This window comes from Martes martes (genome assembly GCF_963455335.1).
Source record: "Martes martes genome assembly, chromosome: 13".
NCBI lineage: Eukaryota > Metazoa > Chordata > Mammalia > Carnivora > Mustelidae > Martes > Martes martes.
In genome coordinates this window covers 44,345,281-44,417,369 of record NC_137901.1, presented here as the reverse complement: position 1 = coordinate 44,417,369, position 72,089 = coordinate 44,345,281, and the positions used below count along the sequence as shown (strand labels likewise).

General features: G+C 42.5%; 1 protein-coding gene and 1 long non-coding RNA gene across 3 annotated transcripts in view; both read right to left on the bottom strand.

Annotated features, from left to right (window-relative positions):
• Nucleotides 1–17,871: 17,871 nt before the first annotated feature.
• Nucleotides 17,872–30,217, bottom strand: LOC308354359. The gene is made up of 4 exons (XR_013967858.1): nt 30,094–30,217; nt 19,824–19,940; nt 19,409–19,510; nt 17,872–19,248 (listed from the first exon to the last, which is right to left on the bottom strand). It is a non-coding gene; the product is annotated as an uncharacterized lncRNA (long non-coding RNA).
• A 34,075-nt stretch (nt 30,218–64,292) lies between these two features.
• Nucleotides 64,293–72,089, bottom strand: part of AQP4 (aquaporin 4) — a 13,135-nt gene continuing 5,338 nt past the window's right edge. Inside the window, exon 5 of one of the 2 annotated variants that reach the window (XM_080822244.1) lies at nt 64,293–68,737. In XM_080822244.1, coding sequence (XP_080678370.1) covers nt 68,459–68,737 — 279 coding nt within the window. In that variant the 3' untranslated portion in view covers nt 64,293–68,458. The remainder of the gene's footprint in view (nt 68,738–72,089) is intronic. The other variant, XM_080822245.1, reaches the window with a different exon arrangement.

Genomic DNA, 72,089 nt, shown 5'->3' with positions numbered 1-72,089 from the left:
AAGGATGCTAATGTGTGCTGAGTTTGAGAGCCATGGTTCTCACTGAACCCACCATATAAAGGATAAATTTGTATACTCGGTGTCTCTCCTACATGCTTCATAACTTCTTTCTCTTTTTTACTCCTTCAAATATAGAGACCAAATGCAGTTAGAGAATCAGGCCAAGTACTAGAAAAGCTTTTGGCCCTGGCCACACAGTAAAACTATTATTCAGGAAACTTAAAAAATACCGAAACTTAAAAAAATACTTAAAAAAAGAACTTAAAAAATTCTGAAGCCTACACCCATACCCTAGAGCTTAAGGAATTCATCAACTTATCTATATAAGCCTCCACATGCCATCATCACTCTTTGGGGATGATGATATTTTGTCTTAAAGATGTAAGGAGAGAAGGAAGGAGAGAGACTGGGAGAACAGAAAGGGGGAGACATTGGAAGGAGAAAAAATTACATATGACACTTAATGGGGATCTCAGCAATAATAAGTTGAGGTTCCATTCAGAGATACTAAAACAAGGGAAATTATGAGAAATTACTTTTACATCATGCTTCTTAGCTACTGATACTTACATTTGATAATAATTGTCATGATGTCAAGGGACAACCAAGACTCACTACTCTGTGCAGACAAAAAAATCCTCAGCCATTAGGGAATTTGGCTGAGGAAGGGGGACCAACAGAAGGCTTTCTCCTTTCCCACTTGGATAAGATGTTTAGGTGGCAGCTGATGCTAGTAGTCTGTTGGTGAAGTCATGGCAGTGGTGCTGTATTCCCTGTCAGTATGAGCCACAGAACTCTTGATAGTTTCCTCTGAAGTAGGAGAGAAGGGCAAACACTGTCCTTCACACTTCGCTCTAAGAGAGACAGAGGAGATGTAGCTACTTGTGGATCTGGCTTCTATCCATCCATCTCCACCCCTCATTTATTGCACAAACACCAAAACACTTGAGAGCAGCAAATGAGACAGAGAGGCTGACTTTCACAACACAAATTTCAAAGAAGTAGTGCATAGGGCACAGAGTATTGATTTTTTAAACAATAGACATAACAAGACCAAATGCAGATGTAAGCACTCCTCTGAATTTTGTATTTTCACCAGGCTCAGTTGTTGACGATAACATTTAGGAAGGGTGAGTACATATGTGGCCATTTAAATCATGAAAAGCTGATGTGATGTAGGGTTTTTTTAGGTGGAACCTACTGCTCTTGGTTTAAGAAGGTAGTTGGTTGCTATCCTCTGATGGCTTTGGAAAGTGTTTTGGACTCTGTGGTTTTCAAGTCAAATGTTTACTTTCCTAACAGTGCAATGAAGTCTTCCCATTCTCTTACATCTAGTAGATGCTTTACATAGTCAAGTCATAGGGGTGCTCTTACTAAACTTGAATGAGTGTTATTTTTTTATGCTTATGTTTGCTTCTTTTCATGTTTAAACATTGTGGTTGGTCATATCTAAGATGGTCTTCAATAACACCTGTCTCTTGCTATTCACTGCTTTGTGTAATCTTCTCTCTCTGAGTAACTTGCTTTTGTTGAATCCAGTATCTTGAGGGGATATTGATTCTGTGATCAGATTACAAGAGGTTGTGAGTTCTATCTTGGTAGCAAACACTCTTCCTTGTGGGCTTGTGGCAATGATTTGTCACATTTGGGAAGTCCACACAACAAAGATCCGAGGGCGACCTTTAGCCAATAGCCACCTAGAAACAGAACCCCTCAGTCCAACAGCCCAGACAGGAATTCAGTGCTGCCAGAGACCACCTAAGTGAACTGAGAAGCAGATTCTTCCCCAGTCAAGCTTTCAGATGAGACCCCAACCCTAGCTGGCTTCTTGACTGCAGCCTTCTGAGAGATCCTGAGTTAGACAACCCAATTTAAGTTGTGCCCAGATACCTGACCCACAAAAGCCATGAGAGAATGTGCATTAAGTGGCTAAGTTTGTGGCAATTTGTGACTTCATAGCAGATAACCGAAACAAACATTGTTTGAAAACATTGTGCTATCATATACAATACCCCCCTTTAAAATAATTTGGATATAGTTGATATGCAATGTTACATTAGTTTCAAGTGTACAACTTAGTAATTTAACAAGTTTATAGCATATACAATTCTTCCATTGTTACAGATATTTGGGTTTATTTTACCTCTATAAAAACATTACATAATTCTAGAGAAGAGAAATGGTTTCTTATATGCCTTGGCAACATCCTCAAAGTATTTAGTGAAGGATTTTGCATACAGTAAATGCCTGTTAAATACTTATTAAGTGAATAAACAAAGGTATGTTTGTTTTTGATATTTTCTTTTCTTTTCTTTTTTTTTTTTTAAGTACCGTTCTCGATATTTTCAAAAAGTAACTTGGATTCTTGCCTTCTAATATTTGGCATCTGTGATTCTGCTATGTTTGGTTAGTTAAAAGATTCATGTTTATTTCTTCTCAGTTAATAAAGAAAAATTGATTTTTCCCCACAAAACATTAAAGTTATATTTTCCAGGAATTTGGAGAACGAGCTATGCTACATTTTGCAGGTTTAATGAAGAGCCAAGTTGAATATACCTTAGAAAATGGGATAAAATATATTTGGACTACAAATTCTGGGTCCTGATTATTTGTTTGTCTCTGCCCACATTTTTCATACTACTCATTCCAAACAACCATCATTAATCTGGTCACCTAAGCAGAAGATGCATTTGTAGCATGTTAAATCTTTAACTCCTCAAGTAGTAGAAGAATGTTCTAGTCCTTTTTTTTTTTTTTTTTTTGGCTATTGATATCTTTGTTAAGAAAGACATGAATCAATCATTCACTGCCATAATCTAATCAACAAGAAAAAATCTATGAAAATATAAACATAAAACCAATAAGTCCTAGTATAATTAATAACTAGTTTGCTTTTTTTCTCATCCCCCAGCCTTTTGGTGCATCTCTTTTAGATAGATATAGAGGCCCTGGAAGGTCAGATTAAAGGTAGTTTTCCCGTTGTTCTTTAGAGGAAGTAATCCTTGCTTCTATCTTTCCTTTCTTTATAGAGCAAGATGCTTTCATAAGATAACATCACTTTCCTGAATAGCTTCCCCATTCCTGTTCCATTGTAGTAGCGTTTTGGGTTTGGACTTCCAACTTTATAGCTACTTGTGTTCTCCCTCTGGCAGAAAGACATCCTCTCCCTCAGGCACCTTACTGTGTAACTCACTGCTTTGAACTATAGCCATATGGGTGTGTGATCAATCTGTCCTCCTCAAGAAATCCAACCAGGGCAGGCAAGGGAATCCATCTGGATCCTCCGTGGCTCTCTGGGAGGTGGGGGAGAGCCTGTCAAGACTGAGCAGGCAGTAATCGCTTCCAGGTGTCATCAGAGACCCTTCTTTAGTCTAGAAAGCTCAGGGTACCCTATCCTAAACCTTGGTGTCTGGCCAATTCTTTTCTGGTAGGTGAATGGGTGTAAAGTTAACGGTGGTCCCAGCCCTCGCAGGAGTATTTCCAATTCCAAACTCTGTGCTCCCTGTAAGCATGGCACAGGAACTACATGGACAGACAGACTTCCGAATTCCAGCAAGGCAGCTGGCAAATTCTTTTGTGAATTTGAGGGAACGAAGCAACCACCAGTTCCTGGAGATGGTTGATGAAAGGATCCTGGTCAACCTGGAGAATGTTTGAAGAGTCTGTCTTTGATCTGTACTGTGCTGTATTTGTTATCAGTGACTTGGAGGAGATCGTTCAGGACACACTGATCACCTTGACACACCAATTATGGGAAGCAGGATGAGATTAGCAAATCAACTGAATGACTGAATAAAAGTTCAGAGATATTGAAACAGTGAGTGAGATCTAACAAGATAGACTTCAACAGGGGTAAATGTAAAGTCCCACAATTGGGCACAACACACACACACACACACACACACGCGCGCGCGCGTGCGTGCACACACACATCCCAGTACTGGCTGTTCTTGTCTCCTGGATGAGGGAGGGTTGTGTTCAGAAGCTTGGACTTGAAGGTAGTATTCATGGGTGGGGATGAGAGTGTAGAGGGCAGGGTGGCAATCCTGGAGATATATTGAGTCAAAAGCTGGCTAGGCCAGTCGACAGGGTGACCTAAAGAGGTTAGCTTGCAGGGAGGGAGCATTTGGCTACCAAGCCAGCCAGATAGAGATCTAGGGCAGAGAAGTCTTGAAGAGGGTGCAAGAAAGAGGTTGTAGGCAGAACCTGGGGCAGTTCCTGTGCTTTTCTGTGTTTATCTGCCACAATGGCCTGGGGCATAGGCGGGGAGGGAACAGTTAAAAGCACCAGCCAGGTGTGGACAAGCATAAATACAAAAAGGGGAAACTTTGTCTAGGAATAAGGCTCCGAGAACCAGGTTGAAAGAAAGTACCAGGTGGGTGAAGATTGGAGTGTGGTTGCCAAAAGAGCTCATTTGATCTCTGGCTGCATCCATAGATGTCAATAATACTTGCAATGACTCTTGGTCTGATATCATCTAGTGTGATGATTCACTACTGGGTGATATACTTTATGAGGATCATTGACACACCAGAAGGTAGCCAGAAGAGAGATTTCACTCATTCATTCATTCACCAAATATTTATTGAACATCTATGAAATGCAGGTACTTTTCTAGACATTGGGGATTTAACCACAAACGAGACAGATAAGGTCTGGGCTCCCAGTATGCTAACATTCTAGTGGGGAGAGATAGTCCGTGAAATAGTGCCCAAATAAATAAGATAATTATATATAGGAATAAATCTTATGGAAAACAAAATGGGATGACATGCTTGAAAGTGACTTGATAAGGGGAAGGGGAAATTTACTCATAGAGGGTGGTCAGAGAAAGCCTCTCTGAAGACCTGAACTGTAAAGGATGAGTAAGAGGCAAACACATAGGAAGTTCCAGGAAAATAATTCTCCAGGAGGAAGGAGCAGCGAGTACAAAATTCCCAAGGTAGGAAAAAGTTCGGAGCCTAGAAAGAGGGCCAGTATGTCTGGGAAGCAATGAGCAAGGATAAAAGTAGTAGGAAGTGAGGTCAAAAAGACAGGAAGGGTTGGTGGTAGTAAGGGGTTGCAAGCTCATCCCATTGTTTCATTATATTCAACTTTTGTGTTTATAGCGCTTACTATGTACCAGGTAATATTCTACGTGCTTCATAAATGCTAACTCATCAGTCTTCATGAAAATGATGGCAATTTGTAATTAAGTTACATTATAGTTAAGAATGCTCTTACAACTCTTATTTCATTTGTAACATTAAAAAAAATCATATTAAATAGGACTTTTTAACATAGTGACTTTATAGACCTTGAATGTGAAACACAGAGAGATTAATGGATTCGCCCAAGGACCGTATCCTGTGAAATTTTCATTCTTGAGGCTGTATCATTTGAGTAATAATTGGTGAAACAGGGAATAGTTTAATCCAGAGAAGGGAAACCTTAGAGATGGACACTGTGGCCGTTTGAATATTTGATGGGCTCTGCTCAGTGAGGCGTCATCCTTGAGCAGAGACTCGGTAGGTTGTGTTTTCACACAGAGTCCGCTCTGATATTTGCCATTTGATCTTTTTTTCTTATTGTTATTCTTTTGCTTCATGAAAACTTCAGTGTAGGGGTGCCTAGGTGGCTCAGTCTGTTGAGCGTCTGACTCTTGATTTCGGCTCAGGTCATGATCACAGGGTCATGAGGTCGAGCCCCACATTGGGCTCCATGCTCAGCAAGGAGTCTGCTAGAGATTCTCTCCTTCCCCGGTTGTCCCTCCCCCTGCTTGAACATGTGTGCACGCTCTCTCTCTTAAATAAATAAATAAATAAATAAAATCTAAAAAAAAAAAAAAAACAAAAACCAAACAAACCAACAAACCTCAGGGTACTTGAAGAATGTTTTAAATTGTCCCAGTTTATGGTTTTCATCTGTAAATTAGGGAGGACGAAGTACAGCATCAGCATATGTTGCTGTCGTGTATCTGTTCAGTTAACAAATATTTTGTCGAGTACCTCTCCTGAGCAAGACTCTGCTTGGGGCTGGTGTAGAGAGATGAATGGAAACAGGTACAGTTCCTTCCCTTGATAAGTGAAGTCAGCTTATGCTCCCTGAAAGAGACAGGCAATAAATGATAAAAACAAATATCTATGTAATTTCAAGTTCTATTAAATGCCAAGGAAGCAGTGAAATGTGTTATTGTTATTTTAATGCACTCTAGTTCATCCTGCAATTTGGTAGCTTTGAACAACCACGGTCATTGGTTTTGCTCATAGAGCTGCCATTTGGGAGGGCTCCGTGGGGACAGCTTATCTCTGCTTCCCACAGCTTGACAAGGGGGGAAAGTCCACTGCCAAGGTGACTGACTCGTATTTGCTACTGCTAACCATTTGGGAACTCAGATGGGGTTGTGGACGAGGGACTTCATTTCCTCTCTGCTTGATCCTGTCCTTGAGACTGCTTGGGCTTCCTCACAGCATGGTGGCTAGGCTCCAAGACATTGTCAGTCTTTTTTTTTTTTTTTTTTTTTAAGATTTTATTTATTTATCTATTTGACAGAGAGACAGAGAGCACAAGCAGGCAGAGAGGCAGGCAGAGAGAGAGGAGGAAGCAGGCTCCCCACTGGGCAAGGAGCCTGATGCGGGGCTCAATCCCAGGACCCTGAGATCATGACCTGAGACGAAGGCAGCGGCTTAACCCACTGAGCCACCCAGGCGCCCCGACATTGTGAGTCTTAAAAAGAGAAAGTCCTTTAATGGAAACAGAGTCAGGTTTGCTGTATACCAACGGTCAGGCGGTCAGGTCCACCTAGATTCAACGGTATCTAGACCAGGAATGGTGCTAAGCCCTACTTGCGGTGGGTGCTAAGCCCTACTTGCGGTGGGAAGAATGTACTTTGTCATCTTCAATCTAGTGCAAGTTGTCATTTCATAAGTTTCTATGTTTAAATCCAGTGTCTCAGAGACGTGTGTTGCTTTTGTTTGTTTGTTTTTTGTTTCTTGTTTGTTTGTTTCACCTGCAGTTTTTTTTCCCCTACAACTAGGAAGTATTGACATTGGTTTGTAGGTGCTGGCTTAGGTGTGAGTAATGGTCTAACTGGTGAGGATTATAAACAGGTTATCATATTTCTCCTTGGGTTATTTTCTTAAAAAAAAAAAAAAAAACAAACCTCTTCCTTAAACAAATAAGAATAAAAGAGCAAGGTATCAAATACGAATCTCTTTGTAAGATTAAATTTGGATTCTTACGTTAAAAAAAAAATCAATAGTTCCTTAGTTGACCATTGTTTTGTCATCAGGTTCTGAATCTTATGGGGTTTTTATGTGTCCTACACTATCATGACCATGCTGGGCTTCGTGTTCAGAGCCCTTCAAAGTGCTTACTGGACTATCAGCGGTTATCAAAGGCATATTAAGCAAACCTAAGCTTCGTTTGCTTGGTTGTTAGGTAATGAACAGACTTCCTTTTCTGCTGTCTCTCTGCCCGTTCAGTTAGCCTCCCCCTGCTGGGTGAAGGTGGAAACACCTGATTTAATTCCATCTCTACCACTTTCTGTGGATCACTGGTAACTTTCCTTTCTGGGATTCAGTTTCTATAACCAGAAAACAGAGATAGCAACGCTGACTTGAAAGGTGTTTTGGAAGATTTAATAAACTACCTTCAGTGAATCATCTGGGCACACAGTAAGTGCTCCATAAAAGTCAGTTTCCTTTCTCTTCTCCAGGCTCAGCCCCATTTGTGTCTTTCTTGCCTTGAGGCAAAGTTGTGGAGAGAGCAAGAGCCTATTTTCAACAGTCCTCCAGGCATCACCATCTCTTTCTTAATCCCCGACTAACTTTGAAACCTTTGGGGCTAAAACATGGTATTGCTGATTAAAAAAAAAAAAAGACACGCATGCCTGCACGCACACACACATTGTATATTTCTCTCTGCTCACTTAGCAGGGAAACTAAGTCTAGCTCATTGAGAAACTTGTCTCTGAGTCCTGTTACAATGAAAACTAACTTCAAACTGATTTGAACAGAAATAGCAGATTTGGAAACACACAGATTGTTTTGTCCACAGCAGCCAGCATTTCCTTCAATTTCTTCTTTTTGCTGGTGAGCTCATCCTTGTCTGCCTTGCTTTCAACCCTGCCCAAGGGAAGGCATCAGAGGCAGAGAGGAGCGGCCCCCTCCCTGATCAGACAAGGACCCCGGCAGCCTCTTTCCCCAGACTCCTCAGAGCAGCAGAGTCTATCCATTCCTGAAGGTTTGTTTATTCTGTGAATAGATTCTGTTTGCAACTGGCAGATCAGGAGAGGGGAGAGGAAGGAATTACCTCGGATGGCTGGAGCGGAGAACTCATGAAGGGAAGGCTCCGGGGCTTTGCCAATGGGGCATCTGGCCGGAAAATCTGTGGATGAATCAGCACAAGGGGATGCTCCTGTTACAAAAAGAATCAAAATTGCATATTCTAGTGATCACTGCTGATTGTACCTTGGTAAGGGTGAGGGATCGCTGCGGAAGAAGGTTCACCCATCGGTGGGTGAGATTTAGGAATCCTGAGACTTTGCACTGAGTCTTTGGAAAGCAAGAAAACCAGTCTCCAGACTTTAAAGTCAGCATCCAGACTTTCAAATCTTAAGCTATGTCCATGTGCTATTATAAATTGATGCCATTATAGAGATGTTAATACCCGTCTTTTCTCCTAGAATCATGAAAAAGACTAGCCTTAATATGGAACTGGATATTAAAAGCAGTTTCTTATCCATGTATCCTAAAGCTATCAGTGACATCCATGATTAATTAGTGCAGGGGTGATTCCTGGAATGCTAATTGTCATTCCATGGTACAAAAATCACAACCTGGGTTTGTGGGTTCTTTCTTCCTTTCTTCCTTTTCCGCCTCCCCTTCCTTCCTGCCTGCCTTCCTTCCTTCCTTTGTGTGACTGTGTATCGAAATCTGAGTATCACTTGCTCTAGAGGATTAGCATAGTTATGTCTGACAGTTACAACTGCCAAATATTGTATATTTTTGTGTATCTAATGGCGATTCAAATGGCAGTTCTAAGGCACATTTAAAGGCTGCAGACACATGTAAATACATTGTCACTACAGGTAACATAATTCCTGATGACTGTTTTTATTTACAGAAGTCTTTGTGGCCAGAAGACTTTATCACTTTAACTTTTTAGTAGTCTGTGAATACTAAGCTTTTAAAAAATTATAGTGGTAAATATATGTAACACAATGGACCATTTTAACCATTTCGAAACATACTTTTCTGGGGCATTAAAGCAGTCACAGTATTATGCAGACATTCACCATCCATCCAACCAACCCTTCCATCTCTCCTCACTGAAATTCTGGATCCCTTAAACTTGAATTTCTCATTCCCTCCCCTCCCCCACCCCCCAGCCCACAACCACCATTCTGCTTTCTGTCTCTGTGAATTTGATCAGATACCTTATATAAGTGGAATTCTGCAACATTTGTCCTTTTGTGACTGGCTTATTTCATTTAGCATAATGTCCGTAAGGTTCATCCATGTCCTAGCATGGGTCAGAACACTTTTTTTTTTTTTCCTTTTAGGACTGAGTAATAGTCTATTGTATGTATATACCACATTTGTGTACCCATCTGGTGATGGTCCCTCCGGTTGCTTCCACCGTTTGCCTATTGTGAATGATAATAATTGTCTGCCAGGAGCATGGACACACAGTGTGTACAGTCATGTAGACAGGTCCCCTCCTTGCTCATGTAACTCTCAGGTCTGTTCTTTTCACAGAAGAGTTAACGTTGGCCACCATCCTGGAGCGATACGTTTCTGTTTCCTGTTACATGAATGACCTCCTGCTTGCAGGGTCTGGTGTCCATGGCACATGGGGATGTTGTGGTCCGTCTCTGTTCCAGTCACTTTTATTTAGGGACAGACTTGAGAGGAATCCCTACCGTTAACAATTAAAGCTTGGAAACTGCCTCCTTGGGTTGGATTCGCCCAAAAAAGAAAAATGTGAAAAATGAGACAAACTTCAAACAAGCCCCAGTGCTCCTCGAGTCAGACACGTCTGTGAAGGCCACTTCTGCCCACCCTGGGCCAGGCTACCTGCCGCCGTTTGGACTGGGATTCAACTTCCCCATTGTTTAGAAGAAAAGGGCTCTGGCCGCACTGACTTTATGACTCAGAGCATATGGCAACCCCTGGTGCTGTTATAAAGGATTCAGACATCCCAGAATCGATTAAAAAAAAAAAAAATCTGAAGACCAGCGTTCCTTTGAGGTATTAAGTCTTGGGCATTCGTGTCTGCGGATGCCCGGCTGCTCTGGAGAAGAGATGACGTCTGCACTTTGCTAAGCTTCCCCAGGAGAGTGGGCTTTCTCTCCTCCTGCTGGTGAGACCTGGGAAATCTTTCCACCATTTTGAGAAGAAGCCAAATCATCCGTCTGTTGACTCTGTTGGGGCCTGTGGGGTTGTCTATTTTGTTTACTGTGTATTTGCTTTTGACCTTCAGTAGGTCCTAGTGACACAGCCAAAACAAAGACGTAGAAATTAAACACAGAGTTGCAGAATGAAATGACAGAAAGACTTTAATCATTTCCGGGTATGACCGGGCCAACAGTAACATGGCACTCTGCTTATAGGGTGATGTTCTTTGGGTCTTGGTACCTTATACAGTCATCTGTCATGTGTTACGATATGTGATATATAACATGTGTAATACACACAGCAAGTATTAGACACCTACTGTGCTTTTCTCCTAACTTCCACCCCTCCTCCAATTCCACCTCGGTGGCTTAAGGGACGGGCAGTGTGAACCAGGGCTGCTGGGGGCCCAGGAGTCCTTAGGCAGCACATCTGTGGGGACAAGGAGCAGTGTGGGGTGGAGGTGGTCTGGAGGGGGAATTTGTGCCTGGCACAGCGGAGCCCCTCAATATACGGTTATTGGAAGAATAAATGAGGAAAGGAGCAGCACCCCTGTGACCAGAGACACAAACGGGCCATCACTATCTATTATTAATTCCACTTCACAGTTGGAGAGACTGAGTTATGGAGAGATTAACTGATTTACATGGGCTCAGCCAGCTAGCTACTTAACGTCAGGAACCAGACCAGACTTTATGTTTCCAGGCTCCGAGCCGAAAGTGTTTGCACTAGATTTATGCACTTGCTGACCCGTTCCTGCTGATGGCCACTTTGATAAATCATCTCAATTAGAAGCAGATGTTATCATGGTACACATGGAGACATGTCTTCCCGAGGTTCCAAACGGTGAGTCCCTCCTCTACGGTTTCCCGTGTGTGTGTGCGCGCGCGCGCGCGCGGGGGGGGGGGGGGGCTGGTCTGTGTCTGTACAACCCTCACAAACACACAAATAAGCGGGCCATAAGCAGCAGCAAGAGAACGAGCACAAGGAGGCTAGCTGTGGTGGGGCAACAGCTTTCAGGAGAAGGAAGTATTAAGTCACATGCATTTCCCTAGAGATCCCAGCTAGTCTTGCCTGGAAACTGAGCAGTAAAACGAAGAGCTTGGTTTGTTGTAGAGAGTGATTGGAAATGGCTCACGCAGCAATGGAAGTTTCTGGGAATCTCAATCTGGGAAACAATAATTATAACAGGCCTTCGTGTCTTTACGACATCTGGTATTGACCGTGGCATTCTGGGACTCTTCATTTGCATGTGGAGAGTCTCTTAAATCATTTCTTTTTCATTTTGTGCTCATATGGATTTCATTTTCTCATAATAATCTCCTTTTTTTGATTATAAACTTAGTATATGTAAGTTTTGCAAGAATTTGGGGAAGATGTGTAAAGGTATAAGGATAAAATGGCTTGTAATTCATTACTCAGAGAGAACCATTGTTAACGTTCTGGAATATATACCCTTCTACCCTTTCATACATACAGACACATACATTTTGGTTGTACTGCCTGCTTTCCCTTTTTGCTTGAAGATATATTGTGAGAATTTCCCCATGCAATTAAATATTCTTCTAAAACACAGTTTTTCAGGTGCCGCAGTTTTCCACCCTATAGCTATACCACATTTATTTAACCATTTCCTTCCATGACATTTTAACCAACTTCTGACTTCCATCGTTCATATGCATGTGGAAAATACAGCATCCATGTTTATGTCTATAGACTGTTTTAGAAATACATTTATTTTGAGCAGTGGAGTATTTGATCTTAGTTTGGAATCACTCTTTCCTCCTGGGAGCTTGGAATTAGAGCAAAAATGGGAAAAGAAACACGCTAATGACTGAAGTCGGGGCAAGTTATTGTTAGTTGAGCTGTAAGAGCTCTTCCTCCCTTCCTCTCTCTCCTCCTCCCTCCTTTCTTCCCTCTCTTTGTCCTTTGCTTTGACGAATGCCTCCTATGTGTCGTGCACAGTGAAGCGTGGAGTAGTGAGAGGCAAGTTCTCGTCCCTGCTCTCATCAGTGCAGAGGCTGGCAGCTGAGGTGTGCCGAGCGGATTGTGGGGGGAGGATGGAGACACGAGGTACCAGAGATTTTTAGCCTCGCAGAAAAGGTGAAACAGGAGATTGCTGACGTGCAGGGATTTGAGGGCCCTGTTGAAGGGGGCATGGGTGCACGTGTGTGAGGATATGCGTGTGTGTGTGTGCACGTGCATGCATTTTAATGGGTGGCCAAGGGCACGTGGTGGGAGGTTGTTTGCATGAGCTGATTCCCGCCACTTAGGAACTTGGGAAAGCTTGGATGGTGCTTCAATTCCCAGCTCATCCCTGAAAAGAATAGAAAAAGATCATAAAGCTCCCACTTCACAGATTCCAGAGTTTCTTTAAATGTGGCAGGCTGTTCTTGACCCTAGGCATTGCGTAATATTGCACACTCTTACCTCCTTGGTCCATATATGTATCCACCAAATTGCAACCTCTTAGTTGCAGACAAATCACTAAAAGAAAAGGAGGATTGCCACCAGTGGCACCCCCTTCTCCTGCTTCTGTTCTCAGACCAGATTCTCTCCTCTCCTGAGAATGCTCCCTCTTGGGATGGAGGTGGCTGATGTCTAGACCAAACCGGATCATGTCCTGTCATGATTGTATCTCCACCAACAGAGAGTCGCAGGGACAGACTGGGTCTCAGGGCGTGGTCCGATCAGGCGGGCTGCACGGGCTATTGTGGTCTGATCCTGGTGTCCTGGCTGGAATGCAGTTCTTCGGTGAGACGGACCTCTCCCTCACCTCCGTGCCCCAGCCCCAGGCTCCTCCCAGGGAGGAACCAGACAAGCTTGCCACCCGCCCAATGCCGTCCTTCGCCACAATGGGGACTTCCCTAGTGTTGACTTCTTACTCCTAAGGTCTCAGCAAGGGCCCATTAAATAACAGAACAGCTGATAATCGGGGTAGAGTGACCTGGGTTAGTTAGACTTGGGGGGCAGAAACATTTCTGTGGTCGTGCCTCGAAGTACCCAGTCCAATGCCTTCTTTGATTCCCAGGGTCAAAGCAAACACGCCACATAAATGAAGAACCTGGCACCTAAATGTAAACACATTTAGTCTATGAAGGGGGAAAACCGTGTTTTTAGCAAATTTCCCATAAACCAGTAAAGCAACTATTTTGAGACAGAGCTATATACATGTTAATAGAAAACTATTATAATTATCTTTATGAATCTGAAAGTGGCTTAAAAGGATGCTTTTCTAAAATTATGATACACTGGGAGCTAACTTTCAAACTTCTATTGAATATTTGAAAAAAACTAGGGCTGAGAGAATTTAAATAACTCATTCAAGGTGACATAACCAGAAGTTCAAAAGATAAAACTTGAACTCGAAAGCATTCACGATTAATGTGCATCTTCCAAAGAAGACGCTATTTCGCACACGAATATGTCACGTTATTTTATTGAATCCTCATCTTAACCCTTTGGAATCTTATTCTCCTTTCACTAGCAGGGAAACTGACGTGCAAAGAGATCAAGAGAATCGTTCAACGTCCACGGTTATTATGTGGCAGATCAGGAATCCAGCCACAAGTCAGGGCAACTCCAGAGCCCAGGACATCTCAGGGCACCGGGATTTCTTGTGGAGGCTGCATGGTTTGAAATATTTCTGCTTTCTCAAAACAAGCCTATTTCCCTCTCCATTAGTTTCTCAGACTTGAGGAATTCCTAGAAGTGGAAATTAATAGGGTTTGGTTAGGGAGGGAAGAAAGAAACGAGGAGAAACTTTGGTGGAGGCAGAGAAGAGAACATTTTTTTTTTTTTTTTCTCTAGCCCAATTTTCAAATTGCTTTTGAATCACTTTTTTCTTTCACTCAAATTCAGAGCATGCTCCATTTATTTTCAGACCTGGCCAGCAACATTTTGCCACGGGAATTCATCTTTTCATAATCTTCACCGAAGATCCCCAAATGGTTGGCGGGTGTTTCAAGTAGGAGGCAGGCCAGCCTACAGTTCTCTCTCTCTGGCAAGGGTGGGAGGTGTTTGGGTGCTGTGCTCCCGAAGGACAGAAAAATGGAGCCATAGGAGCTCTGACATGGGAGAAGATCTGGAAAAGTAGGACACCCTGGAGGGTATTTGGCATATAACGAGGTTGAATTAGATCCCAAATGAAGCAAAATCCAAGCAGCCTGGCCTCACACCGGAGACGGGGGAGTCGGCTTGGAGCTGACGAAGCCCAGGCTGTGGAGGGGCTTAATGACAGGAAAGGAAATGAAGACATTCCTGAGCTCTCCAGCCCTCTTTTCCCCAGACCCAAAGATGCTCTCTCAAATTTCAGGCAAGGTGGAAAGGAAGGCACATGTTGTCTCCTCAGGCCTTTCTCCACAGGTCATTTTGACCCTGCCTGGGGTCCGTGCGCCCTTAAAGGAAATCCTAAAGGAAATCTCTCCTCCGGCAAAATACATGTTGTACGCAGAGCGTGTAGACGGGCCTCCTGGAGACAAGGAAGCCTCGAAGAAGAAGTTCTGTTCCGAATGCCCGAAAAGCTCCTGGCCACAAGACCTGAGAGAGAGAGAATCTGTGTGTGTGAGCAAAGTCCTTGCCAGCTGATTGCTGTGGGGAATGGTGCGTGCTTCCTGGCCCAGAATAGAATCTTCCAGCCAGCTCTGGCAGGGCTGGCCAAGGTTTTTATATGGGAGTTTGCATTCTTCAGGCAGGCAGTGTAGTGGGCACCTGAGCAACAAAGCATTCCCTCGTGGGACGCTACAACTATCATTTCTCTGATGCATGCCTTTCTATGTCCAGGTTGCCCCAAATGCTATAAGCAAACAACACAAGCAAACAAACAATAGAACAATAATGCCGAGGAAGCACGTGACTGTATAAAACACATGTGCGTGTGCACACACACCCACCCACCTTGGAACCACAGTCCCAACAACTAGTATTTTAATAACTTCTTTTTAAAAAATATTTATGTATTTATTTATTTCAGGGAGAGTGAGAGAGGGAGAGCACAGAGGGAGAGTGCAAGGGAGAAGCAGACTTCCCGCCGAGCAGAGAGCCTGACACCATCCTGGAACCCCTGAGACCATGACCTGAGCCAAAGGCAGATGCCTAACTGACTGAGCCACCCAGGCACCCCAGGAACTTCTTAAGATGGCTCTTGCATTCAGGAGTATTTTTACCTTTGACTGATCCCATTTGAGAATTAATCTTTGTAGAAACCCATGACTCTCAGCCCAGAAGCACATGGGACCTCACATTTAGAGGTTTGGATTTAATTAATTAAATTAAATTAAATTTAATTAATTTAATTTAATTAATTGTTCTGGAGCCAGTCTGGGGCTTGGGTGTTCTTTTTTTTTTTTTTTTTTTTTAAGATTTTATTTATTTACTTGACAGAAATCACAAGTAGGCAGAGAGGCAGGCGGAGAGAGAGAGAGAGAGAGGAGGAAGCAGGCTCCCTGCTGAGCAGAGAGCCCAATGTGGGGCTCGATCCCAGGACCCTGAGATCATGACCTGAGCTGAAGGCAGAGGCTTTAATCCACTGAGCCACCCAGGTGCCCGGCTTGGGTGTTCTTTACTGGTTCCTAGCATGGCCCTGACTATCAGGTGGGGGTGAGCACCCCTGACCCTGCGGGGCTGCTCTACGGATCGTACCTCACCGGCTTCACAGATCATTCCTGCTCTAATCAAAGAGGATGACAGCAGAAGTCTGAGTTTAAGCCAGATCGTAATACACTCTTAATAATGTATTTCAAGTCAATTTCTTGTGCATTTTACTGTAATGCCATTTAGATACGGGAAATCCTTTTGACCTATTGACTTTGGGGAGCACGTCTCCAGAAGGGCTACAGTGTTCCCACGTGTCAGGTGACTGTAATCTTACCAGACTCTACCAGCCTCCCCCTGTAACATCTACAGAAACACGCCTCTCAGGAGGCTCACATCTAAGAGAACACATCGGCATCTTTTCGATCCCCTGTAAAATGAGGGGGAAAAAACCATATATGATCAATGTTCAGATGGATTTCACACTCCATCAGATAGTTTAGTCCAGTGGTCCTGAATTAGCCTTTTTACGTTACCATGATTGCATTGTGCTCCCTGTATGTTAGCTGAGAAAGTGAAAGTCTGTGGGTAACTTGGCCAGAGTTGTCCAGGTCTTTCATTTGGACCAGCCCGTTCGTTCACAGGTCTGGACTTCAGTGAGTGCATTTCTCTCTCATAGGATGGCTTTCTGCGGAAGCCTCGGGAGATATGCTTTTTGACGTAAAGGATTGAGAAAAACTGAGAAAACCCAAAATGTTTTTAGATCTCAGTGAACTATTGCCAGCTCATTTGTAATATCCCGGGAGTCTGAACAAAAAGAATTTTACAAAGCTATGTTGCATAATATAGTAGAGATATGTGCATGGGATACAGAATATATATTATATAAAGCATAATAAAAATACTTATAACTGCCTTTAATAGGATTAGTAAGGAGATGATCACATTTAATGTATTATCTGAGTCCTATGAAGGTCTTACAACCTGGAGAAAAATCAGTACACATTTCTCCTAAGGCATCTTAAGAAATATTTAGAGTACAGTTTGGGTCCTTTAACCTAGGTAAGCAGCAGTTAATTTTATCTTAATGTTTTGTTTTATTTTCGAATATTTAAAGATTAGCCGTGAAAAAGCCTTCCTCCCAGCTCTCTCTCCCACCTCCCCAGTTCCTGAAGTAAATGGTGCTACCAGTCTCTTGAACAGAGATCATTTATTTATGCTATATTTAAGTAGAACTGGAGGAATAGGTAGATTATTCTTTCAGGAAATAAAGTTTTTACAGAAAAAGGAGGAAGAAAGTGGCATCATCTTTGCATATGAAATACAGCAATATTTATTGGAAAGTTACTTTTCCAAATCAGTCTCTACCCTTAGCTGCACTAGCACAGTGTCTTCTCAGTAAACGCCAGAGAAATATTTACTTATTTAATTAGCTGTTGATGGAATGCACCTGTGAGCCTCTTCTGTTTTCCTATCCTGGGTGAGGACTTTGGATGAGCCTAAGTGATGAGGCAAGTCGGACCTCCTTCCCTCTGATGTCCCTGTTTCTGGTGGCCAGCCCATTACCTCCCCCTAGCTTGGCTTGGAGACTCTGCAGGTCCCCGCCTGCCCCTTCCCGCGTGGGTGGGCCATTCAGGTGCTGCCTTGGAGCCCCAGGTCACATCGGTGCTGCTGGGAAACTTGGAGCACTTTCTCCTGAGATGTGGGGCAGGCGAGGGCTGAGGCGCTTCTCCTGCTGTGTGAAGAGTTGCCTCCTACTTTCCCAGCAGGAAAGAAAGCCCAGGTGGGGTGAGGAAGCAGTTTTTCCGGGTACTGCTGCATGTCAAATAGGGCTTCCTATTGTTTTGTTTACCTTCTCGGCTAATTTTATGATTTTTAGTTCCAGGAGGGTTTGGCCAGGTGGCAAATATTCCAGGTGACTGGGAAAGAGCATAGCAAGGAGAAACAGCACAGGGCTCTGGTTGGACCAGTACAATCCTGACTTTTATTCTCTATGATCTTTTCCCTCTTTGATATCCTTATTTTCAAAAAAACCCAGAAGAATATGTGAAACGGGCTATACTGGACAGGTTGAGGCTAAGAAAGCAGTTTCCTTAGCAACTGCAGCCATATGAAAGGCTGGCAAGTCTTCCTTGTCTCATTTTTCATTTCATTTTCTGTGGTTCCTGAAAGGAGGTCAGATGCTCTGTGTTAAGTTCACGTTGCGGTTTTGCTTGTGGTACCTTCTGTCTCAGAGCTGGGGAAGGCAGATCACTGTGCAAGTTACCGACTGCTTTTGTTTATTTCAATTAGAAATGAGCACATCGACACAGTCACATCTGACAGTCAGCTTTCAAAGAATCCCAGAATATTCATTTTATTTGTGAGTGCCTCAGAAAGGAAAGTGTAAAAGCAAAGGACAGTCTCGGCCATGCACGTAGTTGCGGTTCATTCGTCTTTAATGAGAGCTATTCTGATTTCAAAGTCATATCTGAGTATTTTTTGATAGTGGCAAACAACACCTTGCTTTTTTTTTTTTTAATTCAGATTAGACCTCCACTAATAGGATTCCTTTTCTAAAATTGTATGCAAGATCTGAAATTGAAGTTTATGGTCAATTTCAAGATTCCAAGTTCAATTCGACAATATTTATTGCATCTCTGATTCACTAAGAACTGCAGGGGATAAGCAGATGTGGTAAGATGGTCTGTGCCCTCAAGGAGTTTCAAATTTAGTAGTGGGAATAAGACAAATACAGTGTAATTACAACTACAAGGAAGAAAGTGATAAATGGTACAACGCAGTGGTTATCGACCTTGACTGCATATTGGAATCACCTGGGGAGCTATAAAAACACCGGAGGTTCTTCCCCAGAGGTTCCGATTTAATTGATCTGGGGAGCAGCCTGGGGATGGGGATTTCAGAAAAGCTTTTCAGGGGAGTCAAATGCCCAGTCAAGGTTAAGAACCACGGGCAAAGAGCATCCAAGAAATGTCCAAGACACCCTTCGGATTCTTCAGGATCGGAGAAGGCTGACTTTCAGGCGGCATTGCCGAGTGGGTGGGATTCCAGGAGGCAAAGGAATTTGAGAGTGAAAGGAGGTGTTGGAGAGGAGGAAGAGCGTGAGAAAAGCCACAGAGGTGTGAAACTGCGGGGTGGGGATTCAGGATCCGTGAGCAGACCACCTCCAAGCAAGCTGGAGTATGGAGTGTCCGGGAGAAGATAAAGCTAGGAGGCAGATTGGGAAAGGCTGAGGTGGGGTAAGGTGTGAAGAACGCGGGTTGAGCTGGAGGCGGGACGCGGTTCGAGTTGAGTGGGTCTGTTTTTAGCCATGCCTCGAGATCCTTGGGGTTTGGGTCTACTGTGGTTGGGAGGAGTCGAACAGAAAACAAGAACATGAGCTTATTATAGGACAGGACAACAAATTCAACACCTGACCAAATCGCCCTATTGTCCTCCCCTTGGAGATAATCCCGTTAAGCTTCTTTGTTTTCCAGTTGAGAAGGCCTGAAGGAACTGACCTTTGATGGTTACATGACCCGTTAGTTGACTACTCCGGCTCCCAGGTCAGTGGGGCGCCCAGGTGGGGATGTCCAGCGGGCAGTTTACAAGCGGGGCTGAGGCTGAGGAGAGAGGTCAGGGAAAGACGCGTAATTCTGAGAATAATTTTCAGTGAAGTAATTAGGGCTTGAGGGCAGGGAGGAATATGGAAGGGAAAGGGAGAGTGATACTGAGATGAAAACAGGGGAATTTGAAGCCAACAAGAGGGGTATTGAATGGGCATCAGAGAACTAGGAGAATCCGAATTCCGTGGTATAGACACCAAGGAGAGTCCCACAGGAGGAGGGGGGCTCCCTTCAGAACGGCCCCCTGGTGGGGAGTGTGTGAGCATAATGGCTGAGGAGAGACCCTCGGGGGGTGTAGCTCATCTGTAACCTGTGCCTCCTCCTGGTGCTGATGGTGTAGTCGCTTGGCGCCTCAGGAATGAAGGGCGAGCTCTCGTCCTGAGCCAGGCAGTTCTTCTCCAGGTCTTGCTTTTTAGTCAGGTTTCAGCTGTCAACACACAAAATAATCGCAGTGAAAAAGAGACTGATTTGCTTTCTGAAGAGGAAAAAAAAAAGCCTCCACTTCTGAAATTTTAAGGAAGCCCAATGGAAAAAAAAATGACATTCCATGTTATGACCTTGAAAAAAAGAAAACGAAGAGCTTAGAAATAAACAAGGCCATAAGTAGTCATCATTCCGTTGTTTATTCTGAGTCCTTTACAGAGGAAGGCCGATGCATAGTGGGGTGTAAACAGGTAGGTAGATATGTATCGTGTGTGATATTACAGAGTGGGAGAGAGGACGAATACGGTGTTGCGGACACGGGGGTATGGGGGAGGAAAAGACTCCGTAGTTTCCGTGTGGGAAGGGGAGGCACTATGCTTCAAGCTGTTCAGTGACTCTGCTTCACGGCGAGAATACCCAAAGGCATCACACCTTCCAGAAACCCCCTTGGCTGTCCAGAAAGAGGGAGTTAATGAACAGGGACAGACGCTACCAACAAAAGAAGAAATGCTTTATTTATTATTCACTAATCTCCAGGTCCCTGTGCTACTCAGAATTAACAAGCTCTCTGGAATAATGGTTTAATACCTCTTGGTTTGACATAGCTGTGCTTACCCGAGCATGCACAGTGTCTCTCTGAGGCCCAGGGGGGAGCCGTGTAATGGAGCCCCCCCCCCACTCTTCTAGCCTGTGGAGGTCATCGAGTACCACCTCCTGACCCCAATGTCAGAATTAACTCATAGCATCCCTGACAAAGGTTGCCTTGTCCCACATGTTTCTAGTGATGGAGAGCTCATCACCTAATAAGGTAGCCCATTCTATGAACTTAGAAACTTTGGAAAGTTTTTCCATGTGTTGAATTCTCCTTTCTACAGCATCTGTCTTGTACCTGGTCCTGGGTTTTATCTCTTTTAGATTCCATCATCCCCCTCAAGCTCCTTCTCTATTAACTATCGAATTTGTATTCTATTACTGGACTCAACATTTTCACGTGCTTTGTGCAATGAAAAGAGAAAAAAAACCCTGAAAAAAAGTCGTATCTTATGTATTCAAGCTAAAATTCTTTGTTATGATATCTGGGTCCATCTGAGGTCCTCTATCCCTTGAAAAAGCCCTTGAGGTCCACACAACATTGGTAATTTTGAGGCTGCTCTTAGTAGTTTTCCTGAATTGAATGATCTATTCATTCTATCATGTGTCTTTGACAAATGTCTTTCTACACAGGGACTTCCTTTGCTGTGTGCTGATCTGTTGAGTAGGGCCTGTCTGGGGCGTGAAAGCAAAGGCATCACTTTTTTTTTTTTCCCCCGTGGTGAGCTTGACTAATGTCTTAGTTCTCAGAATATATAACACATATCCTTACAGAAGTCTGTTTGCATTCAACTCTCAAAAACATTTTTTCATCATTGTCTTAGACATGGGCCCGTGCTAAAGATTTTTTGAAGATAGCAAAGCACTATAGCAATCACAAGCAACTGTTCAGTAAATTCTTGCTGAGTTGTCTTGAGTGGAATCTGCTTCAGCTTCCCCTCTTCTCCCTAAATTGACGTTTTCCTTGGGGGTATGGGTGACATTCCTAGTCCCTAACCAACACAGGCGTCTTTGGATATGTTCTACTTCTGTGAAGTGTAGGTGGATTCTGTTAGCCCTTCTTTGCAAGACTAGGTCAAGAGTTCTATTAGCTATGAATTTTTTTGAAAATTGATTGAGTCAAAGAGAGAAGATAAGGGGTGCCTGGGTGGCTCAGTGGGTTAAAGCCTCTGCCTTTGGCTCAGGTCATGATCCCAGGGTCCTGGGATCGAGCCCCGCATCGGGCTCTCTGCTCAGCCAAGAGCCTGCTTCCCCCTCTCTCTCTCTGCCTGCCTCTCTGCCTGCTTGTGATCTCCATCTGTCAAATAAATAAATAAAATCTTAAAAAAGAAAAAAAAGAGAGAAGATAGTATACTCAGCTAATCAGTAGGCCAGTTGAATCAGGAATCTATACTAGCGTGTTCCATAGGGAAGCAGAAATCCCTACAGCCCAATATCTCCAATATCCAAAACACTTACTTTTTAAAATCTGGGTTCTTCAGAGTCTTTAGGACACCTGGATGACTGTTTTCAGTCACATTTGCTCATCTGGGAATTAATGTAATTTTTTGTGTCTACAGTGACCAAGACATATGCAAATAAGTTGCAAATGACTTTTGTCCATGCATAGTTATTCAGGGTATTTTTCCTGATTCTTCTTATATAAATTTAAATACAGTGTGACTTGACATGAGACCACATTTAAATTAAGCACGGTTCGCTTTATTTCCACAAATGCCCTTAGCATATCCAGCTCAATTACCTTCACCCTGACGGGCAGTTCGTGCTCGTGCCATTTGGCCGCTGTGGATTCATGCCTTGTGCTTGGGTTCCTGGGTACCAGCTGCGTTGGTAAGTCCCTCTCTGTCCCTTCTCTGTAACCAGTCTGTCAATCTACTTAGTGATTGTTCCTCTTGGCCTGTTTAGTAGGCGTTTATGTACATTAACAGTGGAAGGTTTTGTGTACAAATAAAATTTGACGTTTTTCAAGTGTTGGGTTGACATTTATTGGTACTTTAGTGTCTCCTCTGTAAATTGGAGGACTGTTAATTTTACTGGAAGGCCAATCCTTGGAAACGAAGCCAATGGCAAAGCACCTCTCTTGCCCTCCTTAATCGTTCCATGGAGGCATAACTTTCCCTGCCATTTTCATGAAAGGGCAGTTTGTAGATCTAGTAGCGGTCTAGATGCCAGGGTATTGGGAGGGGCGAGCAGAAGGAAAGAGTGCAAAAACAGTGAGCAGGTAATTTAGGTGGAAGATGTCTGGAATCTGTCATTGTGTAAGAGAAAGGAGAGGTATAGGTTTGGAAAGCAATCTGACGTTTTTAGATAAATTAAAATGCTTTCTCTCTCTCTGTCAAATTTCGTGGGGGACACTTCTCCCTTCTGGTGGGGTGGGACACGTTGTAGGATCCAGATGTTCTTGAATCTTCACATGTCGACTCAGATGGCTTTTGGTGAGAGGCAAAGGCCATCTTTCAAGGCCTATTGCCAATGTCATTTTTCCACAAGGTGTTCTCCGATTCCTCCAAAGATGGATCCTTCTCTCTCCGTGGATCTCTGAGAACATTCAGTGCCTCGTTTTGCCTCCGACATTGTTCCTCATTCCTCCTCGCGTCCCTTGCTGAACTGTGGGCCCCCTGAGGGTGGGGCTGCCCTCGCTGGACCGTGTGTCGCCTGCTACACGTGTGCAGAGGGCACCCTCCAAATGCGCAGTTGAGTTGGAAAGACAGGAATTGAAAGGGTGAGAGAGAAAGCAGGCGGGCTTTGAAAGCCTCTTACATTTCGAGAGCTGGAGATGCACTCCAGAGGCCACCCCGGGCAAGGAGCTGGCCTTGTGTCAGGATGTGTGGAAGCTGCCTTTTTGGTGGAGGGGATGGCGGTGAAACCCCGAGAGGGCATTCTTCGGTGGATGTCTTCTCAGAATCCTTAGTGCTCTCGGGCACAGCGAAGCTCCGACTAAGAGGGTAACTCTGTCGGGTCATTAACAAACATTTAACCTCAAAGTGCTGGGGTAAGGAGGGAGAAGGCCTGGAGGATGAGGCCAGCTCCGGGTACCAGGAAAATAGGTCAGAATGCTGAGCGGCATCTTGCCTGTCTGAGGACTGTGACACCCTTGTCTGGGCGAAGTCTCCCAGAGGTAGTGGGTGACATTTTCTCTCCTCCTTTATTTTCTGAACACTTTCAATGGCACTGAGCTCTAGAGTCCACCAATAAAGGTTATATTTTTTTTATTTTAGTTCCAGTAGAATTAACAGACAGTGTTACATTAGCTTTCGGTGCACAATACAGTGACTCAACCCTTCCATATATCACAAGTGCACCCCTTAATCCCCACCCCCTATTTCACCCATTTCACCCATCCCCCCACTCCCCTTCCTTCTGGAAGCGATCAGTTTGTTCTCTATACTTAAGAATCTCTTTGGGGTGCTTGGGTGGCTAGTCTGTTGGGCATCTCACTGTTGGTTTCAGCTCAGGTTATGACCTAAGGGTCATGAGATCGAGCCCTGTGTTGGGCTCTACGTTCAGCATGCATGTTTGCTTGAGATTCTTAAAAAAAAAAAAAAAAAAAAAGAGGAAAAAAAGAAGACAAAAAGAGCCTGCTTCTTGGTTTGTCTCTCTCTTTCCTTCTTTTTTTTCCCTTCTGGTTATTTGTTTTGTTTCTTAAATTCCATATATGCATGAAATGATACGGTATTTGTCTTGCTCTGACTGACTTAGTTAACTTAGCATGAATCTCTAGCTCCATCCCGATCATTGCAAATGGCAAGATCTCATTCTTTTATGGGGCTCGGTAATATTGCCCTGTGTATATCTACCACATCTTCATTCATTTTTCAGTGGACACTTGGACTGCTTCCATAATTTGGCTATTGTAAAGAAAGCTGCAATAAACATAGGGGTGCTTGTGTCTCTTTGAATGAGCGTTTTTGTATTCTTTGGGTAAATATCCAGTAGTGTGACTCCTAGATTATAGAGTAGTTCTATTTTTAACTTTTTGAGGAACCTCCATACTGTTTTCCACAGCAGCTACACCAGTTTGCATTCCCACCAACTGTGCACAAGGGTTCCTTTTTCTCCACATCCTGGCCAACACCTGCTGTTTTTTGTCTTGTGGATTTTGGCTATTGTGACACATTCGAGGTCTCATCGTAGTTCAGTAAAGGGGTTTTATCTCACTCACCTCTGGGCTTAGTTCAGGGCCTGACACGGAGTATGTGTTCCAGATGCTCACTTCTGCGTGCCTGCCTCAGGTGAGTGAGGTAGACGTGTTTTCCTTAAGTTGGTGAAACTTTGTAATAGAACCAAATGGAGTCCATAACATTTTAGTATGTATATTCACATACATCCTAAAGACTCTAAGCATAGTAGTTTAAAAAAATGCCAGCTGTTATTAAGATGATCGATTATTAGTAATTTCAGTTAAATTTAATAAAGGATAAGGTATAATGTAGCATACAAAAAATACGTTGGAGCGTTGCCTTTCCAAATACAAATACCTTCTTAGCCCCACGTTTCCCATTCTAAAATTTTTTTTTTACATAAAAAATATAATAACCACCAAACACATGATGTTTGCAAACTAGTAAGTACAAATAAGTGGAAATATTCTCCTTCTCCTGAATCTCAATATCATCTTTTGAGCTCAGATGTTTCATAGTCACTCCAATGCACAAAATCAGTCTAATCTATTTCAACTTGTGTGCAGTTTTGGAAATCTGTACTATGTGAATAAGAACCTGGTTGTACTTAGCTGGGCTGACATTTGCATTGTCAAGTACAGTAACCAAAGCCAAGTTGTGACAGCATTTCTTGATACTTCTCTTAGGGACTATGTATCTATTTGTTTACTTATTTAATGTGACATTTCTTTCAGCAGCTACTCCTTCCATTTCTGGCCGTAATACGAAATCCTTCTTTTGTACATTGAGTAATACGTAAAAAAAGGAAAAAGAAATCCCAAATCCATTTCTTGGGTATCTTAACCACTGTATCCCACTTCAAATGTTTCTTTTAACCTATCCTGGGTATATGAAAATACTCTCTACCATGTTTCTTGGGGCCGTCCACTTGGAATCCTTTGAGAAGCAGCGTCTTCGGTGATGCTGGCTGAGCTCTCAAGGGGACGTCTCCTGTTCTGAATTCTCTCTTTTTATTTATCAAATGTCAGGTGCTGTAACACAGAGACTGCTACCCCCAGCTGGATTGTTGACCTCCCCATATCCTTGAGTACCCCGGCTTCAGAAACTCCATTTTGCCATGGCAATCCCCTCCTCGCTTTTCACACGCGACCTTTCTCCTGCCCCTCCTTCCAACGATCTGTCAGAGAGTCCCCGATTTTTCTTTGCTGGCAAGGCACTGTTACCAGTAATTGCAGAAACCATTAATAAAATGGGAGGGAGGGGGAGCGGGGGAGAGGGAAGCGAGACACAAAGGGAGTAAGTATTGTACATAGCCCACAGGCTTTTCCCTCCCACACATATGATTCACTGTTGTTCCCACCTCACGTGGGAAAATGTTGTCCTGCTGAAAATACACCTTAAAGGCAGCTCTGCCTCAAAGATATCACATATGCATATTAATAACACACACTTTGTAGTGCCTAGAGTTGTTTTTAACGAAGCCAGCTGAAATACACCAGCAACTTTCTCATCTCCTCCTTTGTGCTACAGAGGATCCCCAAGTGTGGGCTCCGTGGCGCCGGCCCCCGAAGAGAGATGAAAGTGGCACCGTGAGTCACTCTCTCTGACAGAAACAGGGAGGAGAGGGAGCTTCGCTGGGCGAAGTGAGTTCATCTTCTAGGAAGACCGAAGCTTCAGGAAGAGTTTCAGCACAGGAAATGGTCACAAATATCCATCAAAGAGTAAGTGAATGCAACAGCTGTGAGAGCAGGACCGGGGAAGGAAAGCCAGAGATGGACGTGGCCATATTTACAGGAGGGGCTTTGCTTGAAGATGTGTGAGAATTTCTTGAACCCTGAGATGATTTTTTCCCTCTGTCTTGTCTGCTGCTCTCCCGTCATCCTACAGGGCTCAACGGATTGCTTATTTGAGAACAGATCGCCTCTGAGAGCTGGGCCAAACGTAAACTTGAATTTCTTGGCACAGTATGGTGTATTCTACCTACCAAGTTTGCCCTCTGTGGAGCCCATTGCTCTTTTTCTAAAGAATAACTGATGCTTGGAGGCTCAGCAATGAGCAGCCCTGACGAATGAATATTGGCTTCGCTTTCGTTAGACCAACACAACAGGCAGGTGTGATTTTTCTTAAAGACTAGTTAGTGCAGTGGCTTAAAACGTGATGCTAATGAGACCAAAGTAAACGTTTTTGACACCTCATTGTTTAACTTTACATAGAAGAAAATCTCTTTGGTGCTTATAGGATTTACTCACAAAGACAAATAGTATGGACTGGCCAAGACAGAGCCATCGTCAGCATTGGGAAGCCACTGGTGGGGGCTACGCTGTTCCTGGGCTTCTCACAGTCATCCCGTCATTCCATTCTGGGTGGAAAGGTCCCTGAGACTGGTCACAGCTTCCATCAGTGGTCTCCTACGATTCTCAGTATTTTTGTCTTCCTACCCTAAGGATCTTGTACACCAAGGCCAGGTATCGTTCTACTCATTCCAGTTTTATCAATGGCCCTGAAATTAAAACCAATTCTTTTTATCTTAATCTTCTGGGTCTGATTCCAGGTTTTCCTTGTAATTTTGACTCCCAATCTTCCTTATCACTCAACGTCTCCATCAAATTGGATAATCTATTAGCCCTCAAATTATTTTCACTTTGTCTGACATCTGTATCTGTTCTTCTGCTGTTATTCCTGGCTGGAATACTTTTTTCCCAAGTCTGTCTCTCAAAATTCTTTGATTTCAAGGCACTGTTCAAACGTCACCAGTTCCATGAAAAATGTTCTCTTCTCACAAATGAAGATAAACTCTCCTCTGCTTAGTTTGTACCTCTTTTAAGGGTTGTAAGGTTTTTTCATATAATCATTTATTCCTTCAACAAATACTGAGGACCTCAAAGGGCTAAACATTGTGGCACATGGGAAATTGACTATGAACCTATGTAACCTCCTTAAATTAGCAAGGTTATGCTAGCTGTTCTAAGAAAGAAAACCCAAAACTTTTGATAGTTTAACGTGATAGTCAAACATGGTATTACTCTATGGTTGGAGGCTGTTTTCCACATGTTGATTCAAGGACCTTGTTAGTTTTACCCATGTATTTTATCTATTAGTTATATATTGCTTTCTAACAAATTAGCCCAAAACTTACCTGCTTAAAAAATAATTAATATGTCATAATTTATGTGAGTCATGGATTTGAAAGGGTTTCAGCTGGGTGGTTCCGACATCAGGGTTTCTTACACGAAGTTGCCGTCAAGCTGTTGGCTGGGGTCCCCTGAAGGCTTGCTTGGGGCTGGCAGGTCCACTTCCAAGATGACTCACTCACAGCACCTCTCCACCTGTCCATTGAGTGTCCTTGTGGCAGAGCAGCTGGTTTTCCCCAGAGCAAGACATCCAAGAAGGAGCAAGATGGAATCTGTCTTTTATGACTTATACTCAGAAATCCCACTCTGTCATTATTTCTACATTCTATGTGTTAGACAGAAGTGAGTCACCAAGTCCAACTCACACCCAAGCGGTGGACGTTAAGCATCAACTTTCAAGGGAAGAGTATCGAAGAATTTGTGCACCTATTTAAAAACCAGCACAGCACAAGACCCATTGTCCTTCCATGTTGTGGGGCTCTGCCATCATCTGGGGCCTAGATTCTTTAGCTTCTGACATGCAGAAGATGAAGTCATGGAGAAGGCTCAGCAGTTTCTTAAAAACATCATCTGAAAAATGACACATATTCCATTCCTTCTCATTTAATGATGAGTATCCCAGGTGACCACCCTTGGATCCAAGGGGTGGCTGGAAAGTGTTGTCTGTCATTGGGCAGCCACTTCCCAGTGACAACACCCTGCACTCCCACCTGCCCCAAATGTCAGCTACTCCAAGGCAGGGACCACTGTCCTTTTATCCCCCATTATACACATAGCACAGGACTGGTGCAGAAGAGGTGCCCTTTAAATATTTCACGAAAGAATGAATACATGAATGGTGGGATGGCAGCATTGTTTTTCTGTATATTTCAAAAGATAGACATAGGTTTGCTTCTTAACTGCAATACATACCAACTACACTACTCCAACCTTATTTACAAGTCAGCTGTGGCATATGTGTCTATGCTCAAAACTACCTAGGCGTGATGGTTCTCTTGTTATTTCTTATGAATTATTTATTTTCTCTCCTCTGAACTTTCTTCAAATGGCACATACCAAAGGACTAGTTCTTTACTAAAGAATATTATATAAAGGCAAGAATGTTCAAAGCTTCTCTGCATCACTACACAAACAATTCAAGTAAGATGCTGCAAATGCTAAAGTGATGGGATCACAGGGTAGCAGAGATAAGAAATAAATTGTCATAGCAACCAGAGGACCTCAGCTGGAATTACTGTACTTCAACTTGAAAGGTGGTTCTAAGAGCTTAAATACACACAAAGAAATGGCTAATTTTATAAAGATGTCATTTAAATACAAGAGAATCTCTTTAAACTTTTTCTGAGCGAATATAATTTGGAAGCCCTGTAATGTGGGAAAATACCAAATGAGAGCATTAGTGAAGCTTCATCCTAATGTTTAATAAGAACGATAATTTACGTTCATTGTTAAACACTCATTATGATTTTATTTTATTTTAGAAAAAATAAGTTATTGTTCATTTGGGGACTATAATGGCAATGGACACTTAGCATAGAAAAATTGGAAAATGCAGAAAATATAAGAAAGAGAATAAAAAGATAATCCTACCACCCAGAGTAAAGTAATTTAAAAAACATTTTTAGTGTGTATACACACTTGAAAGACCGGCTTGAAAGATGTTGAGTATGAGAATTAGACCCAATCATTTAAAATTAGGTATCTCAACCTTGGCTACACAATAGATGTACCTGGGGAGATTAAGAAAAATACTGATGTTTGGACCCTACTCTTGACAATAAAATTCCTACGTATGCTAAAATTGCTATGTATGCTAAAATTGAGATTGCTTATGTATTTTCATTTAGCATGTTGATTTTTTATTTACATTCTTTCATAACCATTTCTACATGTCTTTAACATTCTTGAAAACACTATTTCTCATTACTGTATAATATTCTATAATTGAGTTATAGAACAATTACAAATTACAATAAAATGATTATAGAATAATAGAACAATGATAAATTATAAATTAAATAAATTTTATAAACTTACTTAATTATCCCTATACTGTTCGCCCTCTTGACTGCTCCCATATTTTTGGTATCATAAATTATTTTGTAGCCAATGTTGGGATTTAAACAGAATCTGCTACACAGTAGGGTGTGCAATAAGTATCGATCAGCAAGTCTCCGAGATAGAAATCTTTCTGGAACTCTCTGATTATAACACCCTCTGACACCATTCCTGAGTTTGGTTCCCACAAGCACCCTGTAAGGGCAGTAGGTCGATTTTATTTTCCCCATTCTACAGCAGAGGAAAGGAAACTCACCTTTGACATCAAAGTTCAGCCCCGGGATCTGAAGCCTCGTCTGGCTTGTTTGTCTCCAGAAGGCACGCAAAAGCCCGGAGACTCTCTTGCATTGGCTCCTGCTTCTCAAGGCATTCCTTCCTTCAAAAACAAATTTGAGCAGCACAGGAAAGCTGATCTTCTTAGTTGTGGGGCCAATTTCCTATTATTAGGCGTCTCAAGGGACTTGACTTCGTATTATTAACACAGTAAGGTTTTTTTTTTATGATGTCAGTAGAAGCTGCAGTTGTCATCTTAAAAATCCTTTGGGAGTGATTGTGACACCGGCTCTCAGGAGGAGAGAGGAGCATGGGTATAGCAAACAGTTCAAAAGCACTTTCAAAGTTTTGTCCTTATGGAAAATAGAGCAAAATGTTACAAAATGATTATGGAAGCAGGAGAGCATAATGAAGGCTCTAAAGTTTGAAGGGATGTTCCCTCTTTCTGCCAGCCACGTGTAAGACTTGGCCGAGGCTTGGGGCCACTCAGAGATTCACTCGAGGGACCTGTTCAATCAAGGAACAGGTCCCTCTTGAATTGCACCATTAATAACACCTTATTGAACCCTCAGGTTAGGCTCCAAAGACATCAAGTACGTATGTGAATTAGACCCAATCATTTAAAATTAGATGTCTCAACCTTGGCTACAGAATAGATATATCTGGGAAGATTAAGAAAAGCATTGATGTTTGGACCCCTCCCTTGACAATTAGGATCAGAATTTCTTGAGATAAGAGCAAGCATCAACAGCTTGGAAGCTCTCAGGGGACCTTAGTGTGCAGCAAGGTTGAGAACCCCCTGTTTAAGCTCAGTGAGCGTCTTCCCCTGGGGAAGAGGAGAGTGGGTGAGTGTGGGTTCAACAGGAGAAGGGTTGGGAAGTGAATGAATGACAGTACCTCTCTGTGTACTGGGGACTACAGATTTTAAAATTTATATATTAAAAAATTCAAAGACCTAGGATCTGCAATCAAAGGGCAACATGATCTTTTATATCAGGAAGAAGGTATGAGTGTCCCTGTTGGAAATGTGTAGGAGACTTTGGGAGAGGCACCACAGATCCCCCAGACTGCTAACCTCCTTGTCGGGGGCTCAGAGTTTCCACTAGACGATCCCCCTTGAGTTGCCATTAGCTCGCTTCTGTTAAAAGAAGCCTTTTACTGACTACAATGATAAAATAATAATGAGTTTACCAAGTACTGAAAAGTCCTGAAATTGAAGGAAAAGCAATTAAAGGGTTGAAAAGGCAACTATTTCCAAGAGAGACCTTAAGAGCAACCTTTGAAGCAATTGACAGTGTTTTAAATTCTCAAAAATTTCTTCGTCAGGAAAAAGTCCCAAGTAAGTCTAGACTGCAGCCTAATTACCACGAAGTCCAGTGCCATGGACAAAGTCTTCTTGAACTCATGGAAGAACATTGGCTCCGACAGCCTACTTTTCACCTCTGGAAGGGCAGGAAAAGAAACTGTCACTTGGAGAAGGACCCAGTGGTGGCAGCTGGCCATTCGCTGAGCCTCCTCGTCAAAGCCTCTAGGGTTCAGCACAGACCCCTGCAGCCTAGCACTGTTTCTGGAAGTTGGAGAACAAGTTCAGTTTGTGCACCTGGCCAAACGTCCCACAGCATTCCCTTCCCCTCTCCCCACACTCTGCCCCGCCCCCTACTGGCCTTAGTTCCCATATTTATTGGATTCATCATTTTTCTTTTTTTAACCAAGGCATTGTTTCTCTTAAATATCATTTCTCTCGCCTCTAGGGATATTGCATACACATTTATTAACGAGACTGTTGGGTGATGTCATCGTAAATCTTGCACATGTTGGATGATTTGCTTAGCTTACAAGACACCCAGAATCTACAAAATGACTGGCAGTGGTTTGAGCATTTCGCATGTCCCCCGTGTGGCAAGAGGTGGGTGAAATTGCAAAGATAAAAACCCAGCCTACCACTCACTTGGTTGCTTTTAGTGTCTTATGGCCACCTCATCGCCGTACTCAGAGGAACCAAACTGCATGTCCTTACAGGTGCTGTTAAAGCAATTGGACAGAAAATCCTAAAACAGAGGGAAAAACAATCGTCTCCTTTTGTGGTTTTGTATGGTGTCCCCTTTGTCAAAAAACAGGGTCACCACCTCTTGATTCATACTCCATTTCTTAAATTTTTACACACACACACACACACAAACACACACACCGCTAATGAACGTGTGGAAAAAAACAAAGCAACTCAGGTGGCTGATTCAGAAATCATTTACTTGCAACACCTGCCAAGCGGGGGAGCTGCAGACCCACAGACCACTGGCGGTCCCGCTTTTTCCATCCCATTAGTACTGCGCTTACCTGATTCAAGCTTCAGGCAGACCCACCTCATATTTCTCTCCCGTATTTAGTATTGGGTTCTTAGCCCTTTTCTTTCCTGGTAATTTTACCCTGGTGATAAATGTGATGTAAATCCCTATATGTAGCCCCATGATAGAGGAGCTGAGTGGGGACAGCGTGGTCAATGACACAGTCCTCAAAGAAATGGATCCTGGTGAGACGTGTGCATAAAATGTAAAGAAGAAATAACTAGCCGGAGAAAATCATGATGCAGAAATTGTGTTTCTTGGGGAGGGACTCTTAGCTTTAACAAGTTCAGTTTTAAAAACGTTGTGTACGACTGCTGCTTAGTTAAAATACAGGATTGGTGGAGAAAATAAAGATGTGGGGGGAAATGTAGCCTAAAACCCTTGAATGTGGAGAAATGCAGTAAGGTGAGCCCAGCCCTTTTCGATTTTTGTGTTCATCACGCATAACAATGTGCGTACATGTTTCTGAGCTGTCATCACATCTAATGGATACTTAATCCGAATCTTATTACTTAAAGCGTACTCAACATCTCCATTAGAGCCATAAAAAGTTAAACTTAAAGCCAGGCTACTTTTTGTAGCTATAACAGAGCAATGCTCTGATCATTTCATTTAGTTTAGAGTGAGACGACAAAGTTCGGATTTTTGAAAAGTGCAATCACATGCTTAAATGAGAAACAACTGGTGTCACCATTAGGTGGCGCACTGCAGCCACCGATCACTTAGGCTGGGTGGAAGTGAGCTGTGCCAACGAGGCAGAAGTACCTGGGCCCTTTGCTCGACCTTTCTTTTAACCATTTAAGATTGCGGAAGACAGTGTGCAGGGGAAGCCAGCAGCAGGAGTTTTTCTGCGCCTCTGACACTCTTTGTTTTAACATTTGGTCTTTAGCTGCATGGGCTGCTGCTTCAGATCCCTCTGCCCCCCTGTGGTTTCCGAGCCGTCTGCCCCCTGCCGCGTTAGCTCTTCCTTTCAGCGACAAGATTTTCATTGGCAGCTACACCCTACATGTCAAAACCTGCACTCGATTTGGACTGAAGCCTCCCTCGTTTTTGTATCTGCTGCATTTGCAGTGGGTCCGGAGAGTTAGTCTAATGGGATGCTGTGTTTTGTAACAATTGGTATTCGAGAATCCTATCCCTGCCTTTCAACGTTGGGCAAAAGCAGAAAAGAATAGTCAAGAAATGAAATCACCATAATTACCAGGGCTCTCGGCATCTGCTAATGTAACGCTTCTCCTTTAATCATGTCCTCTAACACGTAACCTTTACTTTCCCAGGTCACACTGGCTCCAGGGACAAATGCCAGAGCTCAGTCAGCGATAATAAGGTGGCAGTCATCGCCTCTGGCTCCAGGTCCTCTACCCAGTAGACTCTTGGGACCCAAAGTCCCCAAATTGGCTGCCCTACTCCTGGCAGCTTCCAGCTGTGCAGACCCTTCTCCTTGGAGGCCATTCGGACTTCTTGGCACCTGGCACTCTACCCCAGTTCCTCACTCAGGGAAGGGACGTCGCTGCTGGCCACAGTGTTGTGCCACTCCCACTGTTGCTTCGTCCATCCATCAGTCCTATCTCAGGAGGTGCTCCCAGGGCTCTCACAAGGCCGAGCCTGGGCTTTCTGGATTTTACCAGGCTCTCACTCGGGGAACTTGGAATGCATTCCCCTGAAGCTGGATTGGAGCAGATTTCATCAAACCTGCAAGTGTCCCTTGTCACCAGCAGGAAAGCCATATTCTGGTATAAAGCCTTAGCCCCTCGAGTCATGCATGACTTTTTCTGCCTCTAGCTGTATGGCCTGACTTCAAATCATGGCCTTTCCATCTCCTGGCATGCCATCTTGGGTAAGTTACCTAGTTTCTCTCTGCCTCAGCCTCCTGATAGGTAATCCCAGGCTCACCTTCCTGTAGTTGTGAGGATTCAAGGATTCAGTGCATGTGATGGGCTTAGAACAGTGCCCGGCTCACAGTAAGCACACACCCAATGTCAGCTCCCACTAGGATGAGAAAGTTTTGGTCTTTATGTTCCAGCAACTGAATCCTGGTTCCTCTTTTTGCAAAGGGCCAATGGAGACTTACTTTTAGGATGTCTGATTTTTTTTTTTTTTAAATTTACTTGAGACACACACACACACACACACACACACACACACATTGAGTGCTAGAGTGAGGGGAGGCGCAGAAGGAGAGGTAAGGAGGGAATCCTCAAATAGTCTCTGTACTGAGTGCGGAGCCCACCATGGGGATCGATCACAGGACCGTGAGATCATGACCTGAACCAAAATCAAGGGTCTGCCACTTAACTGACAGAGTCTCCCAGACACCTTAGGATGTCTGATGGTTTGACCCAGACTACCCGAATCCTAGAGGACTGGGGGCAGTTTTAAGTTGCTATTTCTACCCTTCCATGAAATTTCCTTGAAATAAACATGTTAAAAGACTACTGATAGGAAAATTACTATTGACCTGGTGCCAAGACTAGAAAGTAGAAGCAAAATCCCCAGTTTGCTTTGTACTTGGAGGTGTAGTTAGACATTCATTTATTTATGTTTTAGCCACCAGTCTCCCTTTCTCCTTCTTAAGAGTGCCTTGGATTTCCTCTGGGAAACTACTTTCTTTCATTCTCAGCCATGTGGGATTGGGTAGGATTAAACCTCCCCCTGATTGGACTATGACATCAGACTACCCCACCTCCTTTGGCTGCTGTAATTGGTTCTGTGAGGGACCTCTAAAACCAATCTGGACCAAAGAAACCTGAGGAGACATTTGCTGGGGTGTCTGGGAAAGAAAAATGTGACAGTCCTTCCCAAATACTACAGAAAAAGACCTTTCTTCCTCCTGGTGATGAGCAGGAGGATGTGAAGATGTGAGGTCTGGAATTTGGTAACTTTAGGAGGAAGTCAGCCTCAGGGAGAGAACTGGGCTCTTGGCAATATCTTTCCAGCCTCTGGATCCAACTTTACCACAGCTTCCTTTGGCTCATTCAGCTACAACTCATCCAATTTCCTTTATTAAATCAATCTGAGTTGAGTTTTTGGCTACTTGCACCATAAAAGGTCTGTCTCTACCGAAACTCTGTGTCAATGTCAACATTCCTATGGCAGGGAAACAGCTCATAGTCTTACGAGATCACATTTGAAAGTGATTTTTGCCCTCTCCTTTATATTGAGATGTCCTAAATGTCTCAAAAGGTCGGAGCTTTGTATATTTACATACAACCTCTCTTGATGTGCAAATCCAGAGTGGGGTCCTTTGTTAAATTGTATTTCCAGAAAGATGTTCCATCTATCAATGAGGAAATGGCTTTTCTTGCACTTTTCTTAAGTAAAGTAATTCAATGTTTGGCACATGGCAAGTGCTCATGGAATGTTTAAGAAATGGGGTTTTCTGGTTACTTGAATTTCTGATTAATTGAAAGTTAATTAGAAACTCTCCCCTCCAACACACATAACCTACCATTTCCTCTCTTTAGAAAATCTTTGTAAAATATATGAGTGCACTTTCTTTCCTTAATAATTACAGTATGGCGAGCATAATTGCATTTTTGATGATTAAGAATTTTACAGTGCCTCAGGGTTATCAGTCAGAGTATAAATTCTCATTGTATAATATTTTACATGGAGAAGTTGGAGAAAATCGGGCTAAATGTGCATTGATCCTGGGACATTCTCTAGAAGTTTATTTTTTTTTTAAAACCCCAATATCCACCAGTTTTTGCTGTCCTTTGAATTATTCTCTAAAGAAATGGTTTGTGCAAAAAGTTTGATCAAAATCTTGATCAGCTGGATTCTGATTAAAGAAAATGTTTTTTAAATAAATCCTTTTAACTCTAGCATCGGTGTGCAGTAAAATTATTAATGTGGGGCAAGACTGGAGATCGGTGTGTGGGAAACCTGGTCTAAAAGGGACTTGATGTTAGCATTAGGAGATTCGGTGGTGAGTTTATATTAAGGGTTAAGTTTGATTGTGTAGAGTCTCAGAAAGGACCCAGGCTGTCCTGGTGACGGGGAATCTGAGGAATGAGCTGACTGGATGTTGATGTCAGGGTATCTGGTTATTATGGTTCGTTTATGGTTCATCTATGGGTATGCCAGGCTATCTGGTTGTTATGGTTCATTCTTGTCCTGTTTCTTTTGTAGAGGGATAGCCCCACATTTCCAGACTTTCCCATATCCTGTGAATAGCCAGCCCTGGTTGGTTATGTAGAGAGATTGACACAGAGGGAACATATTAGGCAAACACATACTGTCTTGGCCGTCTTTTCTGCAGGTTTTTCTTCTCTCCTTTCTTTTCACCAGTAGTCAGATAAGGTCTTGAGAATTCAGGGATTTGAGATCAGGGTCATTAGTTCTTTTAATCCATCAGAGGTGTGCTTACTAACCAGAGTCAGAGATTAGAGGGGGACACAATATCTCATGGAGCGTTATGGGCTGAGCTGTGCCCACCCACCAATTCATATGTTGAGGTCCTCACCCCCATGACTGAACAATGTCATTGTACTTGGAGATAGGATCTCTGAAGAGGTAATGAAGGCAAAATGGGGGCATTCGAGTGGGCTTCATTGAATAGGACTGCTGCTTTTTATAAGAAGAAGAGAGAGAAGTACAGACAAGTACAAGGGGAAGATGACATGAAGGCAAAGAAAGTAGATTGGTCATTGTCAAGCCAAGAAGAGAGACCTCAGAAGGAAAAACCCTGCTGACATCTTGAGCTGGCCTTACTCACCTCCGGACTGGGAGAAAATAAATTTCTGTTTTTTAAGGCACTGTGGCTCTGGGTTCTGACAGTCCTAACCAAGTGAAGCACGGAGCTGGCTGAGAAAGGAGCAGGCTCACCACCAGCGTGTGGTCAAGGATGGGAGGGAGAAGCTGCAGATCACATCAAGAGGATGAAAGGGTCTCGCCAGCATCCAGGAAGCAGAGATCAGGTCGCAGAACATGGAAAGTCACTGGCTGGGGACCAGCAGGTGCTAGTGAGTCCTCCCTTTCATTTCAATCTCCTAGAAGTTGTAGTTCGCATTTTCCTACCCTCATCCCAAGGCCTTCTAAGCCATGAAGAGGCTGGGTTCTGGGATGGTTCAGAAACTGGCATCAGACAAGTGAAAGTTTGTTCTTGTATTTTTTTTTTTTTTTCAGCCTAGTCTGTCCTTTGCTAGAGTCGTCCTTCATGTGAGTGTTGATGTTATTGGCCTACTGTCAGCAGGACATGCCGTTGAGCTGTATTTATAGTTGTGATGATGAATGAAGCTTGAGTTAGTGAAACTCTCTCACCACTCTGCCTGTGAATAAGGTTTTCCATTTTGGGAGAAATTACAGGGGTTTCCTGGAAGATGATATATTTGCTGGAGGACTGGATGGAGACACCGTCCATGATTGGGGGATGAACTTCTCTTCATGCAAAGTTTAATGGCGTCTTTTCTTCCTCCTTTAAAAATCAGTTTTAACCTCAGTCATTCCTCATTAGCACCATGCTATGCTCATTTTATTTATAGACAAAATAATTTACTCCCAAGCCAACCAGCCATCACTGCAGTGGCTGAATAATGTGGAGATTACAGAGATGAGTTTCATGGAGACTGAGATCTCCCAAGGCTCAGCTCCCACAGGGCAGACAGACAGGGGGGATTCTAACATGAGAGAGAGAGAGAGAGAGAAAGTCTGAAACATGTTATAATAAAAGTATGAATGGATTTCATTTAGAGAAACAAAGGAAAGAGAGAATGTTCCCAACTGGGCAGACATCTGGGGGTTGAAGGGCCTTGACTCAGGCCTTGGGAGAGGAGATGTAGAACCACAACAGGTACAGACTAGGGGAAGGGCATTTGAGGAGGAGAGAATGACTTGGACAAAAGCACAGGGGCCGAAGAGAGCAAGGTTTGTTTCAGAGCAGAGAATAATCCATGGAGGCCCAGGCAGGGTATGCAGAGGTCAAGTATGATCAGAGAGATTGGTTTAGGTAAGACTGAAAGTGATGGCTGCAGCTTGAAGGTGGCTGGCTGTGACTGCCAGGTTTGAGGAAAAGACCTGAGAAAGCCATTGATCCACAAAGATCCTTAGTACCTGAGGAGAGATGGAGGCAGATAAAACCCTGAGGAAAAACACTAGCTTTTGAGCATACTTGTGGTTGAATGAGGACAAAAGGGGAATACAGTGAGAAGTAGAGAAATCTGAGGCTTAAGGGATGATAATTGGGGGAGATCAAACTGAAGTTATCTGTTACCTCAGTGAAGTAGGTTAACAAGGTAATCTGGTCATGGTTTGGTCGGGCTTGAAAAGGTGGAAAAGAATTTGAAGAGCTGTGAAGAGTTATAAGGGATCAGTCTTTGCTCAGACAGAGATTGCTCAATGGACCCTGTGAGGTGGAATTAGATGGCAAGGACAAGCTGCAGATCCAATCTACTCAATTATGTGGATCTCCAAGCCCTGTCCAGTCCTGCAACAATGGTCTGTGGTTCAAAATGGCGACCCAAAGCAAAATGGCTAAGTGGAATAATGTGAGACTAAAAATTGCAGAGGAGGGTGTGGAAGTGAATGAATGGGTTCCAGAAAACCAGCATTTTGAAGGCATATCTGGGAAAACGGAGCAAGAATAGCAGGGGATTGAGTGACGGGGTAGAGATTAAGGAATTAAAAGCCTTGAAGACAAAACACCAGGTTCGGCAGCAGTGAGAGAGGATGGGAGAGGTGGAAAGTTCACTGCATACATCAGATGTTGCCAGTCTTTATTTTTCTCCCCAGGGGGAAAAAAAAAAAACAGTGAAAATAATGAAATTGGCAGTTTCCCTGGATGAACCCAATAAACAACACCCCTTTGTACTTTCTGGTGTGTAGGTATATATCACAGCTTGCTCATGATAATAGGTTAGGGTTAGAGCAGAAAGAGCGGAAGGAAGTTTTCCTTCTAGATCTATGTTGGACCATGAGAAGGAAGGGACAGTATCCCTCTTCTCAATCATTATGTTCTTCGATGATAATCTTTGGAAAGAGAATCTCAGCCTGCATTTGCCCTGACATTCTTTTTCAGACATGTGCTAAGTTATAGCAGGGTTTCTTCTAGAAAGTTCCTACTTCCCTTTCATTGGCTGGTGCAGGAATGAAAAGCAGTACCTGAAAACAGAACACGAAGTCTTGTTAGTTGTGGTGTCCTGAATTTATGGGCTTTCGGGAGGCTGAGAGGCCACCATCGAATCTAAAGAGGTACGACGGTGTCTTGTCATATTTCGACCCTCAGGAGGTCTAGGTAGCAGGCCTCTTTTGCTACTGATCTGAATACTAGCGTCTATGCTGCCTATATCTGAAATCTACTGAGGAAAAAGCGATGCTGGTTCCCAAGGTAGAGGATACAGGTTCTGTCCAGCAGCCATTAGGTGGTGCTGCCTAACCAACATTCCCCACTCCGTTTCAACACCCTGATGAGTCCTTTTGCCTTTGCTGTGGGTTTCATATTCTGTGATAATCTTGAAAAAAGGTGGAAGTGGCTGAAATTTATCTATCACCCCCTTGAAGCTTCTCCGATTCTCTCTCTTTTTTTTCCTCAAGAGTAGCCAGTAACTGCAGTACAGAAGCCCGGGATGGGAAATGGCCGCTCAGACAGAAACAGCCATTGATATCTGAACAGCACTTTCCGCTTTACGAAGAGTCTTCACACTTTACGTCAGAGTTCCTGGAATGTAGGAGGTAAATGCTCAAAAGGTCGTTGAATGAATACATGAAGTATTGTGTGGAGACAGAAATGAATGTAGACATCGCATCAAAGTTAGCTTGTGGAAAGAGGTGGATGTTTCTGTGAGGACTGAGAAATAGGACACATAATCTCACGCTGGCGTGTTATCGAAGTTACCTTGTTAGCAGAAAATTGAAACAAAAATAGCAACAGCAACAACAATTTATATTAAAAACAGACTCTCAACTCTCCTTGTTTCCAAGCGGGTTCTTGATGAAAGATTAAAGATGTTGTTCCCCATTGCAGACTGCTACATAGAACATACTACTTTTCTATCGTCCTGAATGGTCGTGGGGGCAAGCAGGGCAAACAGTTATTAAAAGCAGTTCGTCTAGTTGTTCTCACTACTTTGCGGAGGATTTTTATTTATCCCTCGAAATCCATACATTCTAATTTAAATAAGCAATGGAATTTTCCAAGATATTTCACGCTAGTTTCTCTAACTCTTCCGTATGGTATGTTCTTGGGAAGGAGATAGAAACTTTGATATTCTAGCTCTCCATTTTGATGTTCACAGGGGAGGCATTTTGGCCCAATGTTGGTGGTAAACTCCAGGAATTGTATCAGGCGGCTTCTTCTTTTGGAGACCCTGGGAGATGAGGTGTGCTCACAGATTCTTGTACTGCCTTCTCCGGGGCTGGCTGACTCTTTACACGGACCCCCTGCTGTGTTCAGGGGTCTTCAGGTTCCACCCTAAGAACTCTTAGGATGCTGGGATTTGTGGTTCCTGCCCAGAATGAACTTAGGTCTATGGTAACAAAACGTCTACATATTGTTAAAATATAAGAAGTACATAATTATATAAATATTGAGTTCTATAAATAAGAGTTAAAAAATCCTCCTTGTTAGTTCTTCTGATTTGATTCTCTCTCAGAAGTAGTCCTTGTTATGCGTGGTTCGTGTCTCCTCCAATTCTTTCCTATATTGTTTCATTTCCTGTGGTTCTAGAAATCTCTTTGTCTCATTTCCTTTGCGTTTATAAGACGCACACACACACACCCCCCTCCAATTTTCTTTTCATTCTAAACCCCAAATGGCTACATAGTATCCCATTGGATCTATGTGTCACAATTGATTTCACCATTTTTCTACTGATGCTTGTTTTCTTGTACTATGCATCCCCCCCCTTTTTTTTGCTGTTATAACTGCTGCTACAATGAACTACACTACAAATGCAGATATCTTTGCTGTCTCAGGACTGCTTTAAACTGGGCGTGCCATGTGTAGGGAAAATAGCAGAGTATCAGTATTACATTGTAGATCACTCTCTGTGGTTTTGTGCAGGGATGGGAGGAAGACTCCTATTTCCAGACTTTGGAGGAGTCCCTGCTTTAGGCTCCAACTGAATATGTATTTTAATACCTCCTGTCCATGGTGCGTGGTGGTGCTGGGGCTGGTCTGTCCCTCTGCCGCTGTTTTACATTCCTCATTCCCAGAGTTTTCTCTGAGTGTGTTTATAGTCATTGTCTCGAGAAAATTATACCTATTCCATCAGGGCCCCCGTACCTCTTTTCTTCATATTTATCTTTTTAAAAAATAGTAGTTAATTTCTTTTTTAAACATTTATTTATTTATTTGAGAGCAGAAAGAGAGAGAGAGAGAGTGCAAGTGTGAGTGGGGCAAGAGGCAGAGGGAAAGAGAATACCCAAGCAGACCCCGGATGGGCAGGAAGCCACGGGCCAAATCTCATGACCCCTGAGATCTTGACCTGAGCCCAAAACAAGAGCTCGACCGCCTGAGCCACCCAGGTGCTCCGGTAGTTAATTTCTTTATAGAAACCATGCCATTCTCCCCCTTTTCTTTCCATGACTTCCCTTTCTTTTTAAAAACGTCCTCCCTGGGGCGCCTGGGTGGCTCAGTGGGTTAAGCCTCTGCCTTCGGCTCAGGTCATGATCTCAGGGTCCTGGGGTCGAGCCCCGCATCGGGCTCTCTGCTCAGCGGGGAGACTGCTTCCTCCTCTCTCTCTCTCCCTGCCTGCCTCTCTGCCTACTTGTGATCTCTCTGTCTGTCAAATAAATAAATAAAATCTTAAAAAAAAAAAAAAAAAGTCCTCCCTCCCACTCATGTCTTTCCTCCATTTTGAAAGCACAACTCTATCTGTCAAATTTCTTTTGGAACACTTTCAGTGGAGCTACATGTTTTCCAGGGACTTTCTGAGTTTACAAGAAAAATAAGCAGGTGGCCAATATGCAAGCTCTCTGTTATCTCCTTCCTGGTGAGTCAGGACGGGTGAAGTACAGGGTGGGGATGGGGGGCGGTGGGTACCATCTCTCAGCAGCAGCTGTCGTGCAAGCACAGTCCTAGCAGCCTGCCGAGACAAAGATGACTGTGTGGGGCGGCAGAGAGCTTTTGGGGATCCTGGGAATCACCACCTGGATGGTGTGGTTTCAAGGCGGCTCGCCTTTTTAGGGTGGATCTTTCTTAGAGTTTACCAGGAGAGTAGTTTGACCAAGACTGTGAAGTTGAGAAACATGGCTGTAGTCATCATACTTGGTTCAAAGAAGCCAGAGGGATGGTGGGTGTATAAAGAGAAGATGAGTCCTGAGATGGAGATATGGGAAAGCAAGGTTGTATTATAGAATTTTAACTGGGATATTTCCTAATCTGGATATATCAAACCTTGTCATCATAGGATTTTATTCTATTTATGGGGAAAGGTTATAAAGTGATTAGCTATCTAACAATGTGTCCTCCCCCATGTCACTAGTATATATATGTGACACAGACAACATAAGTTAGGTGAAACAAATCAGCTTTTTCTTTCATGAGTAAACCGATCGGATCATGTATGGTCGACGTGGCAGTAACCATAATTTCCAATGAACAAGATTTGGTTCAGTTGTCTAATCATGAAAGACATCCATAAGGACTGAGTATTGGAAATGAATTTGCAGCTGGGTCGTTTTCACTGTGACAGCCTCAAACCATCATCCTGAAAGTCTCTGATCTTCTACATAGAAACAGTCACAGATTCTCTGGACCAAGATAGAGAGTGAAGCATGTTGCCATGTTTTGTTTCCCAGAATCTAAAATAAAAGAGATTAAGCCAAAGCAAAAATCAGTGCCCTTGGTCCAGTCTGTGATTTGCCTTTATTGTTCTGCAGCAAGAAGCCTCGCAAGTGGAAAATTGTATCTCCTATCATTTCTCAACTTGTGCTGTCTCACCTGGGAGTGATTTGAGCCCCTGTCCCTCAACATTTCCTTTATGACTCCAAGATTAAAGGGCCATTTGCCATGTTATTTTTATTGTATCTTTAGGAGAGGCACAAAGATAGTAACTCTTAAGTAGAGAAGGGAATTGTATACCATCTGAACTGGAAATACCAAGGTCAGCATATTGGCAAGGTGACTACCAAGGACATACACAGTATTTCTGTATCTTTCAAAATGAAGGTGTTCCCAACAATAAAAGAGAAATTACCTCGGTACAACCTCAAAATACCATTTTTGTGTGCAATATAATTACATTCTTCTTCTTTGACCAAAATAGAATACTTAGTTGATTGCTCAATCAAAAAAGTCAGCTAAGGAAAGGAATCATTAAAGAAGAGCTTGCACAAATCTTATGGGCCTTATTTAAACTTGAAACCATAATTATAGCCTAATTCACTAGCCTTGGGAAGTAGGTCAAGACCTCATCCTTAAGTGGGGACCTGCTGATTCATGTTGTTCGTTGGCTCTCATGCACAAGCCACACTCAGAGCATCATTCACAATGGTCACTCTCTTACATGAAGGGAGAATTTACAGAAACTTACAAGGTAACCCGAGAAGAATACTTATCTAGATTTTTATAATTTTCTCCCTCAGTTCTTTATGGTTGTTTTGCTCGCACTGAATATGAAAGCATTTTTAAAGCAGCCGACTTTTATTGTCTTTTTTCAACACATTTAAAATGGTTTTTATGGAAATAGATCTTTTGATCTCTGTGTTCATATTAATTCCTTTTAATAATGCTTAAATTGCATAATTACAGTAACAAGTACAACTAGCATCCCGGGATTTAGGAGGAAGGACCTCCTTCTCTTGCTAAGCGTCGAACTCAGGTGCTTGGGCAGAATTGTTGGGGGCGGGTGGTAATGACTGGTCTACTGGTTGGGTGGATTTGGCAGTCCATGGGCTCCAACCAGTGTATTTTATAGAGGGCAATGAGAACCTCGGTTAATATTTCCCAGTTGGATAGAGGCTGTTTGAGAGATGGCTTTTGAATCATTATACCCAGACATATGGGGCCTTGTGTCACTGAGCAGCTCTTCTGTATTTTATTGTATCAGCATAAAGAATGGTAGCCCTTAGATAATGCCTCCTGTCTTTACACATTTGCAGCATATTGTCCTTTAAAATAGGGACTTGTCTTGGGAGTCAGTGAGTCTTTATTCAGGTAACAAGACTGTATACATTAATGAATTCTGTGTATTAGAATACTTCTGAGTGGAGAGTTTCTCAAATTCCTTCTAGTTTATTCTTTCTTTTTTTCCTCCCTAAAAGACATATGCATTATAAATAATGGAGAATATCCATATTCAACAATAAAAAAAAACCCCTCCACCATTTCGTGTTAGGAATCAATATTGCTTGTTCCTGGTTGAATTGAGAGGTGCAGACAAAGACTTTCGTTGCCCCGGGGCGGACTGGAAAACGTTGGTGCCTTCAAGCCTGCAGTCAGAGAATACCCAGTCACTACGCATTTTTGTTGCTCATAATGTTTCACAGCCCTGGGCGACGGCCTGTTCTACCTCATGAGAGGGCCAACCCTGACTGGGAGCCCTCTGACCCTTCCCCAGGGGCCCCTAGTGCTGGTTCACCCCGTGACATCAGCCTTCAGAATATACAAAATAGACATCTTCATGAAAGAAGGGAGGGCTGAGACGTTGCTCTGTGTTCATTTGGCTAAACTCCTAACACTGGATGATTAAATTTGATTTTCAGTCCTTCGGAACTCTATGTGCGACTGGCTTCCTTTCATCTATCCTCAGCATCACAACCTCTACTACAAAAGCTTATTTCAAGGGAAAAATCTCTTAGAATTCAAATCACTCCTGCTTCATGCTAGTCCGTTTGTTTGGGATATCAGCTTGCAAAATGTCCTTTGAATGATCGCTTTTAGTGAAATCAAAGTGACTTAAGGAGCAGAAACTTTGATGAGTGAATATGTGTTTTATACTACTTCAGGGACTCCTTTTGCAACTTGGAACAAATAGGAAAAGTGAATCATTAGGGTTGGAGCGGGGCTAAAGCCTGTGTTCTAGATCGTTTGTGGAACTCTAAATTAATACCAGGAAGGTGGTCCGAGGAAGGGGCTGTTCTATAAGAGTTCAGCAGCAAGCTGGAGCCCAGTCTGGGAGTCACAGATATTTTCAAATCGGAATAACGTATATTCTTTTTTGGTCAGATGCCTCTGGGCTACAATCATGAAAGTGGCTGTTTGTCCTTACAAGGTTTCATCATTGCTAACCTTTGGGGCAACCCTTAAGGGGTGGTGACTTTGGGGACATTTGCAGGGGTTACTCTGAGAGGGGCCAAAGACCCCTGCCCTCCACGCTGGGCCGGCACTGAGGCGGTGGGACCTCCTTCTTCCATCTGCGAGCCCCGTGAGCCAATCTGGTCCAACAGATGTGCCCCTTCCTCGTTAGAAAAGGAACCAGCCACACAAAACTCTAGAATGATGCTGCTGTACCATCTTCCCATTTGAGTGAACAGATGTCTACAGTGACTGACAGTAGCAAAAGTCACCAGATGTCCACTGGTCACCTCCAAAACAATGAGCACTCACAATGGACAAGGCACATCATGTCTATATTTTCTCCAATTCTTCCACTATCTTCGGTGACTTCATCATTTTCCTTCTATGGAGGGAAGAGAAGTTTAGAAAGATAAAGGTTCCAGGTAAGCAGTGAAACTGGGACTCAAATGCAGTTCTATGTGGCTTCAAAAATGGTGGCTTCCACTAGAAGATGTTTTGTGGCTCTCTCAGAATGTCATTGTAAAGATGGGTATCGTATTATTAATTCTAAGTTAGAGAAAGGCGAGAACACCATATTCCACCTAACCCCTTGAAGGATTGGAAAGAAGAGCAAAATGAAAAGGTGAGTACATTTAAATTATTATTTTCTTAGGTTAACTTCCATGCTGCTGATATGATAGCATATCTCTATCATCATAAGAGATTTATTCAGCATAAGGGGGGAAAAAAGAGAAATTAGTGGCATGATGTCACAGGTGGGAAAGGGAATGGAGAACATTCTAGAATCATGTGAAGTATGAAGCCGAGTAAGGAAAACTGTTCTTGCCTGCGAAGCACCTGCCATTATGGATGTCAGGCTCTGAGCGCTGATGCGAAGCAAGCTAGGTGAGGCCACCATACCCAGAGGGATTTCCTTAGGTCTCCTTGCAACAGGCTCCAAGGCTGGCAAGGGACTGGCACACCTCTCCCATGGGCTTGCTTTTGGAAGCTTCTCACAGTTCACTTCCATTGGATATTCTTTCCTGCTTTGTCAAAGACTAGTTGACCATAGAATTGAGGGTCTATTTCTGGGTTCCCTATTCTGTTCCACTGATCTGTGTGTCTGTTTTTGTGCCAATGCCATAGTGTCTTGATGATTTCAGCTTTGTAAAAGAGCTTGAAGTCTGGAATTGTCATGCCTCCAGGTTTGGTTTTCTTTTTCAATATTCCTCTGGCTCTCTTCATAGTCAGTTGCAGATAGGCTGAAATCTCCAGAAATGAGAGCAATTGTCTTCGCAAGGGTTTGCCAGGGTATGGCCTAACATGCAGAATGCTTTCATATATAATTGTGTAACATTGTGATGAACGTTTTTAAACAAACAAACAAAAAATACCCCAAGGGTAGAATGGCCAAGCTCAGAAGCCATCCAGATAGATGTTCTTACCTCTCTCTGCACCAACATTTCCTTTGTGTTTTTAAGAAGTAGCTGGAATAATTTTTCTACCCATGCATGTTTCCATCCTGGGACTCGTTAAGTTCCTCTCTTGTGCCTTAAAGAGCAGTGTGTGCGACACGTAGACTTGAACTTGTCTGGACAGCTGTGAAAATGGAAAAGAAACACCATGCTTGGAACATTTTCATTTTGTTGTGTATATTCCTTATTGTGCAGCTGGTCTGAATTGTCCCTAAAAGGAGGTTGTGCAGCTGTTTCTCTGAGGCGGAACCTGAGGGCAAGTATCTCAGCCCATCGGCCCTGGCACAGTCTTTCTAATCTTGGCAAGCCATTTTGTCCTTCACTCCGCTGTGTATAATCACAAAAGATTGCTGTTTATCTGAATCTTCTTTAGGATATACTACAATATAGGAGCTCATTCTTAGAAGTTGCAGGAACCCGGCATTCTATTGTAAAAGATTTTCTACATCTCCCCCCACCCTGCTTTTCACTGTTTCCATGGCAACAGTTTGCTCTGATGGCACCTCCTGGATTGTTACTATCGGCACCGTTATTTCTTCTGATTACTATTGTTGCTTATTGTCATCAACATCATTTTGACTGCCAGTTAGTCACACTCTGGTCCTTAACACCTGGCCTCTGGGAAGCGTCTTCTCAAAACGGTTGAAAAGTGAAAAAAAAAAAAATTAGAGTGTAAATCCTAAGAGATCACCGGTAGGGCAATTATCCTACATCAGATTTATTTGTTCTTTTCCTTTTTTTTCTTTTCCCACAAAATCATTGTAATCCTTCTAGAATATATGTGGACAAGTTTGTCACACTATCAAGACACATGTGATTGGTTACCGCCGTTTGTTTTCAGAGAAGGGAAGTGTGTGTGTGTGTGTGTGTGTGTGTGTGTGTGTGTGTGTGTGGTTGTGTTTGTAGGCACATGTGTGTCAGTGAGGGGGATTACACGTTCAAAGTTTCCTAATTTTTTTTTTCCATAAAACGTTAGAAACTAGTTTAGAGACTGGGTTTTAATAGAAAGTTGCCTACTGATTTTATCATGCCTGTAGCCTACCTTGTGACCTGCCTTGAGGCTGAAGAGGGAGAGTAGGTCGGTTTCCTTCGGGATGACGTGTTGGTTAGCGTGACCTGCAGGTCAGTTGGGGTGGAGGCCCCATACCTTTGAGACCTGCTTCAGCTTGGCTTGAAATGCTACCTCCCGGGTCTTGAGAGTCCGGAACTCTCACTTTAATTTCTGTAAGCCCCCACAGCTGTCTTTTTGGGGTCTTTCTATCTCTGGGCCCTGATGTTGACACTGGCTGGTCTTGCTGGGTTTAGCCAAAACTTCAAGATAGAATTCAGTGACTAGAAGAAACTCATGTCTAGATAGCTCTCCTTCTTGGCAATCCCGCCCACCCCACCACCGCCCCTTCCTCACTCCTTTCTTCACTACCTTCCCCTCTCTTTTACTCAAGCCTTCCTGACTGAGGGGGGGTTGGCGGGTGTGGTGGGTCACTGAGAGGAGTCACGTTCCAGGGAATGGCTTTCCCCCCACAGCTACCAGCTCTTATAACCCTTTCTTCCTCTCTTCCTGTTACCTCTTCCCCCCGGGTTTAATAATTTCTTCTTGCCTCATTCAGGACAGCAATCCCTGAAAGGAATTCTGTTTTCTCCACTCAGTTTCACTTTACCCTTAGATTTATTTGTAGCACCTGCAAATCAATTCCACAAGCACTCTCCCACGTGGGGGAGAAAGACAAAACCCAACACTAATGAACGTATTTCTTCAGTAGCACCCGAGCTTTGCTGTAACACACTGCCCAAAACCTTGCCTCTCTGCTCGCTAGCCATGGGGAATGCAATCACAAATGGCTCCAGGAATCTGGGAGGTGATAGTCATAGGTCAAGGGGACCTGCTGGGGGAGACAGTACGGAGTGGGGAGAGCATCCTCTGTGTCCAGAGACACAGTTCATACGGAGGGAGCACGAGCTACTTAGCTCTGGCCCATGGCTGCTTGTGAGGGTAGGGGTCCAGGGATGTTTACTGTCAAGCTATGAAAGAGAAGCTTATAAAATGTCTCTCCAGGTCAATTCTGGCACCTTTTTTTTTTTTTTTGAACTTGCAAGGCACTATATTATTGGTCAACATACCATGTGGGAGGGATAGACCCAGTCTGCAGATTTCTGGTTGCCTCTTCCTTCCTGGACATTGGGCAGGAAGCTCTCTCTGTGCCAGCTCCCCTTCACCTCTGTGATGCCGTCCTTACCCTGGCCAAGCCAGATGGAGGGAGCCTCTCAGTGAGGAGAAATGTCAAAGGGCCTTGGGGCTTGAGGACTAGTCAGTTCTTGGCTTCTAACTCAGCAGCGTCAGGGTTTGAGGGTCAATCAGAAACGAGCATTCCCAGCCTGGATTTCCTGCCGCACTTTCTCCAGCTCGAGGATCCACTTCTTTGCCTTCTTGGTTTCCAGTTTCTGGGGAGGATGGCACCCTTCCTTCTAGGTTCTGGCCAAGTGTGAGGGGAAGGAATTAGGATGCTCTGGGAGGTCCTTTCCCATTTCCCTCTCTCTGTCTTTGTGACCAGATAGCGAGACCCTTGGTGTGTTTCTTTACATCTCAGCTTCTGGAGGACTAGGATGGGCATCTCCCAAGCAGGAAATTCATCACAAAGTGTCCATTCCTATCACAAACTCCAAAATTTCCACCTCTGGCTTCCAGGCAGTTCTTTGGCATTTCTAGTGCCTGCCCCTCGCACACTGCGGCCTGGGGTGGGGTGGGGAACAGAGTCGCGGGTGTGCCCAGCCCCGCAGCGTGGAGAATACCTCGGTGGATTCGGTCTTTTGCGATCTGACCAGAGTCTGGGGTTTGGCTGGTAAGCCTTCTGACCAGAGCTTCGTTAATAAACAGAAGAGTCCTTTAAACACTGGAGTCTTTTCTGGATGGGACAGGAAAGCTCATTGTCAGTGTGCCTCGTGCAGCCAAAGATTCTTTCCCTGGTCTGTGTGAAGACAAGTCCCCTGGAGAAACAGTTCCTCAGCTTAAATAAATTTTCAATCAGCAGTTCACAAAAATTTACTGAAGACTTACTGTCTGCTGGGCATTAGGAAGACACACATCTGAAACTTAAAACATTGACAGTGCCTTGGAGGAACTCAAGGTCTGGGCGGGGAACAAACGAATAAGCCAGCAATTTGGAGCAGCCTGAGGAGGGTGCGGCGTGGATAGCCCTGAGAAGCGAGCTTTCCGTGGAGGAAACTTCCAACAATCTGCCTGGTTGAAGGGTGGGAGAGGGGAAGCTCCGGTTGCGGTCAGAAAAGCCTGCACTTGGCCTTGGAGATGGGAAGGACCACATATGTTCAGGAAACATGGCTTACCATTAGGAAAAGCATGCAGAATATGTGTCTGGAGACCCCAGAGCGCCGGCTCTCACTGGAGAGTCTCCTGGAGTAGAGTGAGAGGGAGAGCTGGCTCAGGTCACCTGGTTCCCCCTCCTTCCAGGACATGCACTCAGTGGGAAATGCAGGATCTAGTTGTTTTTAGTATTAAATGTACAGTTCTTTCTTTTTCTATTTTAGTGCTAATGCGATCACTTAATTTGTGAAAATTAAATGAAAGAACAAAATGACTCCAGTGGAGTCTTTTTCGAAAACCTCCAGAACACCTGCAATTTGCATGCCAGATGCCCTTGAAGGACTCCATTTTGAGCTGACCTCTATTTTAGTTCTTAAATAATGTCTAAGAGAAACACCTTGCTGGAGGAATCATCAACCCTATGGGGGTTAATAGCATGAACTCAAATGTGACAGACACCTGGATTTGAATCTAGGCTCTCTCCCTTAGTAACGCTTGATGTTGGGCAAGTTGCTCAAATTCATCTTTCTCTCTCTTGCTCCCTCTGGGTTTTCTCATGTTCCAGAGCCTATCTCTCCTCCCCATTCACCTAATGAACTCCAACATAACCTCTGGCTCCCATTTCAAATGCCACTTCCACAAGGAAGCCCTCCATGACTATGCCCAATCTCCTTGTAAGGGACGGCACCACACACTCTCTTTTTGTGGTCACATTTCTGTTTGTACTTATGTACAACTAATGTACAAACATAGGTCTCTGATTCACCACCATGACTCTTTGTTTGGCATATCTGCCACGTAGAAGGTATGTGATCAACATTTTTGAGTGAATAGGCAAATAAATACCTCCTTGCATAAGACTGGTTGAGGACTACGTTATGTAATGCATCTAAAGCCATTCGGCGCAGTTCCTGTTCTATAGTAAACACTGAGTACGTGTGAGTTGTAATAATTATCTTTATTCCTATACATGTGCCATTCTCTACTCCTATAGTATACTGAGGAATGACTAATTTGTGTGTCTTCCGCTAAGTTCCAATAGTTCCGTTAGCTAAGTTTTAATAGCGCAAATGCTTTCATTAAGTCCAATATTATGTCCCTGGCTTCTACTGAGTGTTGATTTAAGAAATGGAGACCTTCAGAGTCATCGGTGGAACAAGCAATGAGTGTTTTCTGTTGTGTGGCTGTCAGGAGCAGGAGCTTTGAGTCCAGATTAGGGGTGTTTCTTTCCAGCTGTAACCGAGGGCGACTTATCTCTCTGTAGCTTTGATTTGCTTACCTGGAAAGCAGGGATAATAATCTATCTTGCAGTGTTGTTATGATTAAATGATTAACACATATAAAGAGCTTAGGATAATGCTTGGTACATAATAGACATTCAATATATGTGAGCTATTATTTCATAAAGACTCATAGGACAAATTATTCCTGGATTTTAGTACAAAAACTAAAATAGTGGCTCTTGAAGAGCTGGTGTTTTTCCTCTTACATGATGGCAGATTCAGTAGAGGACAGTAGGTTTCTTCTTTTGACTTGCTATCAGAAATTTTAGAGCTAAATTTCGTGTTTAAGTGTAGCAAAACCTCATCTTGGACTCAAAATATATAAGCATCATTCTGTCTACAGCCTTTGTTATTTCTTATATTTATCCTGTGTAACTGGCTATCTATTGAACTCTACCTCAAATCTTTTTAGGAAGCAAGTGGCCATACATATGATATTTTCATAAATTCCATAATAAGTTGGAGAAAAGTACATTTGAGGTGGGTATTCACATCAGGTAAATTTTCTGTGACCCAAAGTTTTCTCTATAACTCTCTATAAACTTCTATGCTTCTTTTTGAATAACTAAAATTAAGTTTAGTATTAATGGGGAATGATTCAGTACAGAAATTTGAATGTAATATGTTCCAAATGCTTGTAACCAGGAATTGTAAAATTATTGCTGGAAGTATTTGAAAAGTTCAGCCTCTTTTCCACTATTCATATCATAGAATCATAGAATTTAGGATAGGATATAATTTGTTTACTTTTCATGTTTCACTTGGCTTGAACAATAAAAAAGAGGCCTGACCAAGTTAATTTTCTGTTAATCTAGTTTTAATTTATTCATAAAAATAGACAAAGCTGTTGTATTTTCATAGAAGCATGGTGTTGGAGTATCCCGCAGTTGGGTATTTTATCTGACTTCTTATCAAGGATGACCTCTGAAGCTCTTGAAAGAGGAGATTTTTGAATTCATTTTTCTTTGAAAAAGAACTTTTAAAGACTTTCATTGGTAACTTGTCTTAAGACTTAATAATTCTGCTTTTCCTGTTTAATTTCCAACTGCAAATTGAAGCTAAAACTGATATTTCTGCTGGGTAGAGAGGGGAGAAATAATTAATAACCATTTGTTGTGTTACAGTCCATTGCTGAAAACCCGTAATAACTAATTCATCCATACATCTGTCCATTCATTCATTCATCAACCAGAAAGTACTTACAGACTCACGTCTGTATGCCGCCGATGTGTCAGGTACTAGAGATGCTCTGATGACTCCTTATCCGCAGTGAGTTTTACGAACTAGCGGGTAGACAGAGATAAGTGACCAAATGAAAAAGAATTTTGAAAATGAACTCTTTCTGCTTCTGTTTTGACCAAGACCTCGATATAATAAACATGAGAAATCAAAGTCAACCTGAAACAGGTTCTGCCTGACACAGAATTTATTTATAAAGTAATATGCTAGAATTCATTCCTTAAATTTTGGACCCTTCACCTGGTGAAAGGCTGTATGAAGTACAAGTCTGTCGAGCAGAAAGAAGCATTTGAGAAGGATTGCCTTGGAGGAAACAGTGTTACAAGTCCCTAATTTTTGCCCTGAAGGTAGGATGGTTTGGAAAGTTTGCTGTGTGTTCTGAGAATGGGAACCGCTGTAGACTGGGGTCCAGCTCTAACCTGGGAGATCTAGAGGGTGATGGAGGGGTGAAAAGTGGCATTCACACAGCACAGGGGACAGCCTACATGCCTGGGATTTCCAAAGTAGAAGATGCAAGAATGCATCCCATGGGAGAAAGGGCCGGATTGTGCAGAGCTGGCTGCAGGCCTCCCAGACAGAACACACCCCCTTTAGCTCATCTTGTGATTTGTAGGTGAGGAGTCCCTGGGGATGGGAATCCCCAAGAATTAAACATCGAAACAAAACTAGACAAAACTACAACCTTTAAGGAAGAAAGTCATCAATCATCCTTTGTTGGACCAGGGAGCTCGAAGTTACCTAACCAGTATTTTTCTTTGTTAAATCTGGCCATTCTGCTTGCTTTCGCCTCTGCCCACAGCCCAGTGAGCTGCTGTTGAAAGGGAAAGGGAGCCATCAGGGAGACACAAGGCAAACACCGGTCACACCCCCTTCTTGGAAGTCAGGCTGCTTCCAACTGCAGCACTCAGCAAAGGCAAGAGAGGGCATTCTTAACTTTGAAGGTTGAGGCCTTGCCTGATATTTTGGGCAGAAAACATTCCAGTTAGTCAATCTAGCTTTGTGAATTAAGTGATCACAGAGCTGACTCTTTCATGTGAGCAAGTAGGAAATCGTGGGGATCTGCCAATTTTCCTTCCAGGGATGGGGAAGATTATCTCCCCTGAATAAAAGTTGAAAGGGAAAGAAAGAAACAAATAAATTTGTGGTTTGGTCCCACCCACGTCCACGTCCACATGCATGATGGGAGGCGCACAGGGCGTTAAGGGGGAGACGCGGCAGAGGCACCTAACACGGGCTGGGAGGTCGGTTCAGAGGAAGTAACGTTGTTAAACAAAGAGCAGAAGGGTTTTGAGGATTTCTGTGCAGAGATGGAAGATTAAACGCTTTACCTCCCTGCCAAGTTCTCCATAAAATGATTCTAAAGTGATTTTTAAAAGTCTTAAGCCCTAAAGGAAAGGAAGAAGAGGAAAGTAAGCAATAACTACAAAGTTTTGTAACCTGGAAAGCAGATGGATGAGAGAACTGATGATTTGGCAGAAGTGGCAGATAAAATCCAACTCAATGTACGCGGGACCCACAGCTCAGAGATGGGTACTGTCTGGAACTTGTAGGAGAGGGAGCACCAGAAAGGTTAAGATGAGGACTGGTTGAAAGTTGGTTTTTGAAGTAGTCAGATTCCCAGATCTCAACAACCACCAACCCTGGCGAGAGAAGGAGGATTTATTTTTTTCTGGAGAGAGAGAGAGAGAGAGAGAGAGACTGAGCTCTGTTGAGGGTGAAGCTACCACAGTGAAACCGGGGGATTGTGTACAACACTGGACGTTGAGACCATCCCGCAGCCCTCTTGCATTCAGCTTGTAGACGTGGAACAGCCAGGCCTTCACCTTCCACGCAGGGGACTGAAGGATCTTCTCTGGGTAGCCTAGCCAGCCTAAGCTCAGACACCCGAAGCTCGGGACATTCAGGCTTCCACATATAAGCTGCCAAGTCAGATCACCCCACAGTGATGTTCACAGCTCAGGAGCGCTGCACTTGTGTTTGGAGGATTTGGTCCCCATTCTTGAATGTGAGGGGTAGTCAAGGATAACCAGGCGTCTGAGCAAAGCTTGTGATGTAGTACAGGAAGTGCGATATCTGAATCACAGGCATTCCGGAAGAGAGATAAGACAAAATGGAGGTTGGATGTAAGGGACAATTCAAGTGAGTATACTGGATTTGAAGGATCCGAGTTTGAGCTCATTGTATGCCTGGCAACAAAATGAAGTGGATTACAATAGATGCAAGATGTATCATTATAAAATATCAATGCGCTGGGGGAAACTGAGGCACCTATAAACTGAGAAAAAAGGCAGAGGTGGGGGGGAAGTGGGGGGAGCAGAGAGAGAGAGAATTGGTAAAACAAATGCCATCAATTTCTCATCTGCCAGAAGCTTTCAAAATTCCCATTCTCAGACTCTAATCAACTGTCAGGATAAATAAATAAACAGGACCAACCACAAAGAGGAAGGTAGAGAATAGGAGAGACACAGGAGCGAGGTAAAGGGAATTCTCAAGGTGATGGTGCAGGGAGGTCCTGGGGGGGCAGCAATTTACCAGCTAAGGAGCTCCAGCAGTCCAAGCTGGATCCCACAGAAGGTTCTAGAAGAGGTTTCTTTTTTTTTTAAATTTATTTTTATTTATTATTTATTTTTAAGATTTTATTTATTTATTTAACAGAAAGAGATTACAAGTAGGCGGAGAGGCAGGCAGAGGGAGAGGAGGAAGCAGGCTTCACGCTGAGCAGAGAGCCGGAAGTGGGGCTCGATCCCAGGACCCTGAGATCATGACCTGTTCCAAAGGCAGAGGCCCAACCCACTGAGCCACCTGGGCACCGCTAGAAGAGGTTCCTTCAGAAAGTTTCCATTGAGAGAATTCCCACTGTTTCAACATCTCAAGAGAAGATTTGCAAAGTTGATAAAGGATTTGGAGTTAAACTGATAAATACAGGAAAAAAAAATTAAGAAACCCTGCAAGATTATTATTAGCTTTAGAGGAAACAAAAAAAACAGTAAGAAAAACAAAGAAATTATAGTGAACTCATGACTCAGCTGTAAAAAGCATGCCTGTATATATATTCATGTGTTAGAAACAGAAGAGAAGATCATGAATCTTCTGTAATAGTGGCAAGTCAATAGACAAATGTCTAAAACCCCAAACTAAAAAAGTCAGCAAGTAGCAGTACAAATATATTATTTAGAGACATGGAAGCAATTGCCAAAATATTTAGTTAAAAGAAGTGAGAGTGATTGCCTTTAGGAGGAGGGGAGAATGGACAGAGAGGCTAGCCTGGTATTATTGGTAGGCAAACTTTGTAGAACTATTAATATAAATGTCACAAAAAACAACTAAATTATTTTGAGATGAAAGGTAGTGTGATGGTGTGTGATGGTGGGGGGAGGCTAATAGAGCTCCAATCAGAGGGAATAAGACATGTGGAGGCCCCGAGCAAGACAGGGAAAGCATGGCTCCTTTGAGCCTTGAAGAAGTTCAAGGTGAGTGTGCCAGTCCCAGTGAGGAGCAAGGTGGGGAGTGTCGAGAGGTGAAGCTAGAGGACAAGCGGGGACCAGATCATCAATGAACTTTAATTTTATCCTAAGGATAATGGAAGCCCAAGGAAGGACACTTTTATCTGCAAGTAAGAGAAAGATTAAATAAAACTAGCTCGAACAATAAGGGGACTTCATTATGGTTTATCCCATAAGAAGAAGTCTAGAAGCAGGGAGGTTAGTTCAGCAGCTCAGGCGTATCAGGCAGCATCAGACTCTTTTCTTTCTACTCTGGTCTTCTTGCTGTGCCACACACATCTCTCAGAATGGCTAGAAAAAGCCAGATATTGCTTCCTCACACTATAGTATCCGAGGGTAGAAGGAGAGAAAGGCCATGTTCCGTCCTCAGGTCTTTGCATCAGTTATTTGTTGAGGCATAACCATATCAAAAATCAGTGGCTTGGGGGCGCCTGGGTGGCTCAGTGGGTTAAAGCCTCTGCCTTTGGCTCAGGTCATGATCCCAGGGTCCTTGGAATCGGGCTCCCGCATAGGACTCTCTGCTCAGCAGGGAGCCTGCTTCCCCTCCTCTCTCTCTGTCTGCCTCTCTGCCTACTTGTGATCTCTGTCTGTCAAATAAATAAACAAGATCTTAAAAGAAAATCAATGGCCTGTGACAATCACCATGTTAGGCGTTAAGGACTGTGCATCAGTGGTTTGGGTTGGGCTTAGCTGGGAACTTCTGCTGCTCTGTCCTGGACTCATCCATTCTCCCGCAGTCAGTCCATTGGTGGCTTAACTGGGGTTGGATGGTCTAAACTAAGCTCCCTTGCCTGTGTGGGGCCTCAGCTGCGATAAATGGGACAGCTGGCCTCCCTGCTCCGGGTGGTCTTCCCTCTCAGTTGACTAGACTGGGTTGCTTCTCATGGTAGTCTCCAGGCAGTGTTCTAAGGAAGGGAGAGCTGAAGTTACAGGGCATCTCAAAGCCTAGCCTCCAAAAGCCCACAAAACCATTCCACAACATTCTGTCGGTGAAAGCGGTTATAGGAATAGCCCAAACTCAAGGGGTAAGAAAATATTTAATCTTGGGATGGGAAGAACAGCTAAGTTGTATTGCAAAGGGGTACATGTAAACAAGAAATGTAGGAGTTATTAAGGCCATCTTGGAAATAAATTTGTCACTGCCTCCTTTGAAGAGTAGAGAATATGATGTCATACAAATTATTCTCAGGCCCTTTCCTAAACCAACCATAGAGAGGGCAATTAAATGACTCTGGTTGGGGAAGCATAATAAAGGTAGACTCCCTGGAATTGAGGAGCCATCCTTCTCTGGAGTGAAAGGATTCTTGTTGCAAAGACATATGTGCGTGGAATTTGTATAGAAAAATAAACATTATCTCCCAGATTTTTCTAGAGATCTGTGATTTCCTTTTTAAAAGATAACCTTTAAAAGATAATGATTTCATTTCAAGATAACCTTTAAAAGATGAAAAGATACGATTTCACATTTGAAAGATAACCTTGAAATATGATTTCATTTTTAAGAGAGGAGTATTCCTCTTGCTTGGAGGGAAGCAAGACTGAAGGGAGGTAGACCAGTTGCAGGATTTGTCAACCTCAGCACTATTGACATGTTGAGCCGGATAATTCTTTGTTGGGGTAGAGGACTTTGCATTTTGAAATATTGCTGGTGTCTTCCCACTGGGTGCCAGAAGCTTAACTCCAGCTGTAACAACCAACATGTCTGCGGACACTGCCAATTACCATCTGGGGGACGGAGTTACTTCTGGTTGAGAGCCACTGGGTTTGGAGGGTAACACAATGATTTAGATGACTATTGCATTGACCTAAACCAAGGTAGAGGCAGTAAGGATGGAGTCAAGAAGGAATGAGATCTTCTATTTGGCAAATGATGGGGAATGAATGGAAGGGAAAACTACATGTGGGTGACAGCTAGGTTGTGGTCTGGACACTCTGTGGTTTGGGCACATAAGAGGAGAAACAGGCTTGGAGAAAATGAGACAATTAGCTCAGTTTGGGACACATTCAGTTTGAGGTGTTTGAGGAACATAAATAAAGATGTCCAAGAGGCCTTAGAGTAAGGGTCTCAAATTGGTGATACCTGAGCCTGGCCCAGTCTCATACTTCTATTCTTTGTCTTTCTACTAAAAAAAAAAAACAAAAAAAAACAAAAACAGAACAAAACAGGCCAACATTTAAGAATTTGGAGACTTCATATAAAATTTGAAATTTTAACTTTGTCTAAAATATCAGAAGATCAGAACATATTGGACCCAAGTTCTCAGAGGACAAAAACCTGCTGAGCTGGGTTTGCCTCCATTTGTTCCAATCTCCCCAAGGCCTTCTTGACTCCATCCCATTGGTTGCCTGCTTACCCCATCAGAATATGAGTGTACAATCCTTGCTTTGGTTGGACTTTCTGCTCTTTGATGTGGACACAGGCATGAGAATGATTCCAAGAGTCTCCACGTTATAATAATCCCCTGTGTCACCCTGTGACCCATCCATTTCAGTCAGACCTTGTAGACTTTTCTAAATACATCATTCCTTTTTCTCTTTCTGATTCCAACAGTAACACCTGTTTCTTGCGGGAAAGAGAAAATACAACACACATAGTATCCCAAATCTTACAGTCCTCTTCGGTTTTGTTGCTGGATTTCCATATGTCCCTGGAAGTAGTGATTAGGACTCAGTTGTCTCCTCCAGGAGGGAGCCCCCTCTCTGTCTCAGCTGAGATAAAGCAGAGTTATTTTTCCAAAATGTCAGTGAAAGAAAATTAAACAAGCTTGTATTTACCTCTCTGCTTTTGTGCATTTTAAACCCGTCGTTCTGAGGGTTGCTAAGGAAATTCTCTTTTTGAAACACTCAAGAATTCAGGCAATTAAGTGTTTTTCCAACATCAAACAATTCCATAGTTAGAATTTATTACTCCTCATGTCTCTCAGTGTTTCAAGGAAACATGTTCCGTTCATGTTAATTTGTTATCTCAAATGCTTTTTAAAATGAGCCTTAAGTGTACTATTTGTAAGTAGGTGACAAAGTTCTTTTAAAACTGCTTGAATAATAGAAAAAAATGACATGCCTCTTAGAGAACAAAATGGGCCATGATAATGTGAGGGAGAACATGTAAAAAGGGATGTAATGGTTAGAATTAAAATGACGTCTGACAATTACTTTCAATTTGAACCGAGGTGAAGAAAATCAGAATTACAATACTCTTGTGATTAAACTTTGATGAGATGAAAATGTCATCATTGTTTGATGAGAATTTTTTATTAGAGTTCAAAGAATATGAATGATTTAACCACAATGTACCAACACCACAGGGCTGAATAATCTGTATCAGGTTTTCTCAACTCTTTCTTACTGCGGGTCACCAGAGAAATCTCAGCCACTCTCATTCTTCAGTGCCGCTGCAACTGTTTCATGAGATTGGCTTTTGAAACAACCAGATAAAGCTTACATCCTTTGTGATAAGTCCTGACATTGAAATCCTGGAGTAGCTTAATATGGAGAATCATTTTCAGGAGTCATGTGCTGGATTTAGGCTCAAAAGTGTTCTTTTTCAAAGACATACATTTTAGAAGCTAGATTTCTTGAGAGAAATGGGGAGATCCAGCTTTTATCCTGTCTTCCTTGCTGAACATCAAGATGCGTTCCCCGCCGCCCCCGCCGCCCCCCATGGGAGAAGGCTATTTCCCTTTGGCCTGATATTTGACAATTAAAATGGGGATGGGGTCTCACCTCTGTGGAGGACAGAGCATAGTCCCGATTTCTCTGGGGGCTCTGATTCTATATAGAAGAATGCACTGACTTAGCATGGGGACTTTTCTGTGCATATGGGCAACTATTGTGCTAGCAACTTCTGTGCTGGGAGAGGGCAGGAGGGCGAGGAGACCCCCACCCCCCTTTTACTGTGACTGGGGGATTCCTGCCCTCCTTCCCGCCCTCTTCCCTGTCTTTCCTCTTTCCCCTCTGGGAGCCCTAAATTGAATCAAATGGTTTCTCACAGTCATTGCGTATACAACTCTGTATTTTCAAAGATTGTTGTTTTCTGAGAGTCTGAGTCAGAGGACTGAGGGGCTTCACCTGCAGCTCTAGAGTTTGCAAACACGGAGGTACTAGGGGTGTGTTCAGTTCTGTTTTGAATGTGAAAATCTTTCTCCTCTTCCTGTTGCAGGAAAGGGCACATATTGACAAGGGTTCTTCCACTCAGTTACTTCCCAAAGCTATTGCCATTGTAACAACATTATAACCTAGCCCACTGGAAAATAACCTTCATTTTCTCTTACTTAAAAAAATACAGTCTGTGGGGCTCCTGAGTGGTTCAGTCAGTTGAGCATCTGACTTTCAATGTTGGCTCGGGTGTTGATCTCAGGGTCTTGAGATCAAGGCCTGCCCGGGGCTCCACACTGGGGGTGGCTCCTGCTCAGGCTTCTTTCTCTCCATCTCCCTCCACCTCCCCCACCGCCCCCCCGCCCGATTAAAAAAAAAAAAGAAAACACAACTGTAAACTTTGTAGTCTGATCTAGGGTAAGCTCAGATGATTTCCAAACACCATTTTACTGGTTCCCTTATTACAATTTTATTTTTTTTAAGAAGTTAGGAAATTCAAGCTAAAAAGTGGAAGGTATATTGTGGAAGAGGTGTCCGTCATACCCCTGCTCCGTGAAGAAAGAGTTTTCTTGGCCATTTGAAGTCCCTTTCAGAAACACTTAGTAAGTTTAGCCGATTTATCTTTGTGGCATTTGTACTTGAATATTTAAATAATTGCCTCAAAGGTGGTCAAAATGATAATGAGAGGTGAAGTCGAGAACAACTGAGAAGTTTAAACACACTGCAATCTCTATTGGATACGAAAAGTCAAAGGCTTGGAAAAAGCAGATATGAATGTTGGAATAGTTGGAAGCCTATGGTACCCCAGGTAAGACACAGTACAGAGCAGTGGCTCAGAGTCGTCCAGATAGACTGCCCTTGCTCAGACCCCATGGTTACTGCTTAGTAGCTGTTTGACTTTGAACAAGCTACTTATGTCCCTTAGGCCTCCATTTCCTCATTGGTAAAATGGGGATAACAGCAATACCAGCCTCATAACGTTTCCATGAGAAATGAGTAGACTAGCGTGAAGGGCATGTCTGGTGCACAGTAAGTGTTCAATAACTGAAAGCTATTATTGTTATTACTATTATTGAAATGTGGAAGACCTTATCAGTGACTTCACAACTAATCCCTGGTTCTCTTTTCTGGATCAAACGAAAAATATCTCAAATAGTGATCTTCATAATATTTTCAAAAGGAAAAATATGAATGAAAAATGTCTGAAATTATCCAAAGTTTCCCCGTTGGAGGAGCTAACACTACATTCCTTTTTTCCCCCCCAAGATTTTACTTTTAAGTAATCTCTACACCCAATGTGGGTTCAAACTCACAAACCAAAGTCAAGAGTCATGTGTTCCACGGACTAAGCCAGCCAGATGCCCCAGCACTATTTTTTAAAGTCTGTGATAGTCCAGGTCTGTAGTACGTAATATATTGCCCTTTGTCAGTGTTGTACATAAGGATTTCCTCTAGCATGGACAGTATATGTTTCTTGCCACGTAAGGAAACATGGCTAATGGGAAATTAAACTGATATATGAATAGAAGAAATGGGAGAACTCTGTGTGATTTGGGGGAATAATTTAGGGAAATGGGATTAATTGGGGTGTGAGACCCAGTTTTCGCTCTACCTTTTTTTTTTTTAATTTTTTTTATTTAAAGAGAGAGGGATACCATGACCAGGGAAGGGCAGAGGGAGAAGGAAAGGGAGAATCTCAAGCAGGCTCCACAGTCAGTCAGAGCCCAGTGCAGGGTCGAGCCCACAACCCTGAAATCATGACCTGAGGCGAAATCAAGCGTTGGATGCTTAACCGACTGAGCCACCTAGGTGTCCCTAGTTTTTGCTTTACTCTTTGCTATACCGAGTAATTTGCTTAATCTCATTGACTCTTGTTTTTCCCATCTTTGGAAATGAAAATTATAGTAATACCCCATTTAATGAAGATTAAATGATTGAAAGTAATATTTATAAGTTATAAAGCCCTAAATTATTCTTTTTATTTATTTATTTATTTATTTATTTATTTATTTATTTATTTATTTGACAGACAGAGATCACAAGTAGGCAGAGAGGCAGGCAGGGAGAGAGAGGAGGAAGCAGGCTCTCTGCGGAACAGAGAGCCCGATGCAGGGCTCCATCCCAGGACCCTGGGATCATGACCCGAGCCGGAAGCAGAGGCTTTAAGCCACCGAGCGACCCAGGCGCCCCAGAGCCCCATATTATTCTAATCCATGCATTTCTCCTAGACCTTCTTGACCCATGGCCAATGTATTCATAAGGGAAGAAAGAATCCAGGCCACGATTTCCATCTGTTCACAGATGAACTGCGCATCTCCCAGAGTGGAGTGTTTCTTGCATCCACTCCTTCAGCCACTGCCCCATCCACCCATCCACCCATCCATTCACCATACTTTCACTGAGCCCTAGCCATGTGCTCTCATTATGCTCTCCATAAAGCTTTGAAAAATCAGTGCCATGGTTTCTCAGAGGTTTCTGACTATGTGCAAGGAGAACTCAACTCAACTTTCCAGAGTTCTCAATGTCTCCTTAAACCTGAGGAGTGAAGACGTAGAAAAATTAAAAAAAAGAAAGAAAGAAAACCAAACTAAGAATTATTCAGGTGACATATGTTTTGGACATTTTCCAAACAGGATAATTACCTAAAATCAGTCTGACATTTATATCTCTAGCTTCCCATGCTTGTTAAAATACTTTTCTTGCTGAAATACTCATTGAGCTAAATTTCATCTAACATCTGGCCATTGTATAAATATAGCAATGAAAACATGTCTTGTTGCCTACACATTAGGTATAAATTTTAGAAATCCAATTAGTGTTTTATTCTTTCTGTGCATTTTTTTTCTTTGATTTTTCTTTAGTGCTGGAGCTACTTTCAGGCTCCTAAATGGAACTATAAGAATTCAAATATTTAACCCACATCTACACAACAGCAAAAGCAACTAGATTGAGGTATGGTGCTTTGTAGTATTTCCTAATGATTGTGAGATATTCCTTAAGTTCTTTATTCATTCATGCAATGAACATATATTGAGCGAAATGTCAAGCCTGGTGCTCAATGCTGAGGGTAGGGGATACGGAATAAATAAAATACCATCTTAGCCCTTAAGGAGTTTAGAAGCCAGTAGAGGAGACAGCTACCTACACAAGCTCCTTCACTACGATGTGAAAGATGGCTCTTGCCATATTGCCTAACACTGACAAATGCTCTAAGAGAGGTACGTACCCACCCGGCTCCAAAGGCATCATTTGCTACTCATCTGATGGGTCGCACACTACATAATTGATTGTCCTCGATTCTTCTCTAAGGGTCTCTAGCTTCTCAAAATTGAGGAGCCCCTCAAACTAAGAACCCAAGGGAGTGTCCCAGTATTCCCTGTGCCTACATTATCCATCTGGGTAGGCAGAATCTGCCAGATGCCCTAAGGATGGATCCTCTAGTTAGCAATACCAGCCTCATCTGAGTCACAGTTGTTAACGTCTTCACTTTTAGACTCCCTGTAATGCCAGCTGATCTTCAATGACCTATTCTGCATGGATGTGAACATTTAGAAGTAAGCCCGCAAAAGCACAATTTTCGCTGTGTACGTTAGGGCCTACCATCGTGTGTCCTCTGCAGCCTTTCCAAGAATGCATTCCCTTATGTAGATTCCACCAGTCTTTCATCTGATGATGATTATACTCAAATATCTAAACCTTTGGGTCATTCTCAAGGATGCTCTTAACGTTTTAACTTAGAAAAACTGGGAATGAATTTTCAAACATTGTCAGATGCAATGCTTGCTTTTTGAACATTAAAAGTTTATTTGCACAAACTTAGTCGTATGAGATACAATGTAATTCATGGAAAGCAACCACAATGCTAATACTTAATAGATTTTTCCAAATATTAGATGTTATAGTTTAAATCTCAACATTAGCTCTGATGTTGGAATAACATTTCAGTTAATAAATAATTGTGATTATAACCATATGTTCAGTTTATTCTCACCAGTTTATCATGAATTACAATTGTGATTTGGGTCATAAAAGTGATAAACAATTATATTTTCATAAACTGCATGTTTATTTAATTAATCCCGAAGAGAATCTAAAAAGATATTCCAATGGGTTATAGAAATTAGGTGTAATTTTCAGCTCATAGATTTTAACACGTGGGTAACGCTATAACTGGTTTCCTAGGGTATGGTCATCTGCAGAAGTGAGTGGCCACAGTTTTTGAGCCTCGAATTAAATGTCTTCTATGTATTTCAGAGAATTATGAATTTCAGAAGTTACTGCTATTTTGGGGTGATCTATAAAGTATTACAATACCAATGCAAGCACACAAAATTTGTGGTAAACAAAGTGAGTTTTGCATACTTTCAAGATAGTAGTCACATCTTCCTAATAATTTTGATGCCATACACATATTAGGAAAGAATTACTTTCAGACATAAGATATTCTGAATTTGCCTGATCTATAGTGCTTATAATGAGAAGTTATGTTGGCCTTGTATCGTCTGCTAAGGCTGTCTCTTGAGCTCCTACTGTCATCTAGTTGTCACAAAGGCAATTTCTCTGTCAAATGTTTGTAACACGCAGGGGTAGTATCAACACGAAGCAACACAGGGCCTCACCAGGATTAATGGTAGTGCTTGAATTTGTTATTCTATTTTGGAATTTTCTTTTGTTACTGAATTTGAACCAGTAGGCTAAGTTGCCTGGTTTCATGGCCTAAGAAGAATGTTCTGTCCTATTTGGAATCAGACTCTAACAATTAATCAGACAGTTTGATGCCACATCTATGTTATTCAAATATTTCTAATCCTTTCATAACCTTTTCCAGACTGTGCGGCAGCTAGGACCTATCAACGGCATTAGGAGACAAGTCAGAAAGGGGAAGAATGTATGAAAAGCATCAAATGGTAGGAACAAGGTATAGGAATCTTACATTTAGCCAACAATTCAGGTACCAGACAATATTTCCTTCTGTTGTAAAAGTGTAGGACTCTTGGGGAAAAAAAGAGGCAACTTCAACAACAAAATAATACATTCAAATGTTGGGCCCCAAATATTTAAGAAAGGCCCCCAAACTTAAAAACGTCTCTTACCCTTTGTACTTCTTTCGACAAACTATATACATTTTCACTGTAGGGACTATCTTACAGTTTTGGGGTGCCTGTTGTACTTTTCCATAGGGAAGAGACGCTCGGCATTGCTTCCTGGCTGGGTATAATTCATTTATGTCCTTCCAGTTTTTTCTCTCTGATCTCTTTTCTGTCTATCTGTCAGCGGCTCTCTCCTGGGAGCGGCGCGATGCACTTCATTAATAAGAAGGGATTAAAGGAAAAAGCCCTCGTCTCCTAATACACTTGGATAATTTGGTGCCATCCACAAGGCAATAGACCCCTGCTGCATAGATGTCATTAGAAAGGTACAATTTCATTACTTTTTACTGGCAGAGCCTTGAGTGAAATACAAAATATGTTGTCTCATATGCAGGGGAAAAAAAGTACCAAAGCTTTCATTCACTCTACGCCTCTAAAATATTAGAACGCAAAAATATATTTTATGGTTTTTACATTTATATTGCCTTCCCTTAGTTGTCCTTGAAATCAAGCTTTTATTAAATACTGAGCAAAATCAAGATTAGAAGAAATTTATTTACATTCTTAAATCCTAAATGAAATTCATATATTTTTATTAACTAACACAAACCTCCTAAGTGCCAGGCACTCTGCTGGTGGCTGGAAAGCAATTTACAAAAACATCATTCATGCCTTTTTTTTTTTTTAAGCACTAACTTATTAAATACTCTAACTAGAAGTGAGTATAAAAGTGAGTGCATAAGAAGTAAACCATATGGCTGAATAAAATGGATTGTACGCCAGCAAATTGTAAGCATATTAAAGAAATCTTTTTAACTTATGCTTGTTAACCTAACTGCTGAGCTGACATATTTGACCTGGCTGATAGCATTATCTTTTGAGCTTATATCAGCTACTCCCCACCCCACCCCACCCCCGATTTTCAGCCTTTAGTGGCATACTGTGCAAACATTTGAAAAGACAGGCATAAACCATCATGAGAATCTCACCCTGTTTCCTATAGATGCCTCCCCAAACAGGAAATGTTCGATGGGTCTCCCTGGTTGGAGACAGTGGCTGGCTACACAGCTGAGCAAGGGGCCTGGGGTTTAGGAATCTGCCATGAAAACCACCAGTGACGCTCCCAGGCGTTGCCCTGGTGTGGTGACTCCCTGGGGACCTCGAGCATCACTTTCTTAGCACCGAAGAGAATCAGGTTGAACAGTGGTCCATTATCTCACTGCCACAGACACACGTCTGCCACTAACACTAAAAAGTGGCACATGGTTGGAGCCGTGCATGGGAGAAGAAAGCCCTTGATTATCAGCTTATTTCCAAGCCGTTCTTTGCAGGGCTGGGTTTTTGCTTCCCTACTAGCTGTGTTTTCAGTTAAACTGTCATTTGCAGCTCTTTGTCTAAGACAAAGTTTAGCCTGGGTGGTTAAGATGATAGAGACTGGGGTTCCCAGAGACCATTCTACTAACTAGGCACAGCCGTTCAGGAAGAATGACATGTCTCAACAAATACATGAGTTAGTAATGAAAAAGCTTAAAAACAGTGCTGGGTTCCTAGGCACAGTATCTCTAAAAATGAAAGATCAGTTATCTAGTCCGCTCTGCATATGGAGTGTTCTCATGTCCTCACCCTTGCACTCTGCAACCATGGCCTTCCTTGTTTCTCCCGCATTTTCATTCATTAAAATACCATCACACACCACACTGAAGACTATCAATGAACCTATGAGAAGTGAGAGAGCAGCAGAAATGGGGGCCGGGCAGGGCCCCACCTAACACCTTCCAGAGTGAGCAGAGCTTAATAACCAAAAGTTAGGATTCAGCTAGTTATGTTCTTGTTATCAAAAAGAAATCTCAACTAATGTTTAAATATAGACAACCAAAGTCACAAACAAACAAAACCCCCCGTTTTGCCAATAAATTAAAAAAAATTAGCAACATGGTTAAGTGGTTAAATGCTTCGATTGTTAACCTCATGTGGTGTATTTGAGGACGGGCACTGAAAACAGATCAACTATTTGATTCCAGAATATAGATTTCTTTTTCCTTATGATTTTTTTATAATGGCAATTTTTCTTCCACTCCAGTAAGATCTTATGAGTCTGTTTGTCCTGTTTGTCTTAATAGCTGTTTCTTATGATTTGGATGTTTTATTAGGTGGAAACAATAAATATACAGGGTTTCTGAACATTCTTCAGATTTCTGGGCTTTCTGTCCGCATTACCTCGGGCACTGAGGAAGAGGAAGGAATATTATGAATTGGAGTTCAGGTTGAAAGTTGGGTATTTGACATATATAAAATGGAAACAATTCATTAGCAATGACCCTTGTTAATGTTGTCTTGCCGAGGTAGTTCATAGTAAGGGACTGCCCATAAAAGAGCATGTTATGTTTCCTCTCTTGAATGTGCATGACTCTGTGACATACTGTCCCTTGCCATTGAAAAACTTGAGTTAATGGAGTAGATACTCCAACAAGGATCAACAATCCCAGGGTCATGGTAGAGGAGGAATAAGCTGATAGGTATGTCTCTAAATTCTGCCAGGCAAGACTTAACCAAATCTTGATCGACATTTTAAAGTGATTATTAATGAATGACAGCAGGATTAGCTAGATTCATATTTGCTTTGGGGACACTTTAAGAAGACTTCTTTTTTCGATTTGGAATTCACAATAGGCTTCTTCCATTCCTCCTTGGTGGAACAAAGAAATATTTCTTATCTACCCTGAATAATAAGACATGAGAAAACAACCCAGTGCATGGCTAATTTATAACAAATCTGTTTCCTTAATGGGTGGAAGGAAATCTGAGGACAGTTCGGAGGGTTCCTGTCTGCTTTCAGTGCCATCTTCTAGTCATACCGAAGACAGCACCTCGCCCGATGGGTCTTTCCCCTTCTTCTCCTCGCCCCGGTCAATGTCAATCACGTGCACCACTCCCGGTTTCAAGATCAAGTCGTCAGTCTCTACCTGACTCCTGTTGTCCTCAACCTCCATGTAGCTCCCCTTCGTTTGCTGGGCAGCTTTGCTGAAGGCTTCTTTCAAACGACGTTTGAGTTCAACATCTGGACAGAAGACATACTCATAAAGGCCACCAGCGAGGACAGCTCCTATTATCGGTCCAACCCAATAGATCTGGGGGAAAAGATGGAAGAGTTATGGAGTGAAAGTGGAGGAAAACTATTCCTTTGAACACCTCATGAATCTAGAGCCTAGCTGGATGACATTAAGGGAGTCAAGGTGCTGTGCAGAAGAAAGCAGGATTGGAAAGAATATAAGAAAATATATCATCGGCACATCAGAAATCCGTAAACTGCTAAATACCAGGTGAACGGAAAACAGGGAAAGGCTGTTTTCTCTTTTCTTGCTTTTATTATTTCCTTTCCATTTCCTGATAATCCTTAAAGTTGAGATAGCTCCTTTTTGGGGGGGAGCGGCACATTAAGTGTGCACTAAGAGTTCTTCGACGGAAAAAAAAAAAGAATTTCTGGAGAGTACTTCTCTTATTTTCTTAATATTGCCATCTTACGTTGGTTTCCCACCTAACTGCGATCAACACACAGATGTTATCGTTTGAGATCTAGTTACTCAGTAGAGTGTGATCGATGGAATCCCAGCTCCCAGCTCCACCATTCAACAATCTGGTGAGTTCTTGCCTCAGTTACGTGACTTCTTAAACCTGAATTTCCTCATCTGCAAAGTGGAGATTATAATAATGCAGACCTCACAGGCTGTAAAAATTCAATAGAAATAATCCTTGTAAAGTACTTATTCGTTCCAATTTCATAGCAACCGGCTCCATTCCATGTTTCCTAGACAATATAAAGTTGTATGTGAATACGTTGGCGATAAGTCATCTTCCATATGTTACATGATTTCCTTCCCTAAAATCTGGTGATTTGATTTAATTGAAAACCTCATGATTTGTTCATTACTCTCCTTTCATCCTCATGGTTCCTACCACGGTCACGAGGTGAAAAGAACCCAGTACCTTGTTTATGGGTGATGGTTAGTTGAGGATTAGCAACTCTATAGGATTTTTCATTCGACAAATGGAAGCTTTTTATCGTACCGTTATTGTGTTTAGAGTAAACTAAATGTTAAGTTTTGGTAAACTTCAGCATTTGCTTGGAGTACATATATGCAGCAGAAAAGCAGACATTCATTCAACAGATTCAGCGCAGCAATGGAAACCTTGTTTACTGAGCCAGCTGTACTTAGCATTTTTCTTATATTAACTCCCATGATTCCAACAGGAACCTTTGAGGTAGATATGATTATTGTCCTGATTTTATGGGTAAGAAAACGGACACCTTGAGAGGGCAAGCTTGCTTAGGATTTCATGCTTAACAAGTGCTTGAGCTGGGATTTCGGGTCTGTGTGAGTTTAAACTTCTCTTTTGAACTACTGCCCTGCTTTTCATGAGACTCCCCTTTTCCCAATTGAAAAAAAAAAATAGAAGGAATGCTTCTGGCTTAAGACACTCTCTGTAAGTGAATTTCATGTAGCATCCTCGTTGATAATTCTAAAGAAAATTCAAAATTTGAGCTGTTGCCGAGCTCATATACGTCACATGGAAACTCTCGGTAGAGTGGTTACAAGGACCAAGTTCCTTATCTTGAACAGAAAGAAACCATGTAAAAGCTGACCTTCTCCCTGCCCTATCAGAGAAGAAACTAGAGCCCTCCTTTAAATGTCTTTGCTCTCTGCTCGTTAGATATGTTCTAGTCCCCATGCTACGACTCCCACAAGGGAGGCAAAGGACTTCTAAATAATTAATTATATGCATCCCCAAAACTCCAACAAAGAAGACATCTAGTTACACGCTCCCCCAAAAGAGCAAATCTCAGTTTCAAGCGTTATTCTCAAACAAAAGTCATAATATAACTTTACAAGGACTTTCAAAATTGATAAAGGTAAATAATTTTTCTTGCTAAAAATATAGATATATAGAAAGTGTGAAGTGGAAAGCTGAAACAGTGTCATTACACTATCTAGAAAACTCACCATTGACATTTTGATGTTATTGTAGTCTATCAGTCAAGCTCTCTGTCTGTAAATATGCTGTAAATTAGTTCTAAAATCCACACACCTATTGCTACAGAATGGGCATTTGTGTTCAGTGGGATTAAGTTTCTTATAAAATAGCAATAAGGGGAAACCTTTAATTCAGTCAACAAGTTAAGAAGTTTCCTACTAGTCTAATTTTAGCTAGCCTACCACAACTACTAGGTAATTAATAAAAATATATACTTTCACCCACATTTTAAAGTCCTCATAACTAAAGTTAATAACTGCTATTTGTCTAAATAGTAATTGTAAAAATAGTTTGAATTTAAGAAAGTTGAACTTACAGTTGTACTTTTACCATAAGTAACTATATACTGCCCATTAAAAATTTCCATTCCTGTTAACATGGCAAATTTTGAGACATAAATTCATAAATGGAAATATCAGTGGCAAAGTGACCAATCCTGCGGATGGTATATATTGACATTCTTTGCATGGCTGGGTCCAAAATCTGGCTTTTGAGCACTGACTCTCATTCTTTGAGGACTGAAATTACGTCTAAAGGCTCAGTACACTTTCTGAGCAGTGAATGCCGATAGTAGTAGTGCGATTTCCTCTCATTTGTAATGTGCACTGCGGTTGAGAGGATGTAACCGGGTCAATAACGGCTGTGTGAATGAGATTAATACACAAGTGACATATAGTTATACTCTTGAATTAAAAATAAAAGTTGTAAAATAGCCTTCACAGCACATCAATGACAATCAAGGCAGCCCTGCTTGAGGCTGGCTTACGTTAAGTCTCCTATTTTTACTGGTTCTTTTAAGTTAGTCTAGGAGTAGCCTTAAAACTGCCATGTTACTCACTTAATGGATTTAAGTTCCTGTGTCGTAAGAAACAACTGAAATAGAATGGATTGTGGTATTTAGAAATGGACATCCCTGTGCTCTGGAAGCACTGCCACCCCATGAATAAGTAGGTTAGCCACGAGACTGGAAAGCATGCCTCTTCGGAAAGTCATTGATGTTTCAGCTATGGTTATGGTGATAACAGCATAAACATTTGCACCATTTATTCCTCTCCATCTGCATTTCAAATGCTTCCAGCTCACATACTATTAATTGGGTTCATGCTTTTGTAAACAAAAAAGATAAATACTTTTGCTATGGGCAGTGCTTTTAAGCATTTCTTCTTTTTTTTTTTTAAATTTTTTTGCAAGTGTATATTTTGTTATTGCCAAGAAGGCTTTAGTTTCAATAATTGAAACCCCATATTCACCAACCACCTTAATTTTCGCTTGTTTCCCATAGGTAAGTCTATCGGATACAGTGCCCAGAGCAGTGCTGATTAAAAAAGAAAGACTATTACGGAAGTTCTAAATAGATGTAAGATATATGATATGATGTTTTATAGTAAATCATGATATAGATATAAGATATGATGTTTTATAGTAAATCTATAGATATAAGATATGATG